The 67,338-nt window shown below is 33.1% G+C and overlaps 2 protein-coding genes across 2 annotated transcripts; one reads left to right on the top strand and one right to left on the bottom strand.

Annotated features, from left to right (window-relative positions):
* Positions 1 to 10,060: 10,060 nt before the first annotated feature.
* Positions 10,061 to 35,231, bottom strand: LOC149779647 (COMM domain-containing protein 3-like). Its single transcript, XM_089940455.1, has 8 exons — positions 35,056 to 35,231; positions 29,253 to 29,364; positions 26,984 to 27,047; positions 19,844 to 19,878; positions 18,093 to 18,153; positions 12,006 to 12,062; positions 11,387 to 11,446; positions 10,061 to 10,808 (listed from the first exon to the last, which is right to left on the bottom strand). The coding sequence occupies exons 1-8, from the start codon at positions 35,192 to 35,194 to the stop codon at positions 10,749 to 10,751; spliced, it is 588 nt and encodes a 195-aa protein (XP_089796581.1). The 5' UTR covers positions 35,195 to 35,231; the 3' UTR covers positions 10,061 to 10,748.
* A 7,357-nt stretch (positions 35,232 to 42,588) lies between these two features.
* Positions 42,589 to 64,551, top strand: LOC149779646 (MOB-like protein phocein). The gene is made up of 8 exons (XM_089940453.1): positions 42,589 to 42,699; positions 46,489 to 46,551; positions 49,967 to 50,067; positions 50,427 to 50,469; positions 53,602 to 53,688; positions 55,603 to 55,682; positions 58,413 to 58,524; positions 61,589 to 64,551. The coding sequence occupies exons 1-8, from the start codon at positions 42,637 to 42,639 to the stop codon at positions 61,712 to 61,714; spliced, it is 675 nt and encodes a 224-aa protein (XP_089796579.1). The 5' UTR covers positions 42,589 to 42,636; the 3' UTR covers positions 61,715 to 64,551.
* The last annotated feature ends 2,787 nt before the right edge of the window (positions 64,552 to 67,338 follow it).

The raw sequence follows: 67,338 nt of genomic DNA, 5'->3' as shown, positions 1-67,338 counted from the left end.
CTATCTCTATCGCTCTCTCTCTCCTATCTTTCCCTCTCTTTATCTATATCTCTCTCTCCTCTCTGTCTATATCTTTATATATGTGTCTCTATCAATCTCTATATCTCTACCTATCTCTTTATCCATCTGTCTATATATCTAGCTAACTATCTATCGATTTATCTATCAATTTATCTATCTATCCATCTATATATCTATCTCTATATGGCTGTCTCTCTATCTCTCTGCCTATCTCATTCTCTCTATCTTTCTATATATATTTATCTCTATCTCTCCATCTATCTCTTTATCTATCTCTCTACCTATATAACTCTCTGTTTCTCTTTCTCTCTATGTATCTCTCTATATATATCTATCTCTTTCTATAAATCTCTATATCTCTCTCTCTCTCCATCTCTCTCACTCTCTCCATCTGTTTCTCTATCTAGCTCTAACTCTAACTCTCTCTCTATCTTTCTATCTCTATCTCTCCATATATCTCTCTATATATATCTATCTCCCTCTCTATCTCTCTCTGTCTCTTTACCCATCTCTCTCTATCTCTCTCTTGCACTCTGTATCTCTATTTTTATATCTCTATCTCTCTCTTTATATCTCTATTTCTCTCTTTCTCCCTATATATCTGTCTCACTCTATGTCTATCTTTCTCTACCTAATTGTCTCTCTGTATCTATCTCTTTATATATCTAATTCGCTCTCTATATCTCTCTCTATATCACTTTATCTCTCTCTATGTATCTCTCTTTTATCTCTATCTCTCTATATATCCCTCTATTTCTCTCTCTCTCTACCTATCTCTCTTTTTCTCTATCTATATCTCTATATTTATCTCTCTCCCTATCTCTCTACCTTTTGTAATATCCTTCCCTATCTCTCTGTCCATTTATCTCTCTCTACCTCTCAATCTCTCTATTACTATTTCCCAATATCTCTATCTCTCTATCAATCTCCCTATTGATCTTTCTCTATCTTTCTATCTCTATCTATCCACCTATATCTCTATATATCTCTATCTCACTGTCCCTCTAGCTCTCTCTCTATCTCTATCTCAATCTCTCTCCATCTCTCTATATAGCTTTGTCTATCTCTCTATCTCACTATCTATATATTTCTCTATCTCTCTCGATCTTTCTCTCTCTGTCTATCTATCTCGATCTCTATATCTTGATCATTCTCTCTCTATCTCTTTATATCTATCTCTATCTAGTTATATCTATCTCTATTTCTTTATCTCTATCTATATATCTCTCTATCAATCTCTCTATGTATCTCTCTATCTCTATCCATCTCTCTCTCTCTCTCTCTCTCTCTCTCTCTCTCTCTCTCTATATATATATATATATATATATATTTACAGTTCAGAAAGAAATTTAATTGATTACATTACTGACGTAATAAATAAAACTGACATGGGGAATAAAACGAGAGAGAGAGAGAGAGAGAGAAAGGGAGAGAGAGAAAGAACAGAGCAAATTGAAAGAAGTTATAGTGAGAAAGAGATCAATCCAAGAGAACTCGTTTGCAATCAATCCAAAAGAACTCATTTGAGATAAAGAGATAGAGGGAGAGATAGGGAGACAGATAGATGGAGAAAGAGAATGAGATCAAAGATAACTCGTTTGAGTCAATCCAAGAGAACTCGTTTGAGACAGCATACTTCTGCACAAGTTACAAGTCTGTAAGAACAAGGTAAGTCCATTTCCAGAAATTTTACAGAGGTTGTATACTATTTGGTTTGTTTGTTTTTAAAAGTAAAAATAGAAAACAATAATAAAATATAAATGATCCAACATAAAGTAATAATCACTGAAGTATAATTTTGGTGGAAAACAAAATACGAAACATCTAATTTCATAATAGCATTTTTAGATTTATTAATGCAAATTTTGACCATTTAAATTAGGACAAAATATTTAGTATATAATAAAATTAAAAAGATGTTATTGTAGTGATAAATTTAAAATAACTGATGTTGTTCTAATTATAAACCAAAAAAAGTTTATTCTAATTATATATCTTATAATAATTGTTCATAGTAGATTTAGAATTTAGAAAAAATAATTTGAACAAGTTCAGAGAGCAAAGTGATCAGAGAGAGGATCTAAAAGAGCAAAGCAAATAATTCCTAGTTCTATAAAATAAGTCTCAAGTTCAGATAGTAAACCGGTAATAAAAGAGATCAAGTTTCAAAGCAAAAGCTTGAAATATGAATAGAAGTCTGTGAAGCAATGAGACTTGGTTACAACTTGTCCTAGAGCAAAACAAAAAAAGGAGAGGCGCAAGTCAAAGCTATTTCACAAGTTCAGAAACACACTTTCTTAATTTTTTCCAGATGGACTTAACAGTAGAAGATCAAGTTGATGTTTTGTTTCATTTTATCACCATAAACGTCTTTAATTTTATTGAAATACAAGTCATACTTCAACCATTTGCTTACTTCTAACACAGTAAACCCACCATAAATTGGTTTTGTTAGCTTTATTTATTTTTCATTTTTTCTAATACCATATCTTTATCTATTATGGTTCACTTTTCTAATAAAATGTCCTTTAGAAGTTTAAAGTATTTTTCTTCATTCGCACACATTACATATTCTTATTTTAGTTCCCCAAGATTTTCCATTTGTTTAAAGTGGCAATGAAGTCCTTGGTTATTTCTTATTACAAATATATATATATATATATATATATATATATATATATATATATATATATATAAAGCCAATTTAATAAACAATTTCAAATTGAATTAATGAACAAAATATCCATATTTTCTTTTTAAGATGCACAATAATTTAGTTACTATAAGGCTTTGTACCCATTTTATATTCAATCAATTTCTTCTTTGATGGATATAATTTACACTCATTAGGGATTAATTTTGCTGGTACTAAATGATAGTTTTTAAAATAGTCATGTAAATATCTTGGATCTACTTCTAGAGTTCTTCCAATATATTATTCATCTTTTTAAAAAAAATTCAATCCTTATCAATTGCTTTGATTTTGCTGTTTATTTTCCCATTTAAAGTTTTTTAACAAGCATTGGTTGGCTCATGGGCCAACCATAAAGATTGTTAGGTATTCAATAAGCAATGAGGAGCCATGCTCTTAACCCATTCTCAGAATTGCATTACAACTCACAACTGGATTTAGCATATCTATGTGATTTCATTCTAATTTTATCTCAGTCTAATTCTCAGAATTGCATTACAACTCACAACTGGATTTAGCATATCTATGTGATTTCATTCTAATTTTATCTCAGTCTAATTCCTGATTCAGTCATAGAATATATGTCACAATGAGCTATTCAGTATAGTTTGACCTCAGGTGTTTTAATCAATAGCAGAAAGCAATTTAAAATTATTTAAATATACATTTCTAAATTTTTCAAATTACCACAGAAATAATATTACTTGCTTTACTTGATATTGTGAAGATCGCTTAATGCTTTCAAACATGTTTTAGCACACGGTAATAATCATCAATAATTCCAGATCCTGTTAAATTTTAATAAAACCTTTAAATTTTATGCATAATTTTATTTAAAATCGTTAAAAGAATCCTTTAATTCAACTGGACATGTATCTTTTTTAAATATTGACTGCATTGCTCAAAATTATTTTTGTTATATCAATTTATGACCATGTAAAATTTTTGCTAGTAGGTCTTAAATCTGACCCGTACAACAAAATCTATTTGTTTTACATTTATTTTTTTGCATTTTTTTCCTGTTATCATGTACAAAACTTTTGAAAATTAAATATATTTTTCATCACTAGTAGGGTATAATATAGACTTTTGTTCAGAAACATTCCTAATGAACAGATGCAAACCTTTTTCAGACAGATTGTGGATAAAGAGACAAACATATTCAGGATATCTGTGCAATTTAAATTACAATCACTGTATGTTTGTAATCTATTTGTTTTACTAATTAAGTGATCATGATCTCTTACTTATAAATTTTTAAACTGTTGAGAACTCAATAATTTCACTAACTGTCAATTCCATCTAATAATTCTTTAATATATGTGCACACATATACATGCACAGAGGAGTAAAAACAGAAGCCTTTTCTCTGTAGCTGTCCAACTAATATCTCTATGTCTCTCTATATCTCTATTTCACTGTATCTCTCTATCTTTATCTCTCACATGCAAGGTTTGGGGATGAGAAGATATCCATGTCTAACAAAAATTAATGAAATAAGGAATTATGAATCAGGAATAAGTCCACTCACATTTCAAACCAAAAACTATTATAAGTACAAGGTGCATCTTGCATTATCTAAGCTTTGTGAATAATTTAACTAATTAAATTAACCTATTTGAATAATTTTATGAATTGCTTTAACCTATTTGAATAATTTAACAAATTAGTTTAACCTAATTGAATAATTTAATGAATTAATTTAACCTATTTGAATAATTTAATGAATTAATTTAACCTATTTTAATAATTTCATGAATTTAACCTATTTGAATAATTGAACAAATTAACCTATTGAATAATTGAACTAATTAATTAACCTATTTGAATAATTTAACTAATTAATTAAACCTATTTGAATAAGGCTATCCTTGCTCTTGGGTCAGAGTTTCATGTCCATGTTTACCAGACGTGTTCATCTTATCAAGATTTTTAACGAAAATAAAACAACTCAATACACACTATTATTTATATCTGGGATGAAGATATGGATTAACTTAATTATCGTAGATGATTTTGTTGATAACATTTCAGATTTTGTTTGAAAATTATTTAGTCAATTCACAGGCACAGCTGAGACTTAACCAGTGTGGACCCATAATTACTCTAATTTAAAGGGCTCAAGGTTGAAAGTGCAACTATTCCCAATACTGAACCTTATAATGATGTCCCAATGTACAACAGTTTCCATGGTGTAAAGCAATTGAGCAAGCATATATACCATTTCTGACACCTAACGGAAGGTTAATCCATTGTAGGATGAGGACCCCACCTGGTACCAGCTGACTTTGCACTTTGGCACCATAACTGTTTATCAAGTATTGCAAAACAGAACTTCCAATTGCCTACATAACAATTTAATCACAAGGCTAGGTTGAGTGATTAACTAATCACACTTTTTACTTCCATGCGCTGGGTCATTCAGGAGCCCAATGATTCACTATATCTCACAAACAACTTCGTAACTGTACAACTTTAACATCTCTCGTCAAATATTCATCACATGCTTTTAACTTCTATGTTCAATATTATTCACTGACATTTTGCTCAAATTTCAGGATGAAAATCCCCAATGTAGAGAAAAAAAACTATTCTAATTTTGGATGGAGTATACTGCTATTTTTAGAAAGATCTATTCTCAAGTGCATCATGCATGCACTGATACCATGACTAAGTCTTGACAAAGATTCAGAATCCACAACCTTTTCAGCATGATTCCACTGCGCAATGATTATGTCTTGACAAAGATTCAAAATCCACTATCTTTTCATAACGATTCCACTGCATTACAATGCCATCTCTCATTTCAGAAACAACTTCAATTTCGTAAGTAACACTCGCCTAGAATCATATTAAGAAGATACAAGTTTAACAATATATATCCAATTACAGATATGTACATGTTTTGGTATCATTCTAATCTTAATTGTCACTGCATCGGTTTGTGTATTTTTGTTTCTGCAACATCTGACTATGGTCAGACTGAAGTCTATGATAGGACTGAACATCTGACTATGACTGGACTTAAATTTGACTATGTCAAGACTGAACATCTAACTATGATAAGACTGAAAATCTATGGTAAGACTGAACATCTGACCATAATAAGACAGAACATCTATGTTAAGACTGAAGATCTATGATATGACTGAACATCCATGGTAAGACTGAACATCTATGGTAAGACTGAACATCTGATCTTAAAAAGATGGAACATCTATAAGACTGAACATCTATGATAAGGCTGAACATCTATGGTAAGATTGAACATCTATGGTAAGACTGAACATCTATGGTAAGACTGAACATCTGATCATAATAAGATGGAACATCTATGGTAAGACTGAACATCTGACCATAATAAGACTGAATATCTATTGTAAGACTGAACATCTATGATATGACTGAACATCAATGTTAAAACTGAACATCTGACCATAATATAACAAAACAGCTATGACAAAACTGAACATCTATGGTAAGACTGAACATCTATGGTAAGACTGAACATCTGACCATAATAAGATTGAATATCTGTAAGACTGAACATTAGTGTTGTAGTGCAAAGAACATGTCATACTAATGTGTATCGTTGACAGAATGTTGGATTCAGTGATGTACAGAACTGCCAAAGGATGAAGAAAGCATTGGCAATTAATTAACTAGTTTTATACTGATTGAGAATAAACATGGCCAATCCACTGAAGCAAAGAAATGGCAAGCTTTTTCCATGTGAACAGTCATGACTATATGCTGAAACTGTGAACATCTTTTGTTTACTTTTGTAGATCTTTCACTGTACCCCAACTTCACAATCTTCATCTATAATATTCTATTATACAGTGTCCACTCAATAACCCATCTACCTCTACAGACTGGATACATAGTAGGGTTCCAATTAGGCCATTCAAATATTACCCAAACCATATACTGGCACCCTCTATCAAACGGCAAAACTTTTAGCCCCAAAACTGTGTTCATTTGTCCAGGTCAGGGAAGTTCTATAGTAAAGGATAAAATTATGGATTCTTATAAGGTGGAGGTGTTTGAAGTTAATGGTTGGTTTGTTTTGTTTTTTTTACATGTAAAGTGTACTATTGTTACTAGCCATTGTGGCAGGACAGTTCAAATGAATCCATGAAATATTCTCCTATTGTACAGGTATGATTACATACTTTAAGTATTTAAAAATCACTGCAATCACTGCCATCACAGCCCTGTCCATTTGGATTGAAGTCTCAAAGCCCTGTCCATGTGGATTCAAGTCTCCCAGCCCTGTCCATGTGGATTCAAGTACCCAGTCCTGTCCTTGTGGATTCAAGTCTCCCAGCCCTGTCCATGTGGATTCAAGTCTCCCAGCCCTGTCCATGTGGATTCAAGTCTCCCAGCCCTGTCCATGTGGATTCAAAGCTTGCCAATAGTTTCCCATGGGTTGTAGTTCTTCCTGGTGTTTTCCCAGAGTTTTTCCTCCACCAGTTATAATGGCCACCATGTGTAGCTTATCATGTGCTGAAAAATTGTGATATGCCTCAAAACCCTCAAACCCTAATTTAAACACAATCAATGTTAAGTCAATTATACAAGTTTGGTAGCTTAAATTAAAAATCTTAAATGAAATAAAATAAAGGGTGATCCTGACATATTTGCTGAAGAAATTAATGGTATTGAGAACAACACTGACAAAAAATAGTTGACCAATAAACTCTGCACATGCTGGAACCAAGAATCATACAAAAGAACTCATAAGCATCAGTCAAGTTTGTAAACTAGTCCTATTAAAGTCTCTACCTTTACAATAAAATCTGTAATCCCAACTCTTACAGTTGTCTTCAAAACATGCGAAATCTTATTGCTGAATAAATGGGTAATATTTGAAACTTTTTTAATAGTTTTAACACACTGGTGAATGCAATACATTCTTTAGCAGGTTGAACAGTTAAATTTCTCAAATTAAAATGCATAGGTTGAAGTTAGTTGTTGTTGTTGTCGGGTTTAATGCCATTTTTCAGCACAAGATAGGCTATACATAGCGGCCAGTATTAATGGTGGAGGAAGAATCCGGGAAAACCCCAGAAAGAACCACCGACCCACGAGAAACTGCTGGCAAGCTTTCTCACATACCAACATTGGCCGAATCCAAGACTTGAACCCATGCAGACAGAGGTGAGATAGCAGTGATCCATAACGGAGAGCACTTTAAACCACTCAGGGCCCCAGGATGAAGTAAGAAACTTTGAGAACATTGTGATCATCTGGGTCTCCATATTACCATTTTTGACAAAAGTTTACAAAATGTATTAGAACTGTTAGTAACTGTTCTTTGTTTCTAGATTTGCTGATTTGTATTAATTATTATATTGTAACAACATGTAATGTTTTAATTTTACTTTTACCACGTTATGCATCAACACATCTGAAAACATACAATAGCAATCTCTCAAATAATAACATTATGTCAGCTGTATTAATGAAACTCACGATTAGACAGAACTTGCAAAGAAAGATACACTGAAGTTAGATACACCAATATACCAAATGATTTATTCTTTTGTGCTACAGTAAAACCTGTCATGAGCGACCTCTGCTATGAGCGACCACCTGTCATTTCCGACCACAATCGTAATGCACGGATCGATTTTACTATATAAACGCTCTGTTATGGACGACCACCTGCTGAACGCGACCAGCGACCGCGATTTCTTGGCAAAATATGCATTTTGACACTGCTATGAACGACCGCATCGCCAAAAAATCAAAACAGATTGACACCACTGACCTTAACTTAATCGTTTGTAAACACTAGAGCTCGGGATAAATGTAGTATGCAAACAAAGTACACATTAAATAACACTATAGTTGAACAACCATATATCGGAATAAACACCTCTAGCCATCATTTAATCCTTTGTAACAAAGACTGCATAAACTGCAAAGATTGCTCTAATAAAGTATTTAAAAATAATTTGTCTTGCTACACAGTACCAGTTTTGTGAAATTTACAACTCCAGCGTACGGTGTCATTTGTAAACTGCAGTAAACCAGACTAAAGTACATGTCACTAACTGCCATTGTAGTGCCGAAGTCATGTGAATAGCCAGTAAGAGTAACATCAAAGGGAGTAATGATGGATATACGCAGTCAATTTAGAGGTTTGTATTTTTTCTTTATCTTTATGAAAACTCACAAAACGCCGGTAGTCCTTATGTCTAAGTGAGAAATCGTTTGAAAGGGCTTCAGTGTTGGTTTGAGTACGTCTTTTTCTTTCCAGTTAATCCATAATGCCTAGAGGGTGAATGAGCTCATTGTCTTTAATACTAGTAAGTGAGAATCATTTCCGGATTTTTTTAAAATTATTTTTTATTTCTTTTGTTAGTGTTTCACCAAGCCACAATCTGTTTACGTGGGTGCAGATGGTCGGAACATTTGTTTATCGAGCTATAACGCTGTTGATTTAAACTTCGTCTCAGAATAAATGTATTGTTTCTTGATGAGTTAATTATGTCTTTTGGTTTCATTCATTGGTACATAATATATATTTATTCCACAATTCCCCAAAACCTGATCAAAACCGATAGTCTTTATAACGTCAACACTAATAACAACGGCAGAATCTCCGCTGAAAAAAAGAAACATTTTAACACTGGAAGAAAGGATTAATGTCATTGAAAGAAATGATAAAGGCGAGACCACTCGCAAAATAGCAGTCAGCTTAAGCGTCAGTAAAACGCAAGTTCAAAATGTAATCAAAGACAAGAAGTCCATTAGAAACGAATGGCAGAAAGGTGCACAAGCACAGAGGAAATATGCCATGGCACGACGGACAGTTTACGGAGATCTGAACGAGCGAGTATGGGAGTGGTTTTGTGTTGCAAGGAGGAAAAACATACCAGTAAGTGGAAAGTTGATTCCGACCAAATAGCTGAGTAAAACATGTCAACAAAGAAGTATAATGAATTTCTTTAAAAAAAACAAGTGAATAAGTGTATAAAATAAGATATATACATCATATCTAACTGTTCATTTTTTGTACATATTAATGTGATGTTGAAATATAAATTTTATTCTCGTTGTTTGATAGATGTATATCTTTATTATATAAAGATATTTTGAGAGGAATGCATGCAATATTTAACAAGATTCATGAATAAAGGATATGATGCATGTACAGTGAGTATGGGTATTATTTATTTTTCAACAATGCTAACTATTGACCCTGAAAACCAGTCCATTTTCACACACCTCTTATGAGAGACCACCTGTCCTGAGAGACCGCTTTTGGTTGGCAGAAGGGGCGGTCTCTCATAACAGGTTTTACTGTATCTATTTGGATAATAAGAAAACAAGAGATTAATTGACTACTTCATTTAATATTCATTACTAAATTATCTCCAAAACAATGGTTTATAAAAACATCAAAATCTTTTGATCATGAATGTATATATGATGAAAATGAAGAAAAAAATATTACAACAAAACTTTATCTAGGGTATTTCCTTACCAAAATTTCCAATTCAAGTGCTTTTTAAAACAAGTATTTTACCTGAAGAAAAGCCTATATAAGTGAGTCTGATTGGTTTCTATTTTACAGACTGGCACAAAATACATCAACTGCAAAACCATGTTATTAAGTCATTTTTGCCCTGCATCTCACCCACTGTCAATAACAGGTTGTTGCAATTTTCACTTTGTGAAGGCAATTAACTCACCCTGGTGCTGCAAAGTAGAGAAAGCAGCGTATCTGCATGTGCTAATCTAAAATCATGTATGAAATCAAGAAAAACAGCAGTATTAATCTTTCAGGCATCCATAATTTAAATGAAACTATCAAAGATCATAAAAAATTATGTTTGAAAATAAGAATATACTATAATTCATTATTAAAATAATATGAAGCAATACTCAAACGTATTGACAAGCCCTAGTACTTGAATCTTGCTTGAAGACTGGCATCATAATGAATTATGTTGATATTATATTGACTCCAATTTTAAACTGCCACAATAATTGCACTTGAAGGAGTCTATTCCTCCTTTAATCATAACTGACTAGCTTTCTCCATGCTCTTTGTTGCATCTCTTAATTTTCCCACCAGGTCCTGAAAAGAAATATCAGTAATCAAAACAGTTCTTTTAACTGCCTGCATAAATGTTGGACAGTCTTTCTGCCTGTCTAGCATACTGTTTGTCTGTCTGTGTCAACCCAACCTGTCAAAATGTGTGTCCTTTAGAAAATACATACTTCTACTTTAAATGCATTTCAAAAGAAGAAACCTATACTACATATGCAAACTTTAGTTTAGTTCAAGCACAAATGACTAAATTGTTAAAACACTGATGTATCATATATATAAAATTTCTTTTCCCTTTAAAAATTGATTAAAAATGTATGAATAATGTAAAGTCAATTAAACAAAAATAGAAATATGCTCATGAAATACTGAGACAACTGACTGATACTGGCCTAAGCAGGAATCAAAACCAGCAACCCTTTGATTATGTCTGCTATAATCCACCAAGTGAGCTACCACAGTTACTGCAACCTGTACTAAACATAAAATCTAGACAGACAGACAGATCAACAGTAGACAATGTTAATACAATATACACCTACAATGTTTTGAAATGGGGCACAAATAATCTCTTTTGATCTCTTCATGTATTGTAATAACACTACCTGTAATTGTTCCTGTGTACAAGAAAACTGTACTTCTTTTAAATCCTTCTGGCCTGGGACCTAACAGAAATAATAACTTTAGTATTACTTGCATAAGGGAAAACAATGTTTGCTTATAATAAAAACACAAGAACAAAAGCTATGATTCTTTCCTCCTAAAATTAAAGGATTATGTCATCAATCAAGCTGATCTGAGAGAACTAATAAAGACATTTTGTACACCAATTCCTCAGGTGCAGGTCTTGGCCATGATACAAATTAAATTTTCCTTGGTTATAATTTCCTTTACTGCTGAAACAAATAATGTAATAATTCAATTAAAATAAACTATAATTATCAAGCTTATTACTTTATCCTTGTCACCTACATGCCTGAATAATGCTAACTATAATTGACAGAACATTACGTTTCATGGCTGGATGCAAAAAGGAAGAGAGTATGAGGATGAACTGTTGTCGAATTACATTGTTTACCCAATACCAAATCTCAATTGTATTTTTCGTGGGGGAATTTAATGTGTGTGGATACTCTACTGCCAAATAAATTTAATTAAATCCTCCATGAATATTTCTGATCGAAGCATATACAAAAAAATTAATTAAGTAAACCTGTAACTCACCTCTGTCTTCAAAGTTATTAAGTAGACTGCTTGGTTAACCTTTTCCAAATGATTGTTCTGAGAGAAAACAAATATGAATCAATAAACAAAACATTGTTCCCCAGACCATGCAATATCTGAAACATTTAAAACCTGACCCATTTAATTTATGTATTTGCTGCCAACTCTGTTGTTGTTGTTGTTGTTGTGGGGTTTAACGCCATTTTTCAGCACACGATAGGCTATACATGGCGGCCAGTATTAATGGTGGAGGAAGAACCCGGGAAAACCCCGGAAAGAACCACCGACCCTCGAGAAGCTACTGGCAAGCTTTCTCATATACCCACATTGGCTGAATCTTAGACTCGAACCGCCGCAGACAGAGGTGAGATGGCAGTGATCCGTAACGAAGAGTGCTTTAGACCACTCGGCCACTCGGGGCCCCGCTGCCAACTCTGAATACTTCACTTTACATTTCTGATTTCTACAACAACAACGACTTTTATATACTAAAATATGGTAGAATAATAAAGTCTTAATGATTCAACACAAACTGTTCAACATAAAAAAAATACTGAATGAATCCAACTACCGTAATGAATAAAGGGATACAACTCCAAATGCCCTGAAAGGATAATGGGATACAACTCTGAATGTTGAAATGATCATAATGATCATAATATATATCACATACATGCAGAAGACTGCAGGCATCAATGGTTATCCAACTCTGTTATTTAGATTTCAATAGTCGAAATCTGTCAGACATGTTACACTTAGGATGAGTGAGAAAATAGACCTGGGTTGCTGCGTACAATGAAATAGAACTGACTGATATACGTATATTTTTAGCAAACATCAGTTTCTGCAGCAATTACTTTTATGTGTAAAACAATGACCAATTTGTGTCAGAATAAACTAAAAGCATTTGATCTGTCTTTGCAACATTCACTGGAGTCCTCGGTGGTCATTCATTGGAGTTACCGTTAGCTATTCATTGGAGTCCCCGGTGGCCAAGTAGTCTAAGGTGCTTCCCTTTACAGATCACTGACATCTCTGGTTCGAGTCTTGGCTCAGCCAAAGTGGGTACCTGAGAATGCTTGCCAGCGGCTTCCCATTGGTTGGGGATTCTACCTAAGGAACTGCTGGTTCCCCCCACCCCCACCACCACAACAAACAAAATAAAGAGGCCACTATGTATCACATGCTAAAAAGTAGTGTCACAATCACCAAACCAGACTGAACCAAACTTTACTATATTCTTCATAAACACAAAAAAAATATTCATACACTAACACAGAGTGATTTGCACAGAAAATGGTTTGATAAGACTTGACATAAATGAGTTTGTAATTCTTCTTTAAACATCGCACTGTTTAAGTCACAAGATCATCCAAAGCAGTCGACCAATAAATACAGGTCAGTTGGATGCTTTCTAAAGAAATTTTCTTCCTCTGCTATTAGTTGTATACATGCACCACAATAAATTTGTCCTGGGACATAACAAAAAAATAATTATTACTTTTTGTGTCCCAAGACTAATATTCATGAAAAATATAACCTTTTTAGCATACTAACACTTACCAACACACAAAATCTGAGACATAATCATCATGATTACCACATGGAACTGACCAGTGCTTGTCCAATTACTATGTCAATGAACTATTATGACTGCTTTTATATTTTTATTATTTTGCATGTGTATATTTTCTGATTTCTCCAGCAGTAAGTAAAATAAATTTAATTAAAGATTTAACAATTCACGAGTTGCTTAGTGCTTACAGTGAGACCAAAAATATACCTATATACTGTACAGTACTTATTATATTATACTTAATGTCAACTTATATCTTTGTTTATTCCTAAATGTAGCGTAAAGCAGATTTTGCTTTATACATCCTTTTTACCATACCTCATTCTTCTGGAACACATTTTTACTATATGTCCATTGCTGTTTTATTAGCTTTCATGTACTCAATAGGTACCTCTTTCCAGCAATATAAGTGACCATTATATAGTGAAGTAATCCATATAAAATGACACAACTGTTTCATGAATATTTAAAAATAGATTAAGCATATGACCATCATAAGTTCACATAACCATCACATATTTATTAAAAGAATTAAAATAATACTGTAGTATCATCAATTTTCGTGGGGACCAACTTTTGTGGTTTTCACTGTTGCCCCAAACCATGAATTTAAATCCCAACGAAAAATGAGCCACGTAGGATGATGACCTCCCCCCCCATCTTCTTTCAGTGTTTCATTCCCAGAGATTAAGACAGCTATTAGTATTTGATAAATCAAGGTTAATTCTGTAATCTGGTAATTAAATATTAGCTCTTAAATGTGTTTGTTTTCTTTATTATTTTAACCTTTTGAACCAGCAATTATAACTGATTTTATAATGTTTCAATCCACACGTTCTATAAGGTATCCGATAACTGTAATTTTACACTCACTGCCTTAAATTGACATGTGAGGTAAGTAAGGATAGAGAGAAAATAGAGAAAAAGCATGAGGTATTCAAATAATAGTAATACTGAAAATGAAAGAAAAAATAATACAAAATAACAGTATATGAAAATTAAATTTAATACCTATTCAAATCGATCATTGATTCGAGTACAACTGTTGTTGAAACATTTAAATCCTTCTGAAAGCACATTTCATTTTATCCATGCATTTTTAATCCGATAGAACAACAATCCTGTAAAATGCTATAACTATTTCTTGAAACACTATTATTAAACACTATGTATATACACTAATTACAGCAGAGTATTAAAAGCTCACACTTCACAGATTTTTTGACAAAGCCAATGTATCAACGTGTCATTCAAGTCTCATGGTACTCACAAATGCTTCTTAGATAAATAATTCCCAAATTGCTGAATTAAACAAGTCCAGCTTTCTCAAAGCCACTGAAAATTAGGTCTGATCTTTCACTCATTGTCAGGTGAGTTGCAATTATCCATTCAGCATGAATTGGCTTGATTAATGAGGTTGCAAGGTTTACTAATACTGTGCCAGACCACAAATTTAAGTACCCACGAAAATGCCTTTTTTTAAGTACAAAACCACAAAAATTGAGCCCAACGAAAATAAATGATACTACAGTATTGGCTAAAATACTGAATAAAGATCTGACTAGATCATCATCAATCCATTTTAGTTTCGTGTTCTGACTTAACACAAATCTTAATTTCAACACACTATTTATTCCTCTATTGATTTTGGCAAGCTGGATGTTTCAATCATATCCTTTCAATTATTAAAAAAAATGGTGGATTTGTCCGATAGTAATACATCTTTTGTTTTCTAACAACAATCCAAGCCAGTTAAAAGTTTGACACCTGAAATTGGCTTCAGTGAAGAGGAAACACTGCCAGTACCCATTTGTTTCACAATATTAATCCAAACCATTTAACTGTTAAAATCTAAAGTGGATTTATAGCTGTCACTGTCAACAGGTGCTTACTTAAGGTCAAAGCAAACTACTACTGCAATATTATTGGACTTTCAAAGTACTATTTCTGAGATTTCACTGACATTCTTAGCATCATTAATTAAGTTTAGTGCAGTGGGGGTAATAATTCAATTCAACTGATGTTCGTCATTCACTGCAAGTTAAATCTTCAATGTTCCTGAGGTGACACTATAATGTAAATAAGGTCAATTAAATGTGATTAACAAACTATACCAGGGCACTATTTTCATTGCTGTAATACCAGTGCCACATTTTAATGAGTTAGGATTTAAATTTTCAATGCAAAAAAAATTACCTGATGTTGACTTTTAACACTTTATTTGCAATGGTGGGGGAAGAACCCTGAGAAAAAATCCTGGAAAGAGCCACCAACCCATGGGAATCTAATGGCAAGTTTTCTCACATACCCATGTTGGCTAAACCAAAGACTCAAACCCATGCATACTGAGGTGAGATGTCATTAATCTATAAAGGTAAGTGCCTTAGACCACTCAGCCACCTGGACTCTGAGCAAAATGGACGAATTTATTATTATCATGTCTACAATATTGTGGTAATGACAAACGAGGAAATTATATGCATTTTATATAGAAATAAGAAGAAAATTAAATCCATTGTGTTAAAAAAATAATATATATTAATTTATAACAGTCCCATCTATAAATCACAATGATAAACCCAAAACAACCATAATTTGCTATTGTTTGGTCTTAATAATGTTGTGTGGCACAGAATGAGCGAATCACCAAGGGGAGAAAAATGTCTAAGGTGTCCCAAGACTTAAAGTACATATAAAAAATTAGTGATTTCATGTCCCAACTTTTGTAGACCAGACATTTTTTTAAATAATTAAGGGTATCACAACTTTTAGAGTGTCCCAAGACTTACATTCATTGTTATGTCTCTCCGTATTTAGCATTTTCATCATGGACTGGCATTATTTGTAATAAACTGCAAGCCATTTTTGACTGGATGAATTTTGCCAAACTTTGTCAAATTCTGTTTACTAGTTTTTGAGAAGAATTCATTTAAAGGTTTTTCTATATTTTAGTAATGGCTGTCACAACTGAAGGCAGAACAGCACCATTTGTAAAAACATGAAAGCACTTCACACCAGGATGCCTTCTTTTCGATTTTGTAAAATTATGCTGAGCAGTTTTTGAGAAGAAGTAGTTTAAAGGGCCCTCTATTTTTAGTAACAGCTATTAAACTTGATCACAGATCAACATCATTGTACAGTTCTGAAAGTAAATTTTGCTTGAATGCTTTCTGTCAAATTTGATCAAATTCTATTAAGCAGTTTTAGTGATGTCCATTAAAGGTTTTTCTATTTTTAGTAATGGTGACCATATTTGAATGTGAATTCGCATCATTTGCACAAATCTGAAATCCCCATATGCCAGAAACCTCTTGCGAAATTTGGTCAAACTTTATTGAGCACTTTTTAAGCAGCCATTTCAAGATTTTTCTGCAAAGTAAAATAATATGAAAATATTCTTATCTAATTGTAAACAGGGGACAAAGTTCAGAAGAAGAAAAAATTATTTTTTTAGTGATGGAGCTTCTACATCATGTACTCTGTTGAACAAAGAGAAGAAGTTTAAAGCTTTGTCTATTTTTAGTAACAATGGCCATAATGGTGGATTCACATTATCTGAACAACTTGGAAAGTCATTTGCATCAGGATGATTCGTGCCAGATTTTGTTAAATTCTGTTCAGCAGTTGTTGAGAAAAATTTGTTTATAGGTTTTCTGTTTCTAGTAAAGGAGGCCATAATCAGGTCACCATCATTTATTAAAATCTAAAAGCACTATAAAACAGGAAGATTTCTACCAAATTTGGTCAAAATTGGTACATAGGTTTTTGAGAGAATGTTTAATATAGCAACTGATGTTGGATGCACAATGGATGCAGGACTTGATGGCCATGTGAGCTAAGAATTACATCAAGTCTGAAAGTGTGTGTGTGTGTGTGTGATTTAGATTTTTAATACAGTTTTAACCATTTTTCAGTCATATTGCTATGATGGCTGCAGTGTGACAGTTTATAATGTTGTCTAGCACTGGGGCATCATACCGCAGACATGTAGCATCATGTCCCACCCAGTCACATTATCCTGACACCAGGCAGACCAGCCCTGACATTAACCTCTTAATGCTGAGCATCAAGCAAGGCAGCTGCTAGTACCATTTTTATAAAATTTTGGTATGACTCAGTCAGGGTTCGAACCCACAACCTCCTGCATCTGACGCTCTAACTACTAGGCCACCAGAGTGGTGCACCATGTCTGAAAGAAGGGTTTTATGGAATGCGGTATCTCATCTGTGAATGGTGTTGTAACTCTGCTTATACAGATGACACTTGAACAACACTATATCAGGATACAAAATTTAGACAAACAATAATATTCTATGATTTAATTTGCAATTGGATACAGCCATTGATTTAGAAAATAATTATATGACTTTCAAAAACTTTAAAACAAGACCTTAAAATAGTTGAAGTCAGCAATAGTGATATCTATCATACTTGAAGTTTTCATTCTACAATATTCCCTGCTGAAGAAATGAATAGACTGGATCTATTTCTATTTTCCATCAGATACATACCTTGATATAGTAATCCAACCTCCAGTCTACATCAACTATATGAGGACAGGAATCACCAATCCTAAACGAAAAGCAAAACTATTCAAGTTTTATTTCCAATAACCATAATCAGAACGACAGTTGCTAGCAAAATTAGTGTAGAGAAAAATACCAATAAAAAATAATTATAGCTGAAAACAGCAAGCATATAAGAAAGGCAAGAGTGTAATTATGTCAGAAGAATACAACAATGAACTGGACTCTTGCAATACAGCTGAAAAAAATGAACTGCGGAGAAGTATATTTAATTTGAATTTTATGTCATTGAAATAAAGAGGAATTGTCCATCAATTAACAAAATGCTGCATTTTGGTTTAATCAATAATGTGTGACATCAAATAACTACTCCATATAAACCAAAACAATGCAAAATATCTAATCATTACAACAATAAAACAATGAGAAATATCTAATTATCTAATCATTACAACAATAAAACAATGAGAAATATCTAATTACCTAACCATTACAAAAATAAAACAATGAGAAATATCTAATCAACTAATCATTGCAAAAATAAAAAATGAGAAATATCTAACCAATACAACAATAAAACAATAAGAATTATCTAATCATTACAACAATAAAACAATGAGAAATATCTAATCCTTACAACAATAAAACAATGAGAAATATCTAATCCTTACAACAATAAAACAATGAGAAATTTCTAATCATTACAACAATAAAACAATGAGAAATATCTAATTATCTAATCATTACAACAACAAAACCATGAGAAATATCTAATCATTACAACAGTAAAACGAAAAGAAATATCTAATCATTACAACAATAAAACAATGAGAAACACCTAAACACTGCAACAATAAAACAATGAGAAATATCTAATCATTACAACAATAAAACAATGAGAAATATCTAATTATCTAATCATTACAACAATAAAACAATGAGAAATATCTAATCCTTACAACAATAAAACAATGAGAAACACCTAAACACTGCAACAATAAAACAGAGAAATATCTAATCATTACAACAATAAAACAATGAGAAATATCTAATTATCTAATCGTTACAACAATAAAACAATGAGAAATATCTAATCCTTACAACAATAAAACAATGAGAAATATCTAATCATGACAACAATAAAACAATGAGAAATATCTAATCATTACAACAATAAAACAATGTGAAATATCTAATTATCTAATCGTTACAACAACAAAACCATGTGAAATATCTAATCATTACAACAGTAAAATGAAAAGAAATATCTAATCATTACAACAATAAAACAATAAGAATTATCTAATCATTACAACAATAAAACAATGAGAAATATCTAATCCTTACAACACTGTAACAATGAGAAATATCTAATTGTTAAAAAAATAAAATGAAGAGAAATATCTAATCATTACAAAAATAAAACAATGAAAAATATCTATACATTACAACAATAAAACACTGTGAAATATCTAATCGTTACAACAATAATACAATGAAAAATATCTAACCATTACAAAAATAAAACAATGAAAAATATCTAATCATTACAACAATAAAACAAATATAAGTAATATCTAATCGTTACAACAATAAAACAATAAAACAATGAGAAATATAATCGTTACAGAAATAAAACAATAAGAAAAATCTAATCCTTACAACGATAAAATGATAAATACTACAATTAGAAAAATATGTGTGAAGCAAGAGATTTTATATTTTGCTGTACCTACCTGCCCAGTAGAATCTGTAGATAAGGCTTTCTGTCCTAAGAAAAATAATACAAAGTATTTAAAACCAGTCCACAGAATTTGATACTAAACTATACACAGTCCACTCAATTTTTTACATATCTGATGAAGATCATTGTAATAAAATTTGACTAGACTAAACCAAGTGTCAGATAAAGGAATATTACTTTCTGATCCTGAATCATGTACCGTATTTGCTGGCCTATAAGTCAATGTGAAGTATAAGTCAAATCAGCAAATTTGGCCAATTTTCCATCCTTCATTCTTATATAAGTTGATACTGAGTATAAGACGAGGCCAGATCAACACCTCTGATTGTGTTTTTCACTTCATTCCACACAGCATTGTGAATTTTATCCTAACTGTAACTCGGTAACCTTTCCAGTCAGGATCATGAAATGTAACTAAAAGTACCTAATTTGTTTCACAAGAAGTATTTTAAACGTATTATGTCCTTTTAGCTACATATAATGATACTGACCCAAAAATGTACTGAATTACAGATAGGATAAAACTCACGATGCTGTGTGGAATTAAATTATGATAACTTATGGTTTCATAAATATTAAAAGTATCACTGTATGTTATTTCTAATCACCAGCAATAGGGAAATTGCATCATTAATAATAAAATGCATTTTCTGAGGGTGGGGATGGAGGGGAAGAGAGATACAGAAAGAAAGGTGCATATGTATTCCATCACATTTTTCAAATATGGTCTGATATATATATATATATATATATATATATATATATATATATATATATATATATATATATATATATATATATATATATAATGTATTACTAAATAGAGATAAACAGTTTTATCAATATTTGTATTATGTATAATGCACACTTATTAGAGATATAGAAAATAAATAAATAGAAAAAAAGAAGAAAAAAATTAATAAAATAAAAATAAAATTAAAAAAATTAATATATAAAAAATATATATTGATATAATCTTGACAAATGATAAATAGGTTATCAGAACTCAATTTATATAATAAAAAATATGGTGTGCATAACGCTTACTATCAAGTATTTTATAAATAATTAATAATATTATATTGAGAATCAATTTATAAATTCACTTTCATTTTTAAAGAATTAGTAAACAATTGACAAACCAGTCAACAAATATCTAAATGTATGAACAAACATAGATCAGATATAAAAAATTATATTGATCAATCATTTTCATCTCATGTTGCCGCACATTTTAACACAATTTCCCATACATTGCAAGATTTCTCCTTCCAACCTATTGTTGAAGCTGATTCTGAAATGGAACGTCTGCTAAAGGAAACCTATTGGATTCACCATTTTAATACGGTATATCCAAAAGGTTTAAATTCAAAAACACTATATGACATTCCATAATTTTTTCTTCTTCTGAATTATGTCCCCTGTTCACAATTAGATAAGAATATTTTCATATTATTTTACTTTGCAGAAAAACTTAATTAGTAAAAGCATAATCTAAATTAATAAAAATGTTTACTAATTCTTTAAAAATGAAAGTGAATTTATAAATTAATTCTCAATATAATATGATTAATTATTTATAAAATACTTGATAGTAAGCATTATGCACACCATATTTTTTATTATATAAATTGAGTTCTGATAACTTATTTATCATTTGTCAAGATTATATTAATATATAATTTTTATATATTTTTTATTCTATTTATTTATTTTCTATATCTCTAATAAGTGTGCATTATACATAATACAAATATTGATAAAACTGTTTATCTCTAGTTAGTAATAAATTTTATATATAGTTATCAGTAGAGATATATGTATCTTTAAGATCCAGTTTTATATATTATTATGTATTAAGATATCATTAATCTTTGCTGTATATGCACATCTCCATGTAAATTATTCATTAAAGTATAAGATAATTAGGTTAAAAATGTAAGCTATGACGTCATCTTGTTTATGTCATATTGTTTATTTCATTGATCACTTAGAAACAACATATTTAATGACGTAAGCAGTGATATTGAGTTCAGTTTGAATTCAGTCTGATGAAGCATTAAAGCGAAACCGGTCACACATTCTACGTGTTGGTGTTGTTTATTTTATATATATATATATATATATATATATATATATATATATATATATATATATATATATGTATATATATATATATATATATATATATATATATATATATATATATATATATATATATATATATATATGAGAGAGAGAGAGAGAAAGTCCAGCTCTTCGTGGATTTTTTATTTTTAAACTTATTGCCCCCGTGTTGCTGAAGCTTTTGTCAAAAAGAAAAACATTACTAAATGAAACAGTGAATGTAAACTATGAAAATACATACCATACTCCGTCAGGGTTTAAATATTCACAATAGTTATAGTCTCCATTAGGTTAAATCCCAAGAATGACCATTTTGCATGTTGTCTAATTTTCTTTGCAAGTATAATGACCTCTCCATTCCCAACAATTAAGATCTTGTTTAAATTGCATGTACTCTTCCTGTACTTCGGTGGCAATTGTTTTTGATCTTTGCTCATGCTAGATGTACTTTAAATTGGTGTTGGTTCTGTCGGCGTTTTCAAAAATGTCTCTGGCTGAGGAATTTACAATAGTAACCACCTGGCATTTCCTTTAACTATATGGTACAGTATTCATGATACACATGGGTAGCCTCATTTCCCTAATGGCAGCCTCACTAATCTGATCTGGTCTGCAGAATCTTGACCTCAAACAGGTGTTATCTTGGAATGACTGAATACAGCCATAGCATATTTAATTAGCATGTAAATCCCACTACAAAGCCATCTGATTCTTTTAATAATGGAAGTGGCAACAAAAATTAGAAGGAATTGCTTACCTAGTGGTATTAATTGATAATGGAATGTGGTACTGCACTTGTGCACAAGTAAAATCAGTCATCAGGTAATACAGATTTACAATCAAGAAGACATCTGTCTGTCTGTCTGTCTATCTCTCTCTCAAAGGGGCATACAGATTATTCGACTTTTTAGGTGCAAGAAAAAAATTGTGAATAAATCTTTGTCATGGTTATTCATCTTCTAACTTGTAAATTCTAAAGCACATACATGTAATTAAATTTTAACAACGTATATCACAAACAACGTGCATTAACGGTGCATGCTGCTTTAGCGCAATTACATCTGATCTATGTTAATTTTTAATACTGACGATCATGTAAATGTTTAAAATACTCAATTTGGGATCCTATATTTGTTTACACATGATCTCTTTCCTAAAAATAAAACATTTTTTACAAATTATTTTCCATACAAAAAATATGATAAAGCCATTTGGATGACATAATCCATATATAAGTAAATTCGGAGTATAAGATGAAGCTAAGATTTTCTGGTCAAAAAGTATCATTTTATAGGCCAGAAAATATGGTACCTATGTAAGTGCATCAGATGGCATCATATGTGCGAAATAAAGGCAGCTAATTTGAATGTTTGAGTGTAAGAAAGCCTGTAATCCTTCCTACTTATAGTAACTGTTCATCCACTGTCATGAAAACTTTTCTGGCAATACATCAAATTGACATTGCCAAAAGGAAATTGCATCGGATTAATGCATAAACAGTATAAACATTTTAAACATTATGTATCCAAATGAAGATATCTGAGTTGAAACATGAGACTACTGGGCAAATATATACATGTATTTTCACGGGAGAGAAGAACCAGTACATTATAATTCATCACATAACCAAAATAGATGGTTCAATGAAAGTCAGGGATAAAATCAAGTAGACTGTATTCAACCATGTGATGTACAAATAATGTGATGAGAAATTTATTCAATTTAGTTAGATTTGTTTTAATCATGAGCACAGTGAAAAAATTCACTTGCCCAACTCAAAATGGCAAGTAAATTTTCTTTTAATCACCAACCTAGTCTGACAAGTTCTGAATTAGGGCTTGACCAGCATTTCTATTTAATGAAAAGTATGTTCAATCAACTTAGAGACTTTGTTCATGTAAGGTTCATACTATCTACTGGAAGTCTTTTTCCCTTTTTCATGCTTATAAAAGTGCTTCTCTCTCTCTCTCTCTCTCTCTCTCTCTCTCTCTCTCTCTTTAATACTAATCAATGTTTTACCAGTGGGAGAGAAGAAACATCTCAATTTGTAATTACTGGTATATTTGCTTGCATTTAGTAAATAATGATTTATTTCACTGAGTGGGTGAACAACTCAGAAGCCAAGAATAAAAATGCTTTGAGTTTTTTCAACCATTAGATGAAGCTCATTTTTCTTTTTATTCAATGCTCAAACGTACTGGCTAGCAAGAGAAATGACAGAGTGAAGGTGATTTCTTAAATTATCTAATGTAATAATGTCCGCTGCTTACTGTTTATGTTCAGCTGTATTTTGTGAACATTCACAGGGAAAATATCAGTAGTAACTTAATTCTCTTTCAAGGTTCTTTCACACATAACCCAAAAAACTGAAGAAACAAAGTCTGAGTATGTTGTGGGATTTTAGTTTTTTCAGTCATATTGCTATGATGTTTGCAGAGTGGCAGATGTCTAGCACTGGGACATTATGCTGCAGACATGTAGCATGATGTCCAACCCAGCCACATTATCCTGACACCAGGCTGGCCAGTTCTAGCACTAATTTTGTGATGCTGAGTACCAAGCAAGGCAGCAGTTAGTACCATTTTTATAAGTCTTTGGTATGACTCAGCTGGGGTTCAAACCTGTGACCTACTGCATCCAAGGTGGATGCTCTAACCACTAGGCCACTGGAGCAGTCTTGTGGGATTTGAACATGGCACTCTTGAATGATGGTGGCCATACTTACCACTAGATCAAGCAAGTGACAAAATGGCTGATCCATCAATGATATTGATGTCTACTGAATATTTTTCCTTATTCACTCCAGTCAATTTTTAAAATTATTTCTATTGCAAAATCCACTAATTCTAGCATAAAATAAAAATGTTTATTACTCACCTATCTAGGTGAGTGGACTTTTAGAAATGTTTCAGCCCCCAATAAGTCATTTGTCAAATGAAAAAGCTTTATTTACTTTTACTCTGTACGTTTTCACTGTTATAAACTATTTATGCTATAATATATCTTATTGTGTGGGCACTGAAGTTCAGATATTTCATCAATAACGCTATTGCTGTAATTTGATTTGTAATAAACTGGGCATGATTTTCCCAATATGCATGTCTCAAACTTGTATACACTGTCCAAGAACCTAAAAAAGTAGCTGACACATCATACATGATATTATTCTATTAATGCTGCAATTTCAAAGTCAAATATGATGACCAATCCTAGTCAGGTTTCATTGAAAATAACAACATGTACTGTATTCCTTCATTATAATGCTGTGTATAGGTGCTATACAGTATACTGTCTTATAGTAATGGGGGTATCTTGTTGGTTTTAATGGCACTTTTAACACATTACAGTATTTACCGTATATATTGGGACACTTTAATTGTTGGGACACAATAGTAATACCAATCTTTATAGTAATGGGGGTATTTTATTGGTTTTTATGGCACTTTTAATACATTATTGGCTATACCATGCTGAGGAAATGAAAACTAGATGCCTTTTCTGAAGGACATACCAAACTTCTGACTGAGGCTGGTTTGGATGGATCAAACCTGCAACCCTTGGATTACAAATCTAATGCTCAATCAAGAAACTTTATTATGAAACCGTCTTGTATATGATATCTATAATTTTACTCTCACTGAATGAAATGGGATTCATGGCTATGCATTACGACAAAAAATGTGTAATAACAAAGGCTCTTACAGTATGTAAGTGCAGTTTGTGGTTTGGGTAGAAAATGCATATTCTTGTGCAGTTAACTTTGTGTAATTTTTACTGAGAAAACACCCCCAACAAAAACCATTTACCTGCATAGGAATATCACAGTCAAAAATTATATATGTGCTCTGGGTCAATGTCACACAACATCAGTTAGTTTGTCAAATCTGCAGGCACTATTGAAATGATGCTTGCTTGCATCACTGTTGTTTTAAAACTCATTCTTTTAGAATTCCATTTTCTTTAGAATATCTAAAACTGTAGCTGTTGTTACTATACCAAATTTTTCCCCTAGTGTCTATAACATTGATGTTGACAACAAATCCATACTCTTTGATCATACTAATTCTATCCTATAAAAATAGTTCCATCCTACAGCACTAAGCTTGGCTGTTGTGTCTTCTTGACATGTGAATGAAAACAACTGAAGTCATAGCAACTTAAATATGTGTAATTATTTGTCTTCTCTGAAAGTTAACTGAGTAACTATGACTTTTAGAATACTGTTTTCATGATCTCCATCAGTAAAGAATCAAAAACAAGACCTCATGCCTGGTTAACAATGCCGTGGTTAACAATGCCGGGGCATTTAATTAACCAAAACCCCAACAAACAACAAACTTGGTTCTATTGATCCTTTACACAAACAAATAGCATCAATTACAACTATATGAAAAGCATATAAGCATAATCTTTCTAAAATGGTATATCTACAAACATTTAGCTCTTAATAATTTACATTAAAAGGTAGTTCATTTTTATGGTGCAAAGATTTCAGATTAGTCTGCTGTTTACCCTAATCTGTGTGGGGCCATCTGTGTCAGCATGCATGGCAATTATTGTTTTAAGTTCATATGCCCTTTGGTACAGTTCCTCACCAATAAGCCTACAACAGTAAGTATGTGCTAACTGTAAATAAACTGGCATTGTGTTTCAGAAATTAAGTACCTAAAACGAAACTGCACGTGTGAAGTGAGTTGTTTTAGGGAGGTTTTGGTGTAAAATTTAAATTTGAAATCTATATTCAGTTTTTAAAGATATGGGGTTTTGGTTTACATGGAAAAAATCATTAAAGAAGAAAACATTTGAGTCTGATCTTGTGGGGGTTCAAGTATGCCAGGGGTTTGGTTGTGAGGGATTTTACTCTGTGAGTGTGTGTGTGTGTCTCTCTCTGTTTTTCGAAAGCCACAAAAATTTGTACCCCATGAATTTAAAGTAATTCAATGTACTTTATGATTTCTTTAAAGTGATTATAGAAGCAATAATTGTTGTAATAAATATTACTTACTGTATAAAGTTTGTTAAATACGTCTATTCTATCTGAGGTAAATTTACAGTCTTCTAGGACAGTGCTGAAAAGTAAAAGGAAAGAAATTAAATACTGTATGCGCTTGCTTACAAGTTCAAGTGCAAACTGCACAAACCCAAATCTACCTTCGTATAATGTGATAGAACATGATTCTATGCAGTTCATTACGCGTTATCAGTAGAACAAACATAACCAAACCCGATCTGCCTGCACATTATGCAATGGCAGATCTGGAACAATGTTGTTTGCAGGTGGACTCCACTTATGAGTTTTAATGGTAAACATACCTGAATAAATTTCTTTTATAAACCTTTCCCTTGATAACTCAGTAACACTGGGGCCCATAAACATCAACTATAACATAAATGAATGCACAAGATAGTGAAGAAAACAAATTTTGGTTAACACTGTCAGCTGTGGAAGACACCAGTGCTTGCAACTTCTGTTGATGCATAGCAATTAAAATCTCCTTATATTTATATACACAGTACATTTTAGTACACTGAGATATCTCACAAACTTTAATGCATAGGCAAATGTGTGTTGCATGTTTTTCCTTTGTCAAATGCCAAATATAGTTTAATTCTGTGTGTGTGTGTGTGTGTTTAAATTATATTTCAGATTTTTAAAAAAAACAGTGAGAGAGACACACACACACACACTCACAAATATTCATATACTAGATTTTAATAATAATGGCTGTTAAGAAGCCAAATAGAGTTAATAAACTGATGACAGTCTTTTAATATAAATCAAACTGACATACAGTACTCACAAATTTGTGCAATAGTAAAGCTGAGCTGCCTCCCTCACAGTATTAATCTATGTTTATCCACTGTAAACAAACAGAACTAAACAAAAGATTCATAGTTAGAATTACACAAAAAAAGCCCAGAGATAAAGTCAAAAATAATGTTACAGAAGTTATTTCCTCAAGATAGTGACTTAAACACAGTACAAAATCATGTCTGTGCTGATAGCACATAGCAATGACTGAATACAACTCCATGTCATTTGTCACACAACAGGGATTTTTAATCTTAAGCGAACAGAAAATTATATTTGGCCTTTGCCAAAACAAAAATATGCAACACACATTTGTCTATGCATTAAAGTTTGGGAGATATCTCAGTGTACTAAAATGTTAACTCTAACAAGAAAGTATTTTACAATGTTTTAAAATAAAATCCATTTTGCATGTATCAAAGGAAATGGATTTTGAAACAAATATTACAATAAATAAAATGTGGTGCAATATGATTGATGCCATATATCAGTATATTTATTCAATAGTAAAAACTTAACTGATACATATACCAAGTACAACTAATAGCATTAACTGATACATCACACATTCTAAATATGACTATCAACATTAATTTAAAATGTACTAAATATATCAGCATTAATTGATACATGTACTAAATATGACCATCAGCATTAATTTATAATGTACTAAATGTGACCATCAGCATTAATTGATACATGTACTAAATGTAACTATCAGCATTAATTGATACATGTACTAAATGTAACTATCAGCATTAATTGATATATGTACTAAATATGACCATCAGCATTAATTTATAATGTACTAAATGTGACCATCAGCATTAATTGATACATGTCCTAAATGTAACTATCAGCATTAATTGATACATGTACTAAATGTAACTATCAGCATTAATTGATATATGTACTAAATATGACCATAAGCATTAACTGATACATGTACTAAATGTAACTATCAGCATTAATTTATAATGTACTAAATATGACCATCAGCATTAATTGTTACATGTACTAAATATGACTATCAGCAGTAGTTGACACAAGTATTAAATATAACTATCAGCATTAATTGATACATCTACTAAATACAACTATCAGTATTGATACATGTACTAAATATGATTATCAGCATTAATTGATACATGTACTAAATATGATTATCAGCATTAATTAATACATCAACTAAATATGATTATCACCAATCAGAGCCTCTACCCCCATGACTGGTCACATACATGAATGATTAAATTGCTAAACAAGCATTGGTAGCATATGACCTAGGAAAGTCATAGGGGTAGAGGCTATGAAAGGTGTCAAGGACCTTGGAAATAATAATGCAAAAACATTCTTTTGCTACAATTCTATGCATTTTTAATAAGCATATAGGAGATCATAAGACTTAAGAACCAATGATAGCATGTATTTCCTTGTGAATTTAATGCAATGTAAGCCTTACCTTATCGAGTTGCCATCTACATCATTCTTGGCAGCCTCAAGCAGTAAGGTGACGACTGCAGCATATGCCTCCTTCAGGACTGCTAAGTCCACCGACTGGAATGATGAGTCTTCTGTAACAAGAGATAGAAGGAATGCATACACTACTTTCAGGTTTCTGTCTAAATGGGCAAATAATGTAATAAAACTATTTAACGAAATGGAAAACCATACTCACCTTATAAAAGGAACTGTTATCATGAAGAACCTTACAAAGAGAGATTGCTGGATTTTTCTCAAAATATTTTTCAGTATTCATTCCTGTCTTTCTTGTTTTATTGCAGCTAAATCTCAAATTCAAACAGCACCCACTTTGATAGGGCCTTACATTATTTTTTAGATCATCATGCATGCCAAGTTTTCTGTCACAGTCAGGGACACTGGGTCCAAATCAGGGAAATTAGTGTAATGATAATTTTTGTCATAAATTTAAGTGTAAAGTACACATCAAAACCAAAACTAAGCAAATTAACAACAATGAATAATAGTTACTCAGGTTCTATTAATTTTCTTAATCTCACAAAACAGATAAAGCTTTATCCCTTTTCACTACATTGCACACATTTAAATTCATCTAACCAAGTACTCTTAAACTTGCCAACTTATTTCTTTTTTTCTGATAATGTATTTTTCTTCTAAAGCTGTCAAAATTTTAGAAAACTTCTACTGGGTATCCATCAATCCTAAAGATTGGTTACTGTGGTACCCAAACAAAGGGTAATTGAATTAAATTTGTAAGTCAAGTCCATTTTTTTATAGTTCATAGCATCCTATAAATATCACTACCAAATGTCATCTGGTACAAAGTCCTAGAATACATCCTTATTGTCTGATAAAATTATAAAAATCTCCATCATCATCTAGTAAATTTACATGGTCTAGTCATCATAAATACAATCTGTTTCCCTCTCCTTGGTCTCACTGTCATATGTGCATGCATTTTTAGAGACTGAGCTTGAGCTTTTTATGTAACTCTTTGATCCTACAATTTGAGGAATCTATTTATAAATGTTTCAACTAAATACATCAGTTGTGTGGAAAGATCAAATAAAAATCCTCTGTTACTTGCCACTGTACCACACTCATAAATCAATTAAGGAGTTGTCATATGGGAAAATAAGCTATGGGATTAAGGTCAATTATTTACTGGAGGTAGATCTCTGCTTGGCACTTAAAAAGTACATGTACTTGTGGCTCAATCAAAAGGATTGTCAAATTGAAAACAAAGTAAGTGCTTCCTTTACAAGGGCAAGCAGAAAAATTTTATTCAGTAAATGGGTACCCTATGGCTCATTTTATTACCTGGGTTATTATCAACAGGTGGGTAACTGAGTGCCTGGATACCTGTTGACATCTTTATTTATTTCAAATTGTTAGTGTACATTTCAACATGGTACCAAAATGATCACATTTCCAGACAGACCAAGAACTGATTTATACTTGTCAGGTTGCCTGCAAGTTGTTATAAACAATGCATGACTCAATATTGAAATACTGATGAGCAAAATAACTTACTTGTGTACAATAAAAGAATCAGCGTATGATACGAGCCACAATGTGATTGGCTGTTAGGTCAGTAACCACTTGACTGATGGAGTACAAAAGTTGTAAAAGTCTACTGAATGTTGTTTAAGCTGGAAATACCTATCCTAGGCAGATTTTTTATTTCTGGTAGTTTTTCATGGCAAATCTGTAGACCAACAGATTGGGACAAAAATCAATAGACTACGGGATAATCTGGGAGACTTGGCATGTATGGATGATGAGGTTAATTATGCAAATTCTCAGCAAACCTACAGCTGTACCTAACATGACCAATTCATTACTTGCCTGTCATTAAAATAAATCCACATATCTACTCTTTACTGGCCGAGTGGTCTAAAGCACTCACCTTTACAGATCACTGCCATCTCACCTCTGTCTGCATGGGTTCGAGTCTCTGGTTCAACCTATGTGGGTATGTGAGAAAGCTTGCCAGTAGCTTCTCGTGGGTCAGTGGTTCTTTCCTGGGTTTTCCTGCGTTCTTCCTCCACCATTAATACTAGCCGCCATGTATAGCCTATCTTGTGCTGAAAAATGGCGTTAAACCCCACAACAACATCTACTCCTTACATTTTAATAAAAAAAAATCTATAACACTCAACTATATCTCTATGCAATTAATCTTCCTATTTCTTCATTCTGACCCTCAATCTTCCTTTCTTTTACATAAAGAATGGAATATATAAACCAAAATACTGGTAATGTCAAGTCCAACTGACATACCCTAAACAACAGACATTCTGAACATATGCAAGACTCATCACATGATTTATTTTCTTTAATTCTATATAGTGATTTGAGCTCACTGAGTTTGCTTTAAACTTAATATCAATTATTATCACTAAAATATAATGTAAAATTTTACAAGGACTATTTGTATAATAGTGCAGAATTTTTTTTGTTTGTGGGGGACCTCAGGCATGAAAATAGGTGATGTCAAAATGAAAATATTAATAAAAAATGCAGAATTAGCAACTGTACAAATTTTTACTCCTGGGAATTTTGGACACAACTGATCTCATTCTTTCCTAAACTGATGGGCCCTGGCTATATTTCGAATCAACAAAGAAATATTTAAGTTACTCATACCACTTTGAATTTTCAGTCATACCCAGCTTTATGAGCACACACTACCATGTGATCAGTTCTGCTTGGTTTCAAAATGATGGCAGTTCTGGTTGATTTCAAAAGGATTGCACATTAAGGTTGAATTTTAATTGACAAAGGAGTAAGAACAGCATTGAAAATTGTAATTGGCTGACATTAGGAAAACATTGCTTTCAATGAATAAAACAAGTCCAAATCTTTTTATACAAGATCATAAATTCTTTTTTAAATACTGTCAAAGAACACTATTTTGAGAAGAAAATAAACTCAGAAAATGAGTCAATTTAAAGCATATTTTATTTCTTTTTATATATTTTAAGTACAGTAAAACCTGTCTTGAAAGACTACTACTCTTGATAGACCAAATTCTCAAAGCACAATCATTTGATCATATAGTGTCCTGACCTGCCTTGAGGCCACTGTCTTGAGAGACCATACTTTGTTTTGCACAATGGGTGGTCTTTCATGAGAATAAAAAGTGACATCATTTCAGGCATGTCAGTAGTCAATCACTGCACTATGATCTTTAAAAAAATTTATAACTGTTAATTAGTACATAAATTATTATAGGAACTTAAAATATTTAACTAAATTTCACCTAGTTTTCTTTCAACCCATATTGTTATGGCTTGGTAAAATTTGGATCATTTTACAATAAAGTGTGTTATAATAAGGGAGACCTATATCTACTGTGCATGTATGTACACAAAGTAGGTAGATATACTGCAGCAGTTTAGAACAGTTAATATGTGTACGTGCTAGTTCATGCAAATCAAGGCTGTTTTATGTCACAAATTTCACACACTAAGAATGTCTCTTAGCTAAGTACACGTGTTTATAATAGTCAAAGGGTTGCTTTTGAATATGTAACTAACAAATGTGAAAATAGCTCTGTTGTTAATTGATGATATAAATATAAATAGGTGCAGTTTCAGAGTGGGTGGGTTTTGATAGCTAAAGACTAAATTATATTTGAACTAATTATTTCCCATCCCAGGATGGTAGTGATAAATTTTCAAGATACAAATTTAGAAAAAAGTAGAAAAATAAAATCATGTGGGATAAGCGAGCTTAAAAGAAGGTTTGAACATAGAAATACTAAGAAAAAGGTGGGGTTTTTTCAAACCTGGAATTCTGCTGCAAGTTTTTAACTCATGACTTCTTGTTTGGGACACAAAGATAAATGTAGGTCTTTATATATAAAGAGTCACGAAAATTAATTTCCTACCATATCCTACATGAGATTATGTTGAGTTTAGTGGAAATGGCTTATCCTAAATTTAGTTATGCTAAGGCATGCATTTGCCTAAATTGTGAAGCAGTTTTAATTTGTTTTGCTTGAATACTTGGCTGAATTTCTTGTACGTATAAAGGCTTGCTTATACTTCAATTAGTTTCTTGACAAACACTGAATTTCACTGCTCTTTTGTAAGCTTGAAAATTAGAATACTTGGAACTGTCTTTTCATCTACCCTAGTCATGCCATTTTAATGAATGAATTCACCTAAACTGATCACATCATAACCAAGTTCAAGCCAAGAAGAAATATTAAATGATATGTAAAATGAGTTAATACACAAATTAATTTCATTTGTGAAATAGAAATATTAACTTAGACTGTTAGCAAAAATGTACTGGGTCCTTTTTGCAGATGGAAAGTCCTTTTTGCAAAAAGGACTCATTATTAATACTATATATTGTAAAGAAAAACTAATTATGTAAAATGAGTTAATACATAAAGAACCCATTTAGCAAAAAGGACAGATTTTTTTAACACTTTATGTTAAACAAGGTATATTATATGCTATGTAAAACTAGTTACTACACAAAATAATTTCATTTGTGAAATAGATATATTGGTTGATACTGTTAATAAGAACATATGGTGTTCTTTTCAAAGATGGTAAGTCCTTTTTGTGAACAGGACCTATTAAATGCTATGTAAAATGAGTTACTACACAAAATAATTTCATGTGCAAAATAAAAATATAGACTGAAACTGTTAATAAAAACCTCCTCTGTCCTGTTCGCTGATGGCAAATCCTTTTCGCGAAAAGGAGTCCTTGTTGCACTTTACATCAACTCCCCTCCTCTGAAAAGCACGATTTGGAAATCAGACTCAATTAATTCTATCTCTTTCTTTACAACATTTTTATTGCTACTTTTGAGTCAATACAGGTATAAATTTAGCCTAAAAATGTTTATGAAATCAAATGAATCTGATGTCACGACCGTGTTATGCACAGGAGGTGACAGCTGGATGATATTGCCTTCATTAAATATTGTTACCTACTGGTAATGGCAATAAAGTGACCTAGGTTCTCCCTGCGGTCAGCACAGGCACTTGATTTGGGGGAAAACTAATGTGTACACTCATCAATTATAGTACACATCACAGGGGTCATGTATGTGTATTTATTCATTTTAAATTAAATATAAATTGTTCTTTTAAAATTTAACACTAATTTACTTTAACCAAAGTCTATTAAATCCTGATCACTGAATGCTCTGCAACTCAACTGTAACACTAAGAAACTTCCAGACAACAATTATCTATTGCTATGGATTTTTACAATGGTGGCCATGCACTAAACTTGGGTAAAAAAAAGGTAGTACGAATTTGTTAATCAATATGCGTAGCTTTCATCGTGACATCACAGCGTGCGACATTCAATCCGGATTGAACTGGATCGCACCTGTAGGTTCATTTTGTCCAAAAATGTATACATACTTTAACATTGATTTTGCCGTATGCACCTCTCGTGGCGTCTAAATAATTACCTTCCAAAGGAATATGGATGTAAACGAATCAAAATAAAGTGTATACTTGCCACTTCAAGGTATGAAGAATCAAATTCTAAAAAATGACAACCATTACTGAAATAGTCAGAGTTAAATGCCTACATGACCCGTGTGACTTGTAACATAGTATACACATTAGTTTCCCTTCGAATCAAGTGCCCGTACGTCATAATTCACTGCAATATATTGTATTCTCTATAATAATCTGAAATACAATTATACATGCCGCAATGACTCGTTTGGTATGATGAACCTTGACGAGCTCAAAACATTATCGACAACCGATTACTGATTGAAAGATATGAAAATATTACTGGCTAGTGCATCTCTGCTCCGCACGTCTAATAAACCATCACAAGCGCGGGTTATGAAAGGTTGGAATATCTTATCAGGAATGTGGGCAGCATCCCCAGCTAGAGCCAGTCCTTCTAATGTGCACTGTCCGAGTTCCATTTCGTGTGTTTACTTCGCCCACTTCCGCATTGGTATTTTTGTGTTATCCAAGAAAGAAGAGTTTTGTTTACATATATACGAAACGAGCTTGAGACGGCTCCGGAATCTTTTCAACCCAAACGCTACGTGCGGTCGGGACGATTCGAACGGGACTTTTCGGCCCAGTGCAGATTTGAATTTTTAACGTAGCTTTAACATAGCTTTATCAATTTCTTTGGTCATATCGCTACGATTTATGCAGTGTTACAGTTTGTATAGTGATGTCTAGCACTTGGGCATCATGCAGCAACATGAAGCATGATGTCCCAACCAGTCACATTATCATGAACCAGGATAACCAGTCCTAACACTATCGTCTTAATACTGAACGCCTACCGAGGTTGCTGCTAGTACCATTTTTATAAGTCTTTGGTATGTCGGGGTTAGAACCCGCGACCTCCCTCATCCGAGGCGGACGCTCTAACCACTTAGGCCACACGAGCGGTCGCATGAGTTTTATTAATGAGATATAGAGCAACTTGAATGATTATGTTTTCATTTTGACAAACTCGTATAATGATGCTTGAATAATGATGATAATATTAATGGGTATATGGAATAATTTGGTAATTTTCGATAGTGCATATGGCTGGAATGATTTTCGCCAAGCACCTCCTTCCCACTGACAGTACATAATCGCCCATCATGTGCAAATGCTGGTGTACACACACACACACACACACACACACACGCACACACACACACACACACACGCACGCACGCACGTACGCACGCACATACATACATACAGACATACATACAGACATATATACAGACATAGAGAGAGAGATGTATTTTTCATTAAAATGAAACGAGACTTTAAATGAAAAATGTATACAAGTGGTATAACATAGCTATTATACATATATTTTGTTTATATCACATACAAGTACACATAAATGCATTTTCAACGAACTACAGGCAAATGTGTATTGAAAAAACTGAACATTTCTTCCCAGTGTGTTCTCTACAAAATGTACTTCAGTACCTTTGTTGGTATTCACAATCCACTTTGCAAATTGATAAGTTGCTCCTTTCTTAGCTTCTAATGTCTATCATATTAATTAAATAAAATATAAGACAGGCTTATGGTTTAAAATTAAAGATGTTTGAAATGAAGAAAGTAGAGGACTTCAAGCACATCCTGGTTAGCTTCAACCGGCGAATATAATGAAACGAGTGAGGAATTCAAACATTCAAATATATGAACAGTTGGTGTAAGTACTTTATTTATCGTAAAATCACACAGTCGAAAATCCACTTGGTGTAAGTTCAAGTTTGGGGTTTCATAAAGTTCAATTTCTTATTCTCTTTCACTCCACAGATTTCTACGTATGATATCCCTTATGCAACAGAGAGAGAGAGAGAGAGAGAGAGAGAGAGAGAGAGATTGGGGGATTTCAACTAAATTGTGTACCACGTTTAATTCATTTAGAAAACGGGGATAATTTTAAAAAAAATCTGGTTCTTTTCTTATGTCGTTAATGACAAATCAGTGAAATTCAAAAACTAAAGTAGAAGGTAAGAAGCAATAGCCTATTGCTGAAACAATGGCGATAGGTCTATATTTGTATTAATGTATATAACGGTATTGGTATATCAAGTTGTTTTATACCAACACTTTAATGTTATTTTTCATGCACACACACACACACACACACACACACACACACACACATTATGGTTATCTATTTTCTTTAGCCCGGAACCATAATAGATGGCGATGTACTAAATGATTGGAAATCTAGTCTTACTTTACAACGATTGTCAACCTTGTACACATGATCACGTTTAATATTTGGTATTTGCACATAAAAAAGAAGGGACAAGCCAGTGGTGTCACTAGGGTTGATGTCACCCAGTGTGTTAACTCACTGTGTCACCCCCATGGACCTCCTTCCTGCACAAAAATTCAAAATTCTGTAGACAATCATTTGGTGTCACCCCTTCTGTGACACCAGAGGGACAGACTCTCATCTTTCCTCCTCATTTGTTGATGACAAAAAGGGAGCGGGGTTTGTTACAAATGTCGATTCTGAAAAATGGTGTTGACTTGTTGTCTACTGTGCAGATAATGGATAATGGATAATTCAGTTATATATATATATATATATATATATATATATATATATATATATATATATATATATATATATATATATATATATATATATATATATATATATATGGAATTAGTTATGATTGCATCACAATATGTATGTATGTATATGGAATTAGTTATGATTGCATCACAATATGTATGTATGTATATGGAATTAGTTATGATTGCATCACAATATGTATGTATGTATATGGAATTAGTTATGATTGCATCACAATATGTATGTATGTATATGGAATTAGTTATGATTGCATCACAAGAGAATTATTGATTTAGCAGTTAATACAATTTTATCAAATGTCATGCATGTATCGCAACGAATGGGTCTAAAAGTAGTGTTAATACTATGCAAATGAGACAGAGACAATGATTCAGAATCAGTTGTGTAATTCAAATATAGAAAATATAACGATGATTATGGTAGGGTAGCCCTACATGTTTTGCAGGGATGTTAAAAGAAGTAGCAGTTTGCAGATGCAACAAAATGCTTCGTTGATGAAGAGCCAAAAGTACTTAGAAAAAATATGGTACTTTAAGTGTTGACAATTTGTATACTGATCGCTATTTGAAATGTCTTTATTTACAAAGCGCACATTAATAATAGATCGCATGGAACCGATTATAATTTACAGATAAATCCAAAACGAAAACGTAGATCCGTGTAACATGCATATTTATTTTGTGTCAGGTGCTCAGGTATTATTTCAGAAGACCCATCCCAACCCCCAACCCCAAATAATCTACCTTGTATGGTTTTAGCTATTGACAAGAATATCATTATAAGATTAATTGTGGTGCTTCAAATTGCTGAACAACAGTTTGCACCATATTTGATCGAAACGGAATGACTTCTTTTACACTACACTAATATAACCATGATAGATTATCCTTCTGCTGATAAGTTAGATGAATGATTAAATTTACTTATCGATGTTTCTTCGCTTATTCTTTTTGTTGTTGTTTATATTTTTTTAAATTCATCTCTATTCTGTGATTAATGAGTTATGATTATTTAGCGTATTTTCATCGTACATTTATGCCTGTCCCAATTTATTTATTTCACGTGCTAAATACCAAAACTGTCCTATGTTTTCTCTTATGTATATTTCATTTACTAACTCTTAGTCAATATTTTTTAAATTTCTATGTTGTAATTTAGATATAGTAATTTAGATTATATATATTGTAATTTAGATAATACATATGTAATATATATATATATATATATATATATATATATATATATATATATATATATATATATATATATATATATATATATATATATATATATATATATATATATATATATTGTAATTTAGATTATATATTTTGTTATTTAGATTATATATTTCGTAATTTAGATTATATATTCTTTTCAGGAAATTGTTTTCTCTCTTCGTACTTTTAGAGAAGAAATTAGGCCTTGATGTTATAATTTTTTTTGTTACATGTTTAGGCTCTTACAAAACGTAACAAGAAAAAAGTGAAAACAACAAGCTTTGTAAGATTTAACAAATAATTTGTTTCCCCAGAAAAACAAAGTAAAAATGAGAAAAAGTACGTACGGTTTTGCGAATCAAATCCAAAATAATCGAAGAATAATCCAAGAATTACAAAATTGAAGTCCTAGTAATAAAAAGTCCTAATGAAACTGAGTTCTAATCCCGATGAAATCAAAAATGGAAGGTGATGACGTATGCTGTGGTCAGCGCCGTATTGATGTGCCAACCGTTCTTTGTTGAATCACAGAAAATAATATTCCAGTGTTTGAATTCCGTGTAATTTTCGATAACTGTCATTGTCCAAGAATTAATTTAGAGCACTAGTATTACCGGGGAAAACAATGTTGAAATCCAAATTGTTTAAAGAAAATAAAAAAAATTAGCCCAAAAAACTGGTCACAACATTTAAAACACTTTAACTTCTCAAGTGTTAAGGCAAGTAATGAATATTCTTTCTCCAAACATCAATAATAAATCTAGCTACGACGCGAAACAGATGGGTCAATCCTCTGGTAAAACTTAATTGATGAATGGTATTTGTCACGTAATCCACGTATGGCTTCGATTTCTCTTTATGAATCTGAATTGAGAAATAATAATTTTTTTTATAAAAAAGTTGCTTTCTTCAACTCTTACTGGTTCATTCAGTGTCGTATTGATGTCAACTTTGTATCTAATACTGACCTAGTTACTGGCCTTGATTCACAAGGCCAGTAACTAGGTCAGTATTAGATACAAAGTTGATATTATTAGTTGTTTACGAAAAACAGTTTGGTCAAACAGAACTGAACTGAATTTCTGGACAATGTCAAATTCAGTAAATAAAGTTACATTACAAAAGCATGTAATGGAACAGAAAAATTTAAAACTAACAAACAAACAATTAAATTAAATCAAACATAAATTAATTCAAATATACATAACAGCTTGCTAACCAAATGTTTAATTAATATTAATTTTAATGGTGAAACACATTATTGAATACTATCTTTGAAGGATGTAAAAGTCCGTTGTTATTTATTTATTGTATTTGAGGAGTAGTTAGAACTAGCCAATGCTTCTTATATATAATATGAAAATTCGACGTATATGTTTTTGTTTATATGAATTTATCGCACCGTTTACCTTGTTTAATATTTTTTAAATCAACAAATATAAGTCATAAATTTATTTTCTCATTATAGTTTATAACAAAAAGCATCTGCGTTTGTACATTAAACCAGAGAAGTTGCATATGACACATGCTTCATTGTGGATGCATGCATGTATATAATTAAACAACATATTTATCTAACTAGTTATTAAAACTCGTGTTTCTGTGCTAAGAATACACACATCTACGAACCCAACCACATCCCCCACAACACAAAATTTTATAATTTCTTTTTAAAAGTTCAATTTAGAGAAACCAGTGTACAAAACGGACTCTCGTCTTCAAATGCATGCATCATTAAAATATAGATGCACAATGGTTGACTAGCTGATACATAATATACCATTTTATATTATTATCGTGTTCAGTGTATACTGCTCAATGCTAAGGAGTGGGTAACTGACATATTTCATAACTTTTTTTTACTGTCTTTCTTTTTTATTATTTCTTTTTTAAACAAAGGACATCACAATATATATTTTACTGGCAAACTGAAAAAATAACCGCATGTCTTTCATCGTTTGACATTTCTTTTTCTCAGCTACCCCACTTACACCCGAACCAGTGGTAAAATGGTATTTGCAATTTCTTATCTGAACCAAGTTCTACAAATAAGACTTTATACTGTTCCATACAGACGGGGTGCGTCAGAATACATGTCTGGCAGGAGTCTTACTTCTGGGACTACGTCTAAACCATGATCTAATTTTTCACATTCCACGGTACCGCTCCGGTGGTCTAGTGGTTGGAGCGTCCGCCTCGGATGCGGAGGTCGTGGGTTCGATCCCCGGCCGAGTCATACCAAAGACTTACAAAAATGGTATTTACAACTGCCTTGCTTGGTGGTCAGCATCAAGAGCTTAGTGTTAGGACTAGTCGGCCAGGTGTCAGGATGATGTGACTGGGTGGGACATCATGCTACATATCTGCGGCATTATGCCCCAATGCTAGACATCACTAGAAACTGTCCTACTGTCACACTGCAGACATGGTGCTGAAAAATTGTTAAAGCTACGTTAAAAATCCAAATCACACACACACACACACACACACATTCCACGTATATATAACCTGTCCACAGATCATTGAAACATCCTCGTCTTTTTTCGATAAAAGTCGAGTGTCATGTTTACCCCGACCCAGAGTAGCCCAGTTTGAAATATGTATAATCAAGGTAATTCTGACGGGTCATTGTTTGATGTCGAACATTGCCGAAGGCTAGCACTAATCCGTTACGTAAGATTGTTGTGGCTAGAATAGAAGAACCGGACATCGGAGTTGCGAAGTCACAGACAGCCAATTATCACCTAGGTGTCGAAATGTTTCCAAGATCAAAAGAAATTGCCTGAAAAAGTGGGAGTGTCCTAACTTCTTTCCCCTGCAAACAGACAGACAGGTTGAACTGGCCGCTAAGACGATTGGACAGGGGCACAGCGCCACCCAATCAGAATCGAGATGGGGGGAGACCTTGATTTGGGTAGAATGATATCCCTGCGTTTTCCGGCAAAAGTTAGTTCGCTGAGAGAAATTACCCAGAGAAGAGGTTAGCGTAACTCCGAATAGCCATTCGTTATTGGAGGGAAAATCTTAGAGCGGGAAATTCTAAGTACAGAAAGCTTCAAAGGAAGCTTTGAGGGACAGACCAGTTAAAGTTTGGTCCCGTTGTCTCAGATAGAGAGACGGAGGAAAGGAGGAAAGGAGAAGGTGAAGTTGAAGTCTGGGAGCGGAATTGGAGGAGGAGATAATAGAGAGGGAAAGGAGAAGAAAGGAGAAGTTGAAGTCTGCAGCGAAGCTGGAGGAGATAGTAGAGAGGAAACAGAGACAAAGAAGGAGTTAGAGGAACGGAAAGAAGGAAGAATCAGCGGGAAGAAATAGATGAGTAGATGCAAGGACAGGGGGAAAATCGAACTCACACTGTAAATCACGGGATGAATTAGGCTGTCACTTGGTCGAGGGAAAGACGAGTGATTGGAAGTTATCGTTTTTAAATTATCACATTTATTAAATTGTTATTGATTGAATTTCATCTTCGTGTTCTCTATAATTTAATCGTCGGCATTGCTGACTGGGGGCTCAGAGCTGTAAATCTACATCATCACTAATTTAACTTTCTAACCTAACGAGCCAGGGTGGAACTTTCAATTTAATTTAATTAAATTATATTGGGAGAACCCCACCCCAATACGCGAGAACGCCACATCGAGTAACTTCAAATGCCTGAAGGTGAGGGAGGAAAGCTTGGTAAAAAAATTGGCTTACCATAATCCGGCTAGATGTGCGAAGGACGAATTTTTATAAAACTATAGGTGCTGAAAATAACACTGGGCGACGTTTCAACGATCGACGACCTGCTCTTTTATAATGTTTTATTGTTATCCTTTCATTTTTGCAAGTGAAGAAAGCAGAAATATTCAGTTTCATAAACCTCTACCTATTGCTGATATTGCGGGTAGTCTTTGAGACGTCATATAGTCTATTGACGTCACCAATTTTTTATTACGCTTTAATACCCCGTGCTTGAGCGCAGTTTCTAAATGGTCATTATTTACAACAGATGTATTGTTGCTGGTAAAAGACCGAGATTATTCCGATTGATCCCCCAGAGGTCACTAAAATCGCGAAAATGAAAATGGCGACGGATAATTCGGCTGTCATTCGGAGAAACAGGCCAGGGACTAAGGCAGAGGTGGGCAAATCTGTTTTAATCTATTGCATGCTCATTTATAAATGTCCCCACTTGTTACAAATATAGACGAGCAATCATGTGGTCCACCAGTTGGGTTGGTGACTGGCAAGTGCACCCCTTCCCTGTCAAATTAACCTATTTTCGGGTGCACCAATTTTCGAGACAGTGTACCATAAATCATTGTAACATATTGACAGATGTTTTTCAAGAAACACCTTAAACAGAGGAATGCACGTAACTAAAGACCTTTTTCACCAGAAAATGCTATAATTGCTTGTTGAAGGTATAGAACATATAGGACTTCATTTTAGCGTCCCTCATTCAAGTTTGATCCGGGTTAGCAACAAAGGTAGTCCTACGATGTAAAACATCGAACCTGATATTTATGTTTGGGACGTCGAGGTCTTAGTGTTCTGATAACGGTGAAGTGTAGCGTATTCCGAGGTCGATTAACGTCGGAACTTTAAGTAAAATTTTCAGGAATATCTTGCTGCTAGTACCATTTTTATAAGTCTTTGGCATGTCGGGATTCGAACCCGCGACCTTCCTCACCTTGGAAGCCTGTATCGGTTCTTTTGTACAAATTAACGTTTTTATTAATAATATTATGAATTTTATTCATACTTTACTTATTCTGATGTCCTTTTCTTGATAAATTCAAATTCCCACACAAGCAAATGGACATATTTTCAAGTTCCATTGTCCTACATTTCTGTTAGTTGGAATGCATTGGAAGCTGGGAATACCGAAATCGGTTAAAATGATGAAAAGAATCTTGAACAAAATGAATCTATCTAAACACCTTCAATTGTAATATATCTTTAAAAGAAGAACAATTTGACTTAAATACATTTCATGGCATAGTGTTAAAGTGTGAAATGAGAGAGAACTGCCACTAAATTTTTTTGTCAAAAAATATTTATGATTATGTTTTGTTTTGCTTTCTAAATAGAGAAATGCTACATATTGATTTTCTGTTCCTTATAATGACAATATTTGTTCAGATTGATATTCACAAGGAATGATATGAATTGGTTTTACTAGTTTATGTTTTACCTCTTTTTCACCTATACAAAACATGTAAATTTTAATTTAAATACCACTGTCTTTAGATATGAATCATATATAGAGCAGATGATCTGACATTTATAATATCTAGGTGATCACAATCACAAACATATCATAATAACTATCACTATATTGTATCAATGTCACCTGTGATTTGTTAAGTCCAAGGCTAACCTCAAATATACATTACACATGAAAGTTGCACCTAAATTTAGTAATATATTTTGTTTAATGAATGATGACATGTTTGTATAATTTGATTCCTTGGTATAAATGTCAGTTTTTCATGAAATGAAGTTTGTGTACTTTTGAACTCAATTTATGTTGTATTGTTGACACTGATTACATTTTTTATGTACGCACATACCAGGAAGGGTTACTGTTCTTGCTGGCATTTGTGACCATCATAAAAGACTTAATTCAGAGTTTTTACGCAGATATTATTTTCGTATAATGATCTCCAAAGTATTTAAAAAGTAGCCATAGGCCAGCATATATATTCATTTCTTTTGTTTTACTGTGTTTTGAAAAATGGTGTTCTTATTTATTTCAGCCAAATATGTTGTACAATAGGCTTAATATCATATACGCTAAATAGAGACATTTGACTTTTCAACCATGAATATATTCGGATCTGAAAATGTCTGCTTTTTACATATGAAAGCAAAGAAAGTACCGTGGGTAATGAGGTTGCCATTTTGAAAAATCTTAATATTGATTGCCAGTGCCCTCTAGTGACACCCTCGGTTGTTACATGGGTCATAAACTCCTAGTTTTAGAGAGAACTCATTCTCTGAATGACATTACAACCACAACATTTTGTTTAATAGACAGAAAAATTTGTCGAAAATCCTATATATATATATATATATATATATATTTAAATGGTGCAGCATCTTACTGCCTAAATAACAGGCTTATGTAGCGTGTTCCCAAGTCGAGTCATGGGAGAACAATAAGTAATATTTTCAGGAATATCATAAATACTTGGCAGCCCATAATGACACTCTTCCACAAATTTAAATCTGATTGACTATCCTTACTTAGCAGTCTTTTTTCTCATGGGATCAATATCTGACAATAGCAAATGGATGCATTTTCTTTTTCAGTTCATCTGCTTAGAAACCAGGAATACTGAAATCAGATTAGTTTGAAAGATGTTTCTTTAATGAAATGAATAAAATATACTAAATCTTTGTTTTGTTTCAGATATTTAGCTTTCTTATAACCAATTTCAGCATTCCCAGTTTTTATTGCATTCCAACCAACTGAAATGATGTTCAGCAGAACTTGAAAAATGTCCATTTGCTTGTGTGAGAATTTGAATTTATTTAAAAAAAGAGACATCATAGTAAGTAAAGTCCACCTAAATCAACATGACTTTAATTTGTGGAAAAGTATCAGTATGTGCTGCCAAGTGTATGAGATATTCTTGAAAATTTGACATTTGTTCTGATGTCAGTCAACACTGGAACATCCAACACGAGGCTGTTATTTGGTCAGTAAGACAGAGCACAAAAACATAACAACATGATATGACTTACATTGTGGGATAGGGCATAACCGACTTTTGATCCGGAAATCGGATTCCACCGGATAGTATGAACTTCCGATTAATCGGAGTCGGACAAGGCAGGAACGACCGATTCGGATAATAAAAATAATAAAGTTGAATTTCTATAGCACCGTGTCTAACACTGCGTGTCATTCGATAGTGCGTTAATAAAGTTAAATAAGAAGTCAGAAAAGTCCAATATGGTCAACACAACGGGGTGAAACGATAATACTTGAGTTAGACCGAAAGATTTAAATTTATTAAAATATATAATACAGTCCTACCCGTTTATGTCAACATCCTCAATAATGAAGGCATAATATTGAATACATTGACACATGCTAATGAGGCATTAAAAGAAAATGATTCTTACAATCGTAAATATAAATAAAGTTAATAAGGAAACTTTCACAGCACAATAAACTTGTTTCAATCACCGATCACTTTGGAAAATGCAAGAATCGATCAGATTTCACTGCTTTTATTTAAGTCGCCGCAAGAGGCCAACTTTATAGGACCAAACAAAAGCCTGTTTTATTTTTATTTGACCGCGACATTAAAGCATGGCGGCAAGATCAACTAATTGTTGAATAAAGTACAGGATGGAACTGGCCGCTTGCCGACATAAATGATTAAGGCGGGAAAATTAAAGCCTGGCGGCAAGATCAACTAATTGTTGAACAAAGAATGGGTCGGCACTGTGGCTTTGAACTTTGTTGCATTTTGCTATAGTCCTGCCATATCCTTCCCCTTGTGAAATCGTGTGATATGCAAAACGTGTGTAACACGGTTTAAAAAGTTAATTTGAAAAACCTTTTAATTTAGCATTTCCGATTAATTGAATCGTATCCGGAATCGGAAAAATTTCATGCCCAAAATCCGGAATCGGAAATCAGTAGAAAAATGCTAATCGGTTATGCCCTATTGTGGGACTAACTGAATTCCACTGTTATCGGTAATGTACACTTACATGGTACAGATAAAGCAGTTAATAACGATAATTAGCAGATATTTCAGTTTTACCTATCATTATGAAGTAATATAGGAATTCTGCATATTTTTTCTAATGTAAATATTTGATGAAAATTCCAGTAGTATCCTTGTGACTTGAGTCACAAGATTTGGTTATTTTGATTTGATATGTTCTCATATTTCAATTCTTTCAGATGTGGTGTAATTGGCCAGTTGAATCTTTTGAAGAGATGGACAGTACTTTAGCTGTGCAGCAGGTTTGAAAGACAATAATATCCTCAGTTTAAAAGTACTCCATAAATAGGATAGCCATATGCCTAGGGTCTGTCTGAATCTTGCATTGGATCCACTTCCTCCAAGAACTACTGACCCAAGGCTTGTTGAATTTGTTATGCCCATTGTCCACCTGTCACACCTTTCTTAAGTAATGCAATTGGGTCAGTTTCAGGCACTGTTGTAGGGTATCTCTGTTGTATGAACACATTTCTTGTTAGGCCAAAATAAAAAATGTTTGGTTCTGGTGAAAGTGAAAAAAATAGGATTGTAATGTTGGTAGTAAATTTTGTTTTTAATGCTTTCTTTAGCCAGCGAGTGTTAGCTCATGTCATGGTTTCCAATCCAGTTTCCAGTTTGGATGTGACAAACAGAGCACAGTTGGTACTGATTTTTTTCTTCCATGCATATGTGATGAAAAATTATAGTGCTGGTCCATTGAAATAGGGTAGATCAGGTTGCCAGAACTACACACACTTTTTTCTTTGCCCTTAGAGATAGGTTGTTAATAAATAAAAAGTCTTCATGGCAAGTATATTTTAGCATGGAACAAGTGATTCTTCATAAGCCACTTGCCCTTTACCAGTTTGTGACAAATAAATTCTGGAGGACTGTTTAAATTTTCACTACAAGACTTCTTGTGATGTCTAGTTGGGCGTAAACAAAAATGGTGCCAATCTGATATCCATTGTGGCCACCATAGCAGCCATCTTAAAAATGTTTCTATTGATATGGGGTTTTCATCAGAAGACTTCTTGTGAGGTCCACTTGTGGCTGCCACACAGTGGCCATCTTGACAATCTTGTTATTGCTACACCTGAATGGATGGTCATGTCAATATGAGATTTCATTAAAAGACTTTAAATCGTATGAAAGGTAGTTGGTCTCAAAATGAAAATGCTGATTGCTGCCTCTCCTGAATGGATGGTCATATCAACATTTGATTTTCACTAAAAGACATATTATGATGTCTTGTTTATCTTAAATGAAAATGGTGCAGATCTGAAATCCAGTATGGCCATCATGGTGGCCATCTTGAACAGCTTATTATTGCTACAACTCCTGAATTGGTGACCATGTCATCATGGTGTTTTCACTGAAAGACTTCTTATGAAGACTAGTTAGTTCTAAAAGAAAACGGTGTTGCACTAATGTCCATTCTGGCTGCCAGATTGGCTATATTGAATATCCAGGTTCTTTCTCCACCATTAATACTGGCCGCCATGTATAGCCTATCGTGTGCTGAAGAATGGCGTTAAACCCCACAACAACAACAACCTACATAGATGGTCTTATCACATGGTTTTATCACATGGTCTTATCAACATCAGGTTTTCACTGAAAGACTTTACATGATGTCTAGTTGTTCCTAAATAAAAATGGTATCAAAGTGCTGTCTGGTATGACCAAGTATGTTTTCTTGTTTTCACTACTCGTTTTACATGGATGGTCATATCAGCTTGGGATTTCACTAAAAGACTTCATATGATGTCTAGCTGGTCCTAATTAAAATTGGTGCTTAACTGAAATCCAATATGCTTCTAGGAGGGAATTGCAACTTTTGCTGGTGGGACTCTTATTTTTGCCAAAATAGGAATACTGGACTCCATGTTTTAAAATCTTTGCAAGACCTCTACCTCTTAGGGACTCTTTATATTAATGTTGGAACAAAATTTTATACATGCAGTTATATTAGCATTATGACTCCTTGGTCTTAAACTAAGTAATAGAAATGAATGAAATGCAACAAGTTTTGTAAAATTCAACAAATAATATATTTCCCTCAAAGACACTGAGAATATTTAAAAAGAGCTTACAATAATGCAAATTAAATCCCAAAATAGTCCCAAAAGTTCTATCACCAGTCCTGATGAATAAAGTTCTGATTGAATTCCAGTGGTGATTGAAATAAGATCCAGTGTTGAAGGCATTGATGTGCCTTTAGTCTTGAATGTACTAATATACCAGTAGCCTGAAGTGTGATGATGTACTAATAGTCTTCCAATTAATCACAGTAATATAATCCAAGATATCCTTGTCTGAATTTCACTGTAATTCCAAATTAATGTTCATTCCAAGAACATTATTCAGGAGCACTTCATATTTCCAGTGGATAGTAATTTGAATAAATAATTCCACCCAAATGTAATACAGAACACAACAATAAGCCTGATTTCTGCTTCGAATGATTTCACAGGTATGAGTAATTTCTCAAGTAAACAACATTATTAAACCCTCCACTTGACCAGTGCCACAGTTAGTATTTTCTATGAATTAATGGAATTTTTCATTCTAGAACATCAGAAGTTGTTTACAAGATAAAATATGTTTGCTAAAATTATAATGAGGATGTGGTAAACATGAGGTATTTTTCTGGGAAATACCAATGTCCTAGAACCATACCTAAATAAATGTTTAATTCTATTGATAATGGTCCTAATATTTAACCCACACTTTTAGCGAAATATTAACTATGTATTATTTGTTTACAAAATAAAAACAACATCAGTGTCTTTAGTTGGGTACACCATGAACTTTATTTTGGACAAGTTAATCTCCAAAATACATTTAAAATACGTAACATTTATTCATGGATGAAAAAGCCTAACAAATACAAATTAAATACAGATAACATTTAGGAGGACACACATTTTTTTTATGACAGATTTTCCCTAAGCTAGACAGTGTACAGCAGGCAAACAAATAAACCATGCAGATAATGCATTATGCAACTGCAGATCAGCATATATTTTGTTTGCAGTTGAACCTGACTTATTAGTGAGTATATACGGTAATATATTGCCAGTACCTGTGTGAGAGGCATATATTTTGTGCCCCCCACCCCCCGGCAGAGAATTAGAAGTCCAAAATACATAAATTGCAATACAGATTCATAGTTGGAGGATGCTTAAATATAAGTAATATGATAAACACATTTCACAAGGTACCAACATCTGTTGCCTTTCATAAACATTTTTCTCTAAACTGCATGATGTAGACAAAGATATAAACCATGTATATATACATAAACATCTCTTCTATCAAGCCTTAATAGTTAGGAAGTGATGTCCTAGCAGGATGAGTACACAGGTTCTATTGGAACTCAATACCACCACATAAGATACGTAAGATAAAATATAAAGACATGTAATTACTGTTATATTCTTGAACTGTGGATCCATACACTTTATTCATATAGATTTACTAACTAAAATTAGACTTAAGCTCAGGATGATTTAAAATGTATAATTCTTGTATCAGCAGTTTATTTTTAGCATGTTATTTTTATTGTCCAATTAGATCATAATTCTAGTCCTGTCTGGCTTTAGTGTTTTATATTTCTTTCATTTAGTTGTTGCAAAGTTTGGACATCACTATTCACAGTATTTCTTTCTTCAGTTTATTCAGCAGACTATTCGAAATGACTTTTCCAACATAGAGGCCATATTGACACCACCAGATGGACAAGATGAAGGGGTCTGGAAATATGAACATCTTAGGTATTAGAGTTATCTGCCTTTGCAAACAGCTGATTTAGATGAACTTGTGTCAAAATATTCATTATTTTTTTGCAATCTTGATATAATTATTATTGCTTCTACTACTTTCAGAGTAATGCTTATTTATTGCATTAACATTTTACCCATTACAATGAAATAAGGATGCATGTTCCAGAAATGAGTTTTGACCTTTTATTTAACACAATTTGTAATCTAAGGAAGCATATGTAGCATGGGTGTTATTATCAAATTTAAACTATCAACTTCTGTGGTTGATGAAATTTAATATTAGAGATGAATTTTATACAGATGTTTTCAGAAGTGATTTTACATTTTTGATCCCTTCAATTCATTCACAGGCAGTTTTGTATGGAGCTCAATGGACTAGCTGTCAAGCTACAGGTAATTATTTATTACATTTTGCAAGGGTGTTCTTTGGATATAAAATTTGTAGTGTTTGATACAGTGCCTTATAATTTTAAGCTGCTTGCCGTGACGGTCATGTTACATATTTATGTGAGTTTCATAATTTTAAATTTGATATTGATGCTGCATTCTCATTATAATGCTGTTTGTGGAATCTATTGTGAGTACTGCCTAATAGTAAAAGCCATGGAAGTGATTGAGAGTACTGCTTTGTAATTTAGTCCATGCTATCCATTGTGAGTATTGCCATATAATGAAGTCCATGGAATCCATTGACAGTATGTCCATGGAATCCATTGAGAGCATTGCTTTAAAAGTCCATGGAAGCCATTGAGAGTATTGCCATATAATGAAGTCTATGGAATCCATTGAGAGTACTGCTTTATAATGAAGTCCATGGAATCCATTTAGTGTATTGCCTTATAATGAAGACCATGGAATTCATCGGGACTACTGCCTTATAATTAAGTTCATGGAATCCATTGAGAGTACTGCTTTATAATGAACTCCATGAAAGCCATCGAGAGTACTGCCTAATAGTGAAAGCCATGGAAGTCATTGAGAGTACTGCCTTATAATTAAATCCATGGAAGCCATTGAGAGTACTGCCAATTAATGAACTCCATGGAATCTATTGAGAGTACTGCCTGATAATGAACTCCATGGAAGCCATTAATAGTAATGCTTTATCATGAAGTCTATGGACTCCATTGAGAGTGCTGCTTTATGCTGAATTTAATGGAATCAATTGAGATTACTTCCTGATAATGTAGTATAACTTTGCTATTATATAACAAAGTGGGATCCATTACTATACTTGCCTTATAAACAGAATCATGTATTGAAGGGCCCTACAGTGCGGGAGTATAGCATTTATGAGTTTGAGACTTTTTCATCAAATAAATTCAATCACTTAATTTTTCATTAATCTATTTCATATTTAGCTTTCCTAGCTGAAGGCCATTTCCTCTGCCATCAGATGTGGCAACAAATTGTGAAAATAGACGATGTTTTTTGGATATAAAATTTGTGGTGTTTGATACAGTGCCTTATAATTGTAAGCTGCTTGCCGTGACGGTCATGTTACACATTTATGTGAGTTTCATAATTTAAAACTTGATATTGATGCTGCATTCTCACATTATAATGCTGTTCATGGAATCCATTATGAGTACTGCCTTATAATGAAGTCCATGTAAGCCATCGAGAGTACTGCCTAATAGTGAAAGCCATGGAAGTGATTGAGAGTATGGCTTTGTAATGAAGTCCATGGAATCCATTGGGAGTATTGCCATATAATGAAGTCCATGGAATCCATTGAAAGTATATCCATGGAATCCATTGATAGCATTGCTTTAGAAGTCCATGGAAGCCATTGAGAGCATTGCTTTAGAAGTTCATGGAAGCCACTGAGAGTATTGCCATATAATGAAGTCCACGGAATCCATTGAGAGTACTGCTTTATAATGAAGTCCATGGAATCCATTTAGTGTTATACCTTATAGTTCACGAAATCCATTGAGAGTACTGCTTTATAATGAACTCCATGGAAGCCATTATGAGTACTGCCTAATACTGAAAGCCATGGAAGTCATTGAGAGTACTACCTAATAATTAACTCCATGGAAGCCGCTGAGAATACTGCTAATAATGAACTCCATGGAATCTATTGAGAGTAGTACCTGATAATGAACTCCATGGAATCCATTAATAGTACTGCTTTATCATGAAGTCTGTGGAATCCATTGAGAGTGCTGCTTTATGCTGAAGTTAATGGAATCAATTGAGATTACTTCCTGATAATGTAGTATAACTTTACTATTATATAACAAAGTGGGGTCCATTACCATACTTGCCTTATAAACGGAATCACGTATTGAAGGGCCCTACAGTGTGGGAGTATAGTATTTATGAGTTTGAGACTTTTTCATCAAATAAATTCAATCACTTAATTTTTCATTAATCTGTTTCATATTTAGCTTACCTTGCTGAAGGCCATTGGATATGGCAACAAATTGTGAAAATAGACCAATCTTGAAATTACTTCTTCAAAACTGATGACCAAAATCTGGCCCAAACTTGACAGAAGACATCCTGGTCTGAAACCCTTTCAAATTTATAAGATATACTATAAGATGACACTTGGTTAAAAGGAGTAACAAAATCAGTGTACACTAACCTCCTACAATAATAGATATGCCTTATAAAAATCTTGGCTCACAAAATAAATGCATGCAATTTCCATGAGCCTGACATTCAGAAGTTATGTCTTAATTTGAGACATTGTAGAGTCAGTTTGATGTCATTGCCAGACCACTTTCTCCAGATATTATATGTGGGATGTGACTTTGCAGAGGAGAGAAGTGTACCTCATTGGGTCATTGGTAGCTGTACAGGCAGTAACTGCTCTCCTCTTATGACAGCACAACCTAGTAACCAGGTGATATTGGCCACTTTTGCTGGATTCATCTGGGAAAAACTTTAATGGTCAAACCAATTAAGTGCAGAATCCCATAGAGACCTCCTCACATGTGTATAAATAAGGTTTCCCATTGTGCTAACTAACATTAGGATTATTTCATCCATTAATTGAGCAGGCATGCTCTTCCTGGGTGACACAGGTAGAGGAAGGATGCCCGGCATTTCTTCTCTTATCTGTTCTCCTAATATAATGTGATCAGGTAATGTATATGCAGGAGAAAGCAAATTTATGTAGTAAATTATGTTTCTTCTATAATATTTACCTAATCACATTACATATGATCACTCCCACCCTTCCCAACGTAGTGAAAGAAAGGGGAGTTAACTGGTAAGAGTTGCTTCCCTTTATATAAAAATTGAGAGAAGGATTCAAAGGTAGCTAAGAAAGTTAACCTAATGTTGTTGTTGTTGTAGGGTTTAACGCCATTTTTCAGCACACGATAGGCTTTACATGGCAGCCAGTATTAATGGTGGAGGAAGAACCTGGGAACACCCCAGAAAGAACCACTGACCCTCGAGAAGCTACTGGCAAGCTTTCTCACATACCCACTTAACCTAATGTAATGTGATCCAATATATATAGGAGAAACATAATTTACTAAAAAAAGAATTGCTCTCTTTCAACAGGGTGAATGCAATCCAGAAACATGCACTCAGATGACAGCAACAGAACAATGGATTTTCCTTTGTGCTGCTCACAAGACACCTAAAGAGGTATTTTATTTGTGAATGCATTGCTACCTAAATCAGAAGTTTGGGATTATCAAAGAAGCATCCAAATTATGTAGCTATATATGCTGATATGACCATCCCAACTTTTCAAAGAATATTTTGGGAACTTCTCTGCTTATCATAGGATGATATACTGTAGTATCAATAATTTTCATGGCTTATCAAATATTTGTAAATTTTGTTGTTGCCCTGAACCACGAATTTAAAGACCCAGTGAAACATTAACCACATATGATGAAGCCCCCCATCCATGTGTTTTGTTTTATTTTCACCATTAGTAAAAAGAATTATAAGGCATTTCATATTGTTTCCATACACTTATAACTATATGGTATCTGGAAGATGTAATCTCTACTTACTATCTTTGGTCAATATGTTGTGAGATAAGTAAGGAGAAACAAGTAAAAGCATGAGGTATTCAAATGCTAGTATTAATGAAATGAAAGAAAGAATAATAAATGATTTAAGAATATAAAAATTAGATTGAATCCTTATTCAAATCGATTCTTAATTATTGTAAAACTGTTGTTAAATATTGAAATTGTTGTGAAAGCACATCTCATTTTATCTGTGCAAATTTAATTCCAATAAACAACATTATTATAAAATGCTAGTACTGTTGCTTGTAACACCATTACTAATGCAACACTATGTATGTACACTAGTTACAGCAGGGTATAAAAACTCACACTTGACTGACTTTATGACAAAACCACTGAATCATCCCATGGCAGTCAAATTTGCTGGTACATAAAGTTGTTTGTGTATGATTACACCTAAAATTGTTGAATTAAACAAGTTAAGCTTGATCAAAGCCATGGATAATTAAGTCCATTCTTTCACACATTTTCTTGTTAACTGCAATTATCTAATTTGCAGGATCAGCTTCACTGATAAAATTTGATGGTCCAGTAATATAGAACACTTATCTTCACCGGTAATGAATTCCTTTTTTTAAAATCTCTGATAGTCTCCATGACCTGTTTAGTGTACCAGTTGTGAAATGGTGAATTTAATTCTTTGTTGTCTTTATTTATTGTAAAGTCTAGAGGTTGAAGTTGATCGATATATATGCATACATGCCCTCCCCAGAGGTATCTTGATAATTTTTGCTATTATAAGTGGCAAGAAAGCATAATTTAGGCATAAAAAGTGTAATCACTATATTATATGTCTGAATTACAGCACATATGAATAAGATATATGTACCGTTCCTGTGACCTAATGGTTAGAGCGTCTGCCTCAGATGCGGGAGGTCGTGGGTTTGATCCATGTTCGAGTCATACCAAAGACTTACAAAAATGGTACTAACAGCTGCCTCGCTTGGCGCTCCACATAAAGAGATTAGTGTTGATCTTGACAGTTGTCTCATTTGTGCTGTTACAGATAGTTGTATTCTTTTAAGTATTGAAGTGATTGCCATTGTAGGCATTGTTCTGGGGGAATGATTTTGCATTCTTTATTTGGAGTATAAAATACCTATAAATGTTCAGACTTTGATAAGCGAAACCACAAATTTAAGCATTCATGATGACATCTTGTTTCTTTTACAAAACCATGAAAATTGATACCCACAAAAATAATTAATAATGCAGTAGTTTCTGTAACCAATATATGCTGTTATTGGTATCATAGTTGAAGACCATAGATCCCATTCCAATGTCACCAGTTTTCTTATTGCAGCAAATAAATGGCAGGATGATTGTAAAGCACAGTAATACAATTTTGTTGTGTGGTTGTCACATGTTTTGCAATTTTTCTACAAAATTTGTTGTAGTCCCAGAATGAATGGCTGGTGAATTGTAAAAAGTATCTTACTCCCCTTCACCCACCCTTGCATGACCTTCACTGCAAGTCCTACATGTATGTATTAAAACCTTAGTATTTTTGTTTCAGTGCCCAGCAATAGACTACACAAGGCACACACTTGACGGGGCAGCTTGTTTACTCAATAGCAATAAATATTTTCCAAGCAGGTAAGAGAAAGAAATGCAGTGGACCATATTTACTGTATATATTGGGACATCATAAATTAATTTGTAAAACTTATAGAAATAAAGTATATAAATATATGCCAATAGACTACACAAGGCACACTCTGCATGGGGCAGCTTGTTTACTTAATAGCAATAAATATTTTCCAAGCAGGTAAGAGAATGAAACACAGTGTACCATATTAACTGTATATATTAGGACACTATATATTTTATATATTAAGTTTTAAAGTAATATTTTTTTGCACTATGTTCTGGGACATGTCATTTTCTTTTAGTCATAAGTTGTGGAACTCCTTTGAAACAATTAAAAAATTACATGTCGAAAAATGCAGTCAAACTTTAAATAGCTTTGAAAAGAACACTTTGAATGTTGTTTGCTTACATGTTTGTTCCTAACTGAAATATTTGATGAATAAGAGATAAGTCAGAAATCGTTTGTGCATGCAAGAATGACTACAACTTTTTTTGTTCTTATTTATGCTTCATCAAAATTATTGCTAATTACACCATTATTTTTAGCCAAATGACTTTTGATGAGCACAGTAGAATCTATATATTGTATTTAACTGAAACTGATATTAGTACCTCAGTTACAATATTGTAATTATGAATAGGTCATAAGGCCAAACGGCCAATATATATGGGGTAATGACCAAGATGGGTACATAAACATTAAGCACTTGCATTAAATATGTTGGAAAACGAGAATAGGGTATGTATGTATGGAGAGAAAGATATTTACAGTTGAAAGCTACTGAGGTAGATAGTGATATTACAAAGTGATAGGTAAACATGCTAATTCCGAAACCAAAAACCTTTTATTTACATGCAGTAATCACTGAATAATTCAAGGACTGCTGAACAAACTTGAATGCCACTACTATATTTAATTTAAATCCTTACAGCTGTCAAAATTCTTTATTGCCCACTCAACCGCCTCAGTCTCAAACTCATTAACTCATCCTCTTCATTGTTGTTGCATTTTCATCACATTCAGTATTTATTATGATATTGTTCTCACATCCATTCAAGTTATTGTTAATACCTCACACTTCAGTTTTTTTTAAATACCAGATCTGGTTTGGCTTGAAGCAATTCAAATGCCATTGCAGTCCAATCCACAACTGTTTCTTTGCACTCTTAATGTGAGACATGTTGTCATTTTCTTTTATTAATAAATATGTGAGGAGTTTTTTTCCAGACTTTTCCATTGTTTCAATTTGTTGTCTAACTTCCCCTGGGTACTCATAAAAAGAACCTAAAGTTGGCTTCCCTATGAAGCCAACTTTGTAACTATAAAAGAAATGGACACTTAAAAGAATACAAAGTTGGCTTGCTATAAAATAAAATGACCTTCGTAATTGATATCCTACTGGTAAGTTCAAGCAATAAGTTGATTGCTCATTACCACCTGTGTTTATTTACAACCCAGTTTTCAGTTTGTTTGTCATCTGTAATCATACTTGATGCATAGATGTCTGCAGGGTAGATAGCATACACAGCATTAACTTGCTTTAATAATGCTTATGTAATCCATGCTAGGAAAGATTGTCATTTGCGCTCACAATGAATGTATTTTTGGATAATGATTTTTACTTGCAACAAATTGTCACATTGTTGAAATGGATATAATACTTTCTTGGTTATTTTTCTTCTTACACTGTGTTGTGCATGAATGGCAGGAGCCTTCAAGCAAATGATTTCTCTCTGTCTCTCTCATTGTGATTTTGCATGGTAAATTTTTTAGCCTGACAACATATTCAGGCCTTTGAGGACAACCCAACAAGATTTGTTTTGATGTATTAATGTTAATGAACAATGTGTCGTGTTATCTGACAAAGCAATACACACTATGGATGCATACGCTACATTTACGGAGTTTATGGATATATTTTTGTAGTAGATTGCTCATGAGGAACAAAAAGTAGGAATAAATGATAACAGTATAAAGAGTTTCTTCCATTTTATTATCAAATCAGTGTTTTATTTATCTTTTTCTTTTTTACTGTATTATGCAGTTGATGGGGGGGCGGGTACAAATTCAAAGAATTTATTTCATAGCTTAAGTCTTGGGACATACAATCTAGGTGAAAATTTCACAATAATTTCTGCAACTGGAAAAAAATTATTCATTTTATTTTGTCGCAAGATAAACAGTATATGAATAAGTGTTGGCTTCTTTTTTTTTTGTCATTGTTTATCACCCCTGAAGGCTCGGGGATCTGGAATATGCCCATTGTCCCAAACCATATGTCTTCAGAGTTGAATAATGGAGATAGTAACTGTGGTGTGCAGTGGTTAGCATACAGAACTCTGGACTGAAAGGGTGTGGGTTTGAATCCTAACATCAGATGAACTCGGGTCAGCTGCCATGGTGTGTCCTTGCAATGCACTTGACTCCAGTTGCCATGCCACTAAATAACCTAGCTGTGTTGCTGTGCAGTAAAATATCAAACCAAAACCAAACACACTTTTTTCTTCAGATAGCATTGGTTTTAATATGAATATTTTCCTGTCTGATTTTGTTAGTTTCATTCTTTTGTCATTGGAAGACCTTTTATATATAAAATTACATTGTTTTATTTAAACCAGACTTTTATTGCAATACATTTTTTGTGCTATCAGCTGCTTATATGGTAAATTAAGAGCATTCAGTTTTTTCATTATGAGTAACATTAATAATGAGTAGAACTATTGATTTATTTCTAGGGTCAGTATAAAGGAATCATCTGTAGCCAAACTTGGATCAGTGTGTCGGAGAGTCTACAGAATATTTTCTCATGCGTACTTCCACCACAGAACTCTATTTGATGAATACGAAGTAAGCAAAGGAAACGAGATGAAATTCACTCAAATCATTTTTTTTAATTGTGAAGTCTTTTGCACTGGAATTTATAGCCTGATCTTGCAAAATTTTGTGTACTGGGGTGTAGAGACCAATATATTTATTTGTATAATAAGATAAAGTGTGTTAGTATAGTGTAGTCTTTACTTTTTTATTCCAAGCATGTCAGTTTGTGGGAAACTATATCAAGATTTCAGCCCTCATAATTTTATTCATTGTTTTATAACTATATCCATTTTTGGCTGGATTGTAAAGATGTTTTGAGTTGTGAATTGATTTCTTGTTGTTCATTCATTTGTTCCTTCACCCTGTCTTGTGTCAGTACTGAGGTATTTGTATTCAGGTAGTTTCGGTAGATATTCTAGCTTGTAAGGTCATATAATTTGATATTTTAGATGTTTCTTGTACTTTCTCTGAAAATTAGATGACAGTGACTGAATAAATCCAGTGATTTATACCAACTTTTGCATTTATCTCATTTTCTTAGGAACTATTGCCTATGGAGTCATGCTGTTTGAAAACTGAGTCATTGAGACCTATGTTTGATGGTTTAGTGATTTGTATTGAACTTTGCATGGAGCTAAGCGTCTGATTGTGGTTTACACAATATTGCCTTTGGAGTCATCTTGTCAGTGAAAACTGAGTCATTGGGACCTATATTTGATAGTGTAGTGTTTAATATTGAACTTTGTATGGAGCTAAGAGTCTCAAGGTTAGGTTTTACCTTTAGTTATTTTCTCAGATGCTATTGTTTATAGAGACATATATGTTGGTATTTAGAAGTTAAATGGAGTACAACTGCTTTCAGTGCACACTAGTTAACCTCTATTTCATGTTTAGTGATATTTTTGGTAAACTTAGTATCTAGCTTATTTTCTTAGGCACATTTAGTCATGTCATTAGGAGTAATGTAATCATTATTGATAAGTAGGTCATTGTGACCTATATTTTATGGTTCAAAGAATTTTGCCAACCTTTTCAATGAACTCAGTTGAGGTTTGTATTCAGGGCATTTTCTCAAACGGCATTTAGATTTGTCAATACATGTGTCAAAGGAATAAAATTGTACAAAGATTGGAACCGGATAAGTAAAAATGAATTTGCTGTATTCATGGTTTGTAATCCAGCCATACCACTATTGAAGTTTTCTTGCTTATATGTGTATAGGTTTGTGTATATGCTTTCAAAATGAGACTAAAGAAATCAAAACTTACCAGATTTTATGTCAGGAATGTGTTTTATTAACAATATGTTACTCTAAAAGGTCATTGAAAGAAAAAGAAATCTTTGATGAAATCAAAGTGCAAGTTTTCAGTGCATTGCCAATATCTATTTACAAAAATATGAACTATTTAGTCAACAGTTCATATAATTCTTCATTGAAATGTACATTGTAATTAAAAAAAGTATTCATTGTCAAAACATGCAGTAGTACTTGTTAGAAAATCCAAATATATTTCCACAATACATCCAGTGCTTAATTCCATATGTGGTTTATTATGTTAATGTTTCTTAATTTTTATAAATTGCAAAATTTAGGCAAGTACCAAATTTTAACTTTGTTTGTAGAGAACTAAATCAGCAAAAATAATATTCACAAGCATGTACATCATTCAGTGTCTATATTTATTGGCTAAAAACATGTTACCGTATATACTCTTTTATAAGTCGAGGCCAACTGAAAACTGCACACCCAGATTTGCCTTTGCATAGTGCACGAGCAGATCAGGGTCTGTGCAGTTTCTTAGGAGTAATCAGTAGAACAAACAACATTGACCCTGATCTGCAGGCGCGTTATGTTATGTTGTGTCAGGTCAGGATCTTTGTTGTTTGCAGGTAGACTCGACTTATAATAAGTTAGTATTGACATTAAATGTTTAATTCAAACTATTTACCAAATTTTACAGATACCAGAAACATCTGATTATAAGAATAATCTGGGTGTGTGAGAAAGCTTGCCAGTAGCTTCTCGTGGGTGGGTGGTTCTTTCCGGGGTTTTTCCGGGTTCTTCCTCCACCATTAATACTGGCTGCCATGTATAGCTTATTGTGTGCTGAAAAATGGCATTAAACCCTACAACAACAACAACAATATAAGAATACTCATCAAATATAAAGTTATGTTTGTGCATCTTCATTCCATACAAACAGGTTAAGTAGTGGATGCATGATGATGTGTTTGGGGTTGGTCATATTACTTTTATTAGGGCTAAAGGTAAGTAAGGGTGGCAGTGAGCATATGGTTAAGAAGGGTTAGAGATACATGTCATTAAGCATTAAAGTTTTGTTTAGATATATATTTTAAATCAGATAAAATCTTGACTTATTATATTATAGTATTTATTACCATTTTAAACTTTGTTCAGCTAAGTGCAGGGTCTATGATACTTGTCATGTTTGTGCTTGAATCTGTTTTATTAAACTTCTCCTGTTTGTACCTGAATCTGTTTTATTAGACTTGTCCTGTTTGTACCCGTATCTCTTTTATGAGACATGCCCTGATTGTACTTGAATCTGTTTTATTAAACTTCTCCTGTTTGTACCTGAATCTGTTTTATTAGACTTTTCCTGTTTGTACCTGAATCTGTTTTATTAGACTTGCCCTGCTTGTACATGTATCTCTTTTATGAGACTTGTCCTGTTTGTACCTGAATCTGTTTTATTAGACTTGCCCTGCTTGTACATGTATCTCTTTTATGAGACTTGTCCTGTTTGTACCTGAATCTGTTTTATTAGACTTGTCCTGTTTGTACCTGAATCTGTTTTATTAGACTTGTCCTGTTCGTACCTGTATCTCTTTCATGAGACTTGTCCTGTTTGTACTTGAATCTGTTTTATTAGACTTGTCCTGTTTGTACCTGTATCTCGTTTAGGAGACTTGTCCTGTTAGTACCTGAATCTGTTTTATTAGACTTGTCCTGCTTGTACCTGTATATGTTTTATGATGCTTGTCCTGATTGTCCTTGTAAATTTTTAATAGTGCTTCTTAAAATAGAGGAGACTGTTTTATAGCATTTTCAAGTTTTATTTTCTTCTTGCAGAATGAAACAGCCTTGTGCAAACGATTCACCAGCTTTGTGATGAAGTACAGTTTAATGTCCAAAGACAATCTTATTGTTCCAATTCTTGAGGACCAGCAATCTCTTGAAGGAGAAAGTGAAGCCTAATAACATATAAACAGGAGAGATTGAACATTGTTTTTTTACGGGAATTCAATGTACCTTGACAGCTGAATGTAACGAGATTCATAGGACGGACATTTATTGAAGTCTGTACCACTCCTTGTACAATATATATTTGCTTCCAGCAGTTTTAAACCCATTGTATTATATATAATTCCTGGTGAAGTAAATATATACAAACGAGAGGTGTAGACATGTTGAATTTTCTTGTATTAGATAGAGAGATTGGATGGGTGGGTGGTAATTATTATGATAGTGCTTGAATAATTTGAAAAGAATATCAGCTACTTTTCCACATTTTGGTAAAAGATTTGAAAGGTTAATGACAGAGAAGCTACACTTGTTAAGTGGGCCAGCAATGGCAGTTTTGATGATAGTGTGATGTTAAATCACTTATTTCTGAACACCTTTATAGGCAAAATGTGTGAGTTGTACTTCCAAATTTGTTAAGTTGAAGGAAACTTAGCTTCACCCCTTGCACTGGCTAAACAAGGCAGCAAGTGATACCATGTCAATAAACATTGTATTATGGAAGGAAAATTCCAGTAAAATGTGCTATCTACAGCAGTAACCTGTTTTCTGAGAATGGACTAGGACACTAACTTAAACATACAAATGTAAAAAAGCAAGCAGAGGAGGCAAGCAAGCATAGCAGAATTAATTTTTAGTTATGATCAACTTTTGAAAACTATATGCAATAATATATCTTCAGATTTGGACATGAATTAAGTAATAATTGACTCATTAAAACAATTATTTCATCACTGAAGTATATTGTATATGATGACTGGAGAAACTAAAGCCCAAAACATGCACTATTGCAGATTAATGTCTGATGTCTTTATTGTTTGCTGATAACTTTCCAAGACCTCTCTGGTTGTTTTTACATTCTGGTCCACAAAACAGAAATCTTTGATCATTCTCCATAACGTCAAACCGTCATCCTAAAAATTACATAAATAATAAATTACTTTACCATCTCTACTGGTTTATACATCAAGTTCATCTGCCAGCAACATAGACCCTGATCTGCTGTTTTCAGAATGAACTAGCTGATCTGGGTCTGTGATGTGTTCTACTGATTACTCCTAACAAACTTATTGACCCAGATCTGCCAGCATATTATGTGATAGCGGATAAGGGTCTTTGTTGTGTCCTGCTGATTATTCCAAACAAACTGCATGGACCCAGATCTGTCAGCATGTTATGCGATGCCTGCTAAGTGTCTATATATATTGGAAAAGTCAGCATATTAGATTGTATAAAGACTTTGGACGGTATTCTGTTCCATCTTGTTTACGAGCTTTGGTCATGAATCTTGAGAAGTGTAATTCAGACTTTCAGCATCCATTTTGAGTAAATTTGGTACAGTAGATCTCCATGGAGAAAACTCATTGCAAGCCCATTTTATATTCTTGACGGTGCTTTGATCGAAGTGATTTTCAGCCAACTCCCATGTAGCATTTTTTATCAATAGGTGCTCCTAAATATGATTCTTATTCTTGGAGTTTACCTTTGACCATACTGCCTTCATTCAGTGATGAAAGAGCACATGTTTACAGAATATCAATTTCAAGACTGAAATCTAATTCATGAAGTGGGGAATCATATGACACAAAGTTGTTCATGGTAACAAATTAGTCGCAAGCACTAGAATGTCAGAATTTTACATTACCTCAACTGTTTACAATGGCATACTATCCTCTTACGTGGTGACTAAGGAAGAATTTTCCATTCTTTCTGCTGTTTGTGACCTTAGAACATCTCTATAAGTGCAGGCATTTTTTATGATCCAAGTCTTCATGCTGATTGGCAATACATGGAGAAGTTCTTCAGTAAGATGTGCAGTTTTTCCACCAGAAACTCAATACTGATGCCACATGTTAAAGCCTTCCAGTCATGAGCAAACTAGTACTGATAGACCTTAGCCGAAGCAAATGGGTGGAGTTTGAATATGACTTTTGCCTATATTGTAAACCATATAGAGAATCAGGCACATACCCGACTCATGGGTTATGCCCCCTTGGATAATGCTTGTGATCCATTCTCTTGATATTTAGCTTAGGTACAGTAAATGCACAGAGTATTGCACTTGCTAAATTAGGAATAAATTAATCATTCAGTGAAGAAATTGTCATTATTTACTATGAACAACCATTGCAAACATGGACTCCCCAGAAACAAACTATAACAGTATGTTTGGTACTGCATACTGGATTCGGAGTAAACATTAGTTGTCACCCAGGTCGTGTCGTTTATCTACAGCTTATAATCCAGTGTATTTTGTGTATATCCATCATGTATAGACTATACCATAAACTTTGCATAAAGTATTCTCATTTTTTCTTATATCACGGCCTGCCATTCATTAGATTTTGTCAGTGAATGTCAATTTGCAGTTGAAAAACTTTTGACCATACATTTAGAAGACATAATTATTGAAGCCCAGGTCTCACCTTTGTTTGGACATAATAGTAAGGAAGGTTGTTAAGTTGCCCTTTCATTCAATCATGAATATAAATCCTAGTAAAAACAGCCTACTGTTTCACTTTTTAACAAATATTTGTATTTTATATACATCTCACCTTTGCTAGGACATGACAGAAAGAAAGGGTATTAACATGCCCTTTCATCCAGTCATGTTTATTTAAATTTTAGTTGAAATAGCAAGGTTTCATTGTTTAATTATATATCTTCAAATTATTTAATGTCATTCTATGTATAAAACTGTATCATTGAAACAGTTGCTTGCATTAAATAGTTTCCTTTTTCCCCTACCCTTACTAATGATTCAGTTATAATTTAATAAAATCTACTGTGCATTTCCATCTTTCATTGTCGTGTACAAGTCCTATTGTTCCTTTAAAAGGCCAAAAAAATTACGATGATTATATCAAGAATGCACCATAAATTTTGTCAGTGTACTTAACATTTCAAAACTGATTCATGGTGTCTTACTATCCTGTGTCTTTATTTTGTTTGTTTTCATTTAAAGAAATTTTGGATGAGGGCCAGCTGCTGTTCAATTTTGCCAATTCTTAAACAGTTTTGATAAATTCAGTGACGGTAAACTCCTGATTTCTTTTGTATTTTGTTAAATTTTAAGGCTTTTAAATTTAGAACTCATCAGAGTATTATTAAAAAATGAATGCAGTTAGTATTGGAATCTCCTTCAAGCTAAAGGATTTGCATTTTTTTTTTTGGTATGTTCACTATTTCATAAACTCTTCAGTGTGATGTAACTTTAATTTTATAGCAAGTTATGCACAAGGTGATGCTGCCTTTTTCACACTATTTCTCTAGCTAGCTATCATGTACACACACAAAGAAACATAATTTCCCCAGAGACAGTACATTCTTTGTAATTAGGTCAAGCTCTCTCTTTCTCTTTTTCTCTCTCTCTCTCTCTGTCTCTGTCTGTCTCTCTCATAGATCACATCTATACTTTATATTTCAACAACAAACATTTTGGTCTTCCCTGGCATATGATATTCCTTGCACTAGCCTACAATGACCTTCATGTATTCACTTTGTACATGTAGATATAATTCAGTCATAGGATGATCATGGATTCGTTCAGCAATGCTGCCTCTCAATAATATTAATTTCTCCAAGCATTTCTGGCATATGTGGTATTTTTATTTTCAGTTTTAGATATGACATAATTAAATTTGTTTAGTTTACTTATCATTTTAAAACTTATTTCTGTTGTCTTGTGAATTGGTGTTTTTTATGTTGTTGAAAAATACTTTCATATGAAGGCATAGGATTTTTTCCTCCCCAAAAGAAAGGAATTCTTAATTCTTTAAAGGGTTTCAGGCATGGGTGACATTCTGGGATTCAGTTTGTTGAATTACTAAGTTGTTTGGTAACCACATCCATAGATTGTTCTGCAGAAAAATTGGGGAATTGTTCCGTAGAAAAATCGGGGAAAACTTAATCATTTCAAGGGTTTCCAGTATAGGCTTTTTCAATAAGTTAATTACTACCCTTAGATATGGGGTGCTGTCATCACTTAATCAACTTTTGTGGGCTACCTTTATCAACTTTGATTATATAGTGTTAGAATGTACTGTTTAAATGATGATGCTTTGGAAAGATGTAAAGTCTTACCTGAGACAACATGGGCAGAATGTTAGTGGGAAAAAGGAAGAACTGTTCAAATGAGCAAGTGGATTACAGTGTTGGGCCTGCAAGATGTGAATTTTGTTTCATCAAATGATCAGAAAATGCCATCATAAAAAAGTTGGACCAGAGATCTGTGTAACATTCTATATTTTACAGACAATGATGTTCACACAATATAGGTGCTGGAATCATAAAACTTGATGAGATTATGCCTCATCACAAATTTAGGTCACCGTGACTATTTCACACATCAGTGACTTTGATTAATTTTTTAAAATTTATTTCAAAAGCTCTTATGTTAGAATAATCCTAATAAATGTGTATACATCTCTGTTACTACCATACCCTTGCAACAAAAGAAAGTCACTGTGACCAACATTTCACATTTGACTGTTTTAAGTGTGTTTGCTTACCAGATGGCCATTAAGGTTTTCGCTTACTGCATATATACTCCTGTACCCAAATTCATGAGACTTGGTAAGAGAATGCATCTTGATGAGTACTGCACTCTCATCACAAGTAGATCACTGTGATTTATATTTCATTTTTCACTGATTTTGTTTAAATGTTGAGTAAATTTATTTCTCAGCTCTGTTCATGCTAGAATCTTCAAATTAGATGATTGGATGCATGTCTGTTAGTACTGCACCTTCACCACAAAAGAATGGCATTTTGCTGGCCATTGTTAAGTTTTTTTTTTACTTGTTGACAAATTAGGTTGTGTGTGTGTGTGTTTACCTAATTCAATAAACATGGTGATGGAATGCACTTTGATGAGTAATACACCCTCATCACAGAAGTGGGTCTTTCTGACCAATGTATCATGCTTCAGTTTGGTTAAATGTTGTTTTAAGTTTATTTCTTAAGCTGTGTTCATGCTAGGGGCATCAGTTTTGATGATTTTATGCATCTCTATTACTACTATACCCTTACCACAAAAGAATATCACTGTAACCTGCTTTTCACATTTTACTGGTTTACGTTCAATTTTTTGCTTACCTAATGACCAAATGTGCATTATCATAATGTTTATATCCTTGGCATCCGTCCGTCTACGAGAGACGATGGCATAGCTCCAAAGTACGCTTTTGCTTATCCTTTTTTTTAGCTCTCTTTTCAGCTTGCTTTATTCTTCTCTTTTCCTCTGCGTTTTGAACTCCCTGCCTGACAGCTAGACGCCAGCTGGAACGGTTGTTTGCACAGCTCTCCCAGTCGTTGACATTGATGTTCGCTGTCTTCATATCCTTCTTGCAAACATCTTTGTAGCGCAGATGTGGTCGTCCAGTTGGTCGTGCACCTTCTGCTAACTCCCCATATAACAGGTCCTTGGGAATGCGACCTGGGTCCATTCTCTTGACATGGCCGAGCCAGCGAAGGCGCCTCTCGCTGAGTATGGAGAACATGCTGTTCATGTTGGCGCGTTCTAGAACCTCTGTGTTGGGTACTTTGTCCTGCCACTGGATGTGCAGAATGCGCCGCAG

Source organism: Sinohyriopsis cumingii, chromosome 17 (assembly GCF_028554795.1).
Source record: "Sinohyriopsis cumingii isolate HCF-2022 chromosome 17, ASM2855479v2, whole genome shotgun sequence".
Classification (NCBI taxonomy): domain Eukaryota; kingdom Metazoa; phylum Mollusca; class Bivalvia; order Unionida; family Unionidae; genus Sinohyriopsis; species Sinohyriopsis cumingii.
Note: the sequence above shows the minus strand (reverse complement) of the source record. Positions and strands in the feature narration are given on the sequence as shown.

Bases quoted from the DNA above. Each gene is read 5' to 3' on its own strand.
- LOC149779647 (XM_089940455.1), bottom strand. From the start codon at position 35,194: ATGGAACTCGGACAGTGCACATTAGAAGGACTGGCTCTAGCTGGGGAT. The intron at 18,154-19,843 runs GTAGGTACAGCA...CTTTTCGTTTAG, and splicing joins CTACAGATTCTACTGGGCAG to GATTGGTGATTCCTGTCCTC. The intron at 12,063-18,092 runs GTATGTATCTGA...GTTTTCTCTCAG, and splicing joins GGTTGGATTACTATATCAAG to AACAATCATTTGGAAAAGGT.
- LOC149779646 (XM_089940453.1), top strand. From the start codon at position 42,637: ATGAAAATGGCGACGGATAATTCGGCTGTCATTCGGAGAAACAGGCCA. The intron at 42,700-46,488 runs GTGGGCAAATCT...CAATTCTTTCAG, and splicing joins GGCCAGGGACTAAGGCAGAG to ATGTGGTGTAATTGGCCAGT. The intron at 50,068-50,426 runs GTATTAGAGTTA...ATTCATTCACAG, and splicing joins TGGAAATATGAACATCTTAG to GCAGTTTTGTATGGAGCTCA.